At 46.3% G+C, this 72,089-nt stretch overlaps 1 protein-coding gene across 1 annotated transcript; it reads right to left on the reverse strand.

Annotated features, from left to right (window-relative positions):
- Window positions 1-17,787: 17,787 nt before the first annotated feature.
- On the reverse strand, window positions 17,788-47,335 carry LOC144144861 (uncharacterized). Its single transcript, XM_077676351.1, has 5 exons — window positions 47,198-47,335; window positions 43,069-43,128; window positions 37,943-38,025; window positions 21,014-21,070; window positions 17,788-18,077 (listed from the first exon to the last, which is right to left on the reverse strand). The coding sequence occupies exons 1-5, from the start codon at window positions 47,241-47,243 to the stop codon at window positions 17,892-17,894; spliced, it is 432 nt and encodes a 143-aa protein (XP_077532477.1). The 5' UTR covers window positions 47,244-47,335; the 3' UTR covers window positions 17,788-17,891.
- Between the last annotated feature and the right edge of the window lie 24,754 nt (window positions 47,336-72,089).

The following is a 72,089-nucleotide window of genomic DNA, read 5'->3' on the forward strand; positions in this document are numbered from 1 at the left end:
GTTGTAAAGCAATAAAGAAGTAAATAAAAGTCGCTGGTTTTGTGAGCAATAACTATGCGTTCCTGATTACTTTGTAATCCCTCGTTATAACGAACACAGCGCGACGGCGTAAATTTCGTTATAAGCGGTATTTTGATATAAGCGACGACTCGAGAAAACTAAACTCGTAGAGCTTTATTTGCGCCACAACTGCGAGGAATCAAAGCACAATGTATTCTTTGAAACACAACTTTATTCAGGTGCAAGGAAGGCAGTGAGCTTTGGCTGTTTCATGTTCTTGCTGGGCGCGAGCAACCCCTTCTCTAATGTGACCAAGCAGTGACTGGCGTCCGCACGCCTCGCAGACTGCAGAGCGAAGGAAGAGGAGAAGGCTGTGGCCGCTTTTACAGGGGGGTGGAGGCGCCAAGGAACGCTACGAGAGTTTGGCGCTAGAAAGCGCCGCAAATTCCAGAGCTGGAATCTGAGGTTGTGTTTGTTGAGCTCAAAAAACGTTTACCCGCTCATTGTGAGTACACAGCACAATCATGAAAACTGACCGGTTTTAGGGGGTCTGCATGATTACTGGGCAATTTTTTCCCGAGGTGTGCAGCCGTGAAGTTTGCAAAACGAGTTTTTGGGCACCCCGTTCTCGACGACACTTCGCGCACCGTCGCGTCCACACCATGGACCAATGCCTCGGAAGAAAATTCAATCACCCTAACACGCATATCGACCATTTGTCTTAAATCGGATGGCGCAAAACGAGTATGACGGGCTCGAGAAAATCGCCGGGGAAACACCAGCTTGTCAACTCGCCATATTCACCGCCTGACTCGCCGCTGGGTCATCACTGCTCGGCGCCGCCTCCGCTCGCCACTTCACTCTAAGCGGGTCCAGCTCTTCGTGCGCTTCGAGTAATGCGGCCTAAAATGCATGCGTTTGGGTTGGGACCAGAAGAAATTTCGAATAAAGCGATATTTCGAGTAAAGCGATTTCGTCATAATGAGGGATTACAGTATATGTGCGCGCGCTTATGTTTTGTACGCGTGGTTTTACCTCTTTCCTGTAGAATTCCTCAGAACAATCAGAGTAGTCGTCAAAGATAAAGATGTTAATTACATTCATAGAGGGCTAAGACAGCCTTAATTTACGTGGCCGGTGTAGCAGCTCACATGGTTTGTGTAGATATTTCGTCAATAAAAGCTGCCTCTTCTGTCCCGTGCTATCTCGCGTGGTGAGCATTAGGCCTTTATTTTATTTTTCTTATTTTGATTGTGTCGACGTCCCAGTAGGGTTCCCCGATTTTCACGTATCAATGCATTGATTTTGTTATGAGCGGCATTAGCCTTTTTGGCTGTCTACGAAACGAGTGTTCTGGGCATAGAATGCGTACCTTTTTGAGCTAGAATTTAAATTTATCATTAATGGGGTCTCACGTTTTCGTAAGTCTATATACGGTTATTATACCCACCTGTCTTAATACCCCACTTTCAACGGGGTAAACTTCGCTTTTGGCAAGTGAAAACAAAACATTCTCGCAAATTTTTCGCAAGCCATGAATGAAAGCTTTTCAGGACTTATGTAACCTAGTTCGTTCACGCTCTATAAAAAAAAAAAAACACTGCAAATTCTGACAGCGGTAGCAAACATAAAAAAAAAGATCCGTTCGGAAGGAAAACTCGGTAAAGCTGCTGCCATCTTTCAAAGCACTGGCTAGCGTGTGCGATTAATCCTATCGCTTAGCGCGCTATCCACGGCACTAAATTTTCCCAATGAATTCATTACAGACAGCCCTCCAAACAGTTTATTCCAAAGAGCAATCCAAGCTGGAACGGGGCTCACAGCGGGGATGTCCAGTAAAACTGGTAAAACACCGCCACGAAAGGATAGAAAGATGGGAGCAGGGTGTAGCAAGGCGGGCTTGGCCTTGAGCGCCGTTGATTGAGCGCTGGGCAGAAGAGGCGGTGGAGGCAGGCGGCGCCGTCGTGTCGCGGCGGCGGTCATGATGGCGACGATGGCGACGAGCTGCCGGGCAGCCGCCACCCTCCCCCTTCCCCCCACATTTTCCCATCCGCAAGCGGCGCCAGCCTGCCGCACAGGAGCACAGCTTGATCCTAAACTACGCCGTCACGTGTTCATTTGGAAAGTTTCCGCGAAATAAGGGGAAGGACGGGAGGGAGGATGGGATTCACTAACACCCCTAAAAAAGCTACGCTTGAGAGTACTGACACTTCGTGCACCAGGAAGCGTCTGGGGCCATTTTGTTTCTGTCTGTCGTGCTGCCACCTCTACCAACGAAACCGCTGCTGGTTGTGACGGGCAGAGTGCGACCGGGTGCTCTAGCGTCCGCGCTGTAGAGTAAAAGAGAAAGGAGAGGCGCCCAGAAACAAAATGGCTGCGCCAATGTGTAAATAATTATCACGTGGTGCCGACCGACCAATGAAAATGCTGGCGGCACACAACAATCAGAGAAAAGAGTGCCGCTACTCTAAAAGCCTTTATTTAGTAACGTTAGAATTAAACCGGCAGTCGGCACCATAGCACCGCACATTTCGCGAGTGCACTCGCCACTCACGAGTGGCGAGCGGGGCTCACTACTTGCGAGTAGTGAGTGCACTCGCACTCGTGAGTGGTGAGAGCACTCGCACTCGTGAGTGGTGAGTGGGGCTTACTGCGAGTGGAACTTGCACTCGTGAGTGGTTAGCGGGGCTCGCCGCGAGTGGCACTCGCACTCGCGAGTGGCGCTCGCCGCGAGTGGCACTCGCACTCGTGAGTGGTGAGCGGGGCTCGCCGCGAGTGGAACTCGCACTCGCGAGTGGCGAGTGGCGCTCGCCGCGAGTGGCACTCGCACTCGCGAGTGGTGAGCGGGCTCGCCGCGAGTGGAACTCGCACTCGCGAGTGGAACTCGCACTCGCGAGTGGCGAGTGGCGCTCGCCGCGAGTGGCACTCGCACTCGCGAGTGGCGAGTGGCGTTCGCCGCGAGTGGCACTCGCACTCGCTAGTGGCGAGTGGGGCTCGCCGCGAGTGGCACTCGCACTCACTCGCACTCGCACTCACCAGCCCACAATGATGGCAAGGCTCACTCACCACTCACTCATGAGTGGTGAGTGGGGGGTGTGTGAGTGCACTCGTGAGTGAGTTTGCCGACCTATGATTGCGCCGAGCTTTATAAATAACTTTGAATGTGACACGCGATTGAAGGCGTTATCGAAGTATAAAAAGATTACATCGACTTGACCTTGTTCCTCTAGGATTGTACCGAAATGGTGAACGGTCTCTAATAACTGCGTGATAGTTTCAGCCCCTGACGAAACGCGTGCTGCCGATTGTCTATATTATTTGTCTGGTCGACAAATTGGGAAATATATTTGGATATCACGTGTTCGATATTTTTATGAATGCGCAGAGTAAAGAAATGGGTCGATATGCCGTTATCATAGAGCCAGTTTCAGTTCATTTTGGTATGGGCGTAGCAGCGCACTTCCAGCCATCAGGAAGTTCACCGGAAGCAAGTGATTTAATAAATACAAGGCTTAATTATTGAACAGACCGTTCTGCGTAGCGGACAAGAAATGCATTGGGATTATCATCCCCACCCGATGAGTTTTTAATATCTAGCTTGAGTAAAAGTGAAAACACACCTTTCTCAGTAATGCAAGCGTTTTCTCTGGGTGCTAAATTCTCATAGGAAGTAAAACTTGGCGTGGTACAATCGATTGTCATAAAGACAGAACGGGCGTGTTGGTTTAAAGCTTCTGCGATTGCAGGTTTGTCACGAATACTAGCATTGTTAAACTAAAGCTTTGAAATTGACTCTTTTGGGGGGGAGAAATGGCGCCAAAACGTGTTTGGTGAAGGAAGCATAAAGTTTTGTAGTATCACTTTTTGATAAAATGCCTTGGTTTTCTTTATTTTGTCGCTAAGGAGGGTACGTAGTTCACATATTTTTGCTTGGTTAGCCGGACTTTTTATGTTGCTGTTATGTTGCCCTAATGTTGCTTATTTTATTCCTTGTGGGAACGAAGCTACGTCTGCATTCATGAACCAGGTTTTCAAATGAGCACCCCACAAGTTAACAAAGCACCTTTCCGATTAAGACTGAACGGCAAAAAACAGAAACAAACTATCAAATGCGTCCAGTATATCTACATCACTAGCACGGGAGAGCACTTGAAAAGTGGGTTTCACTGGCTCGACGTTAGGATCGGAATTCAATTGCATAGTCAAATTCACCATCTTATGGTCTGATATACCTTCAAAGACTTCAATTATCCACTTTCGCTGTTAAAATCTATTGCTTACCAGAAAAGATCTCGAATTGACTTAAGTCCCTTTTGAATGGCTGCTGGCAGTTTTGCTAATTGCTTTAGGTCAGGTAGTATAATTAGATCAACAAAAAGCTCAGCGGCAGTAGTCAGAGCTTCAGGAAAATCAATCTCCCAATTTACAGATGGTGCATTGAAATCACCAGCGAGTAGAAGGTTACATGAACGATGAGAACACAAAAATTTGTTAAGTTCGTCTACAAAAATGTAGTTCTTCGAAGGGCGGTAAAAAGCACCAACGATGAAAATTATTTCTTTAAGCATTCCTTTTGCGGTCACGCATTCATTACCTTCGACGCTTGGACATATGGATAGCTGCAGCGAATATGAATAATATTGCAATACCCCTTCCGTGGGTGCCTCCTTCGCCTCGGAAAATGTCGTACCCCTGTGTTACTTCCGCATTACTGATGTCGTGCTGGAGCCACGTGTCGGATAACATAATGATATCCGGTTTGTAGGCGACTGCAACGCTTTTTAATTCTGCTGATTTATTCACAATACTGAGCGCATTTAAAATGAGGCAGCGGAAGACTTTTTCTCCTGTTTGGAGACTAGTTCATTGTGAGCCTCTGCTGCCTAAGCTCTGCGCACTCAATGTACCGTTGGTGCTGCTACTATGGTGTTAACACGGAATCATTTGCATGGTTTCATTGTTCCAGGTACACATGTGATGAATTTTGATTTTGTAGTAAAAAATCTTCACTTTATTGCCCGCTCTCGTGGCGTCTGCTGTGCTGTGCTTTGCAAAAGGGGTTTGCATACTTGCCTAGTGCCGGCCAAAAGTCTTCGGACACTAATATTTCTAGCCCCTTTAATTTCGAGCAGTTCTTCTGCGCATTGGTCTTCTCGTGGCAGTCCATAAATTTTATTACAAGTGGTCGAGGTTTATCGTGATGCTTGCGCCCTATTCTGCGTATCCTTTCAATTGAAGACACCTTCACGCTTAGCATATTGTGATACAGGTCTTATGTCACATTTTTTGAAAGTGATTCCGGTGCTACATCGGTGGTTTTTTCAAGCCCAAATACTAGGAGGTAGCTACGCGTACTCCTGTCTTCGAAGTCTCTTAGTTTTCTTTCCAGTCTCAAGATCGCTTGCTCCAGTTTTGTTATCCTTGCGTTCAATTCATTCACTAACGCGACATATGATTACATTTCATTAGGATTAACGTCGTTTTCCACTTGAAGCAAATAGAAATTATTTGATATTGGTACGTAATTATACCATCTACCATCTTTGTTTTGGTGATGTAATTGTTTTATAGCAATCATAGTTGAGATATTTGTAACGAAGGTTTAACTCATCCTAACAGCCTTACATTTCGTACCAGGTGCTGTATACTGAAACAAAACTGGAAGCGCAATGGGGTACCCAAACAATGCAATGTTGCTGCCCCGCAATACACTTTTTGAAAGTTTCGACGATGCTTCATAGTTGTCGAAAAGCTAAGCGAGTTCTGTCGCCTCGCCTACATGTGCCGCGAACAGCTTCTTCAAATTTTCCAAGTGTTTATAAATTGGCGTATATCTTTGTTTTGCGCATCGCTTGAAGTCCGCGAGATCCCCATAAGAATGTTTCAATGTGCGGAAATTCTTTGTGGCTAATAGCTTCATGTGTCCAATGCTATACCCTTATTTATTATTCAAACCTAGAAAACGTCAGACTGGAAGCACTAATAGTTGAATTTTCTTATGCGAGTACAAAGTCTCCCCGCCCACATTTTTCGAAGGTCCGCTAGAGTGTGCGCAATGCATGTACCAATATATAAATATTTTCTGTTCCTGAAACCTGCCCTAACTAAGGTTATTATTTAAGTGGACTAACGTTCGAAACATTGGACGTAGTTTTTTTATGCACAGTGATATTTCAAAGCTCATAACTCAAAAGTTGTTACTTAGGTTTAACAAGTATGCATGCGAGTTGCCGTCCATCAATTATGTATTAAAGACTTCAAATTATTCAAACACTATTTACAATGAGTAGTTGGCCGTATGCTTCAGCCTAACCCCCAGTAGTGTTTCATATTCTGGGCCCCAGCTTCACCGGCTCCCTTTGAGTATCTTATGAGGGATAAAGTCTTGCTGTATATTTTTTCAGGTCACTTGGAAGCGGTATTTGGCTCCACCCAGTCTCACAGTCCAAGTTCTGACGGAAATCTGCAGCTACTCAGTTTTTGCCTTTGGCATGTAAAATAACTGCACCCGGTGACGTGTATTAATGAACATGGATACGCGTACACATAACCACATGCAAATTCTGCTGATAGCGGTGGAGTGCCGTGGTGTTGTATGGTATAGCATATTATAGTAATGTTGTATAGTTTAGTATGTATACAGGGTGTCCAAGCTGTCATTCACCAAGATTTAGAAAAAGACAAATGGTGTAACTCGAAAAAAAACTAGCGCTTATTGTTTGTAGTACTGTGGAGAAGTGGACAGTAATTTTTTCGTTAATAAGATTTCATTAATTAATTGCAAATAATTATCTAACTCGAGAGGTTCTGTCCTAATTACTAAAGTGTCAATGAGACACTTGTAGGTACTTACGAGGGGCATCTAACCGCGGCATTTTCAGCGACGAACTAATTGCGTACTGATGTATTCTGACTAATAATAAAAACCCGCGAAGTATGAAAAATACCACGTGACGGCATCTCCGCGTGCATCGTTAAGCAACTCCCTCAAACAGGCTTCCTCTGAGTTAACGAGAATAAAATAAACAAAAGAAAAAAAGAAATAGCCACCGAATTTGTGCCTTACCTGCACATGCGCCCCGCGAATCTTGCTGTTGCTGCTCCTTATAAGCATGCCATTATCAAGATGATGCGCTGTCTCTTCGGGTGGGTAACACGGAAAGCAGTTGCTTTCAATCAGCATATTTGGGGTCGCTGCTCTACAATGTGCGCGGAAGCGCCGTCGCGTTGTATTTTTCATATTTCGCCGAGTTTTTTATTAGTCAGAATAGATGAGTACGCCATTAGCTCGTAGCTTAAAATATCGCAGTTTGATGCCCGTCGTGAGTACCTACAAGTGCCTCATCGGCACTTCAGTTATTAGGACAGTAATTCCCGAGTGAGATAATAATTACAATTAATTAGTTAAGTCTCCTAACGAACAAATTACTGTCCGCTTTTTCACAGTATTGCAAACATTATTCACTAGGTTTTCTTCGAGTTACACCTTGCTCCTTTTTAAATGGTAGTGCATGATAGCTGGGATACCCTGTATAGTCATACACATGGGTGCACACCTTATTTCTAGACCATGTATGCATCATATTCTTTGAAAGAAGTGTTGCGAGCCCGTAACTCCCAATCGTCTTAATGGGGCCTATTGGAAGAAAGGTTGAGCTGGCAGTACACATGCGCATCGTACTTATCAGATTTAGGTTCAACTTGCAGAGGCCAGTGCTTTGTTTCGCTGTCCCAGTGATTTTGATACCGACAAGGAATACTCCTATGCTATCCACGAGAAACAGACTGTGAGAGATGCAGTTTAACTGCTCCTTTGAACTATTCATAGCCTTCGCTATCAACTTGCAAAATACCTGTTGCTTTCTGCACAATATTGAACTGGTATTGACGTCGAGACCCCCGAGACAGCTCCCTGGTAAACTAGAAACGTTTTATCATCGTCTACAGATGAACTGTACATACACAAATAGTTGTCTCTTTCGCCTTGGAGCGACGCAAAATCCGCAGTGTGTTAATTTTTATTATGTGGAAACAGTTGAACACATTTTATTAGACTGTTAAGCCTACACGGAACCGCGATCCCACTTATTTTTCAACATTGAATGTTTGGAACAGGGACCAAGAACTCTCAAGATTATTTTATGAGCATGAATCTGTACCTCGAAGCAACGCCAAGCTCAGCGGAGTCTGTTCTATTATTTCGATGAGATTGCCCTACTTGCAAAATTGTAAATTACGTGGCCCAAGCTCAGACCGAAAACCAAATTTGTGAAAGTACGTTATCGCGCCAAGTCCGCGACAGTATCTATTACTTTTTTTTACCTGCCCAGCTCTTTATTGGACCTTTTCTTACCCAATCCCCATACCTCAGAAGAAAAGCATGTAGGAAACTGTAAACGGCGGCAAACCTCTCTGCTTTTTCAATAAAGAGCCTTTTATCTCTGTCTCATACAATGTGGATTCATGCGCTAGGCAAGATTTAAATTTTATATCTCAAATGCGGGTAGTACGCTCCACCGTTCGCATGTTTGTATACAGGCACGCCCGTTAAAAATTAAGTTAGCTGCAACTCCAGTTGAGCCCAACTTATTGCCAAGCGGGTTTATTGGGGGCTGGAATAAAAGTACGAATGGCAGGTATCGTGGGAGCCTTAGGAAAACAATCGGCTCCCTGCCGAATGTGTTTTTATTGAAGTATTTCTTGAAGAGGGAGACAACTGGTGCGTACAAATACGCGGTGGGGTGGGTCCACTGAATGAAGTTACATTTCTAGCAAGGAATAGTGCTAGGCCGCATGGGCACAAGGAAGGTACCAGGACCATAAAAAGTGTTCTAGAAAGGGGGGAGGTCGTATCACTGCTTCTCGCGATACGTTGACAATGGTCCAGAAAGTTTTCTTTTGTAAGCACACAAGCGGCTGTTCATTTGCGTATGGAGTTGCACATCGCAGCCTATACGTCAGCAAGAGCCACTTGTAATTCATTGTATACGGCGGCCCCTTGCGGGGTTATGCTCACGGCTCTGGAAATCTGCATAGTACGGGATTTAGTGTAAACCTTGTAGGACAAATGGCGGCTGCATTGTAAATACAGAAAAACGTAGGCAACGTTTGGATTGCGACTATAGCATCGATGACCTCTCGTAGATACAGTTCAGCTCGCCTGCATACATTCTAGGGTAGTGCCATCTGCGCATTTCTCGATTCCAAAACTGGTTGATGATCTCAAAAAGCGTAGTAGTGCAGGCTTGTTTGTACATACTTAACATTCGAGCAGCAGCGCTTACAGGACACGACAGGATTGACAGTACAGCACCCTGTCCTGTCAAGAATGATTGCGAACATTATTAACCATTTGCACTAATCTGTATTTTATACTGTACTGTTTCAAGATCGATTTATGTCATCTCTAGATGCCACCAGTGTGAATTCTATGTATATATATATAAGACAGAAAATAAGGGTTGGCTGTCAAGAAACCCTCGGAAAGCAAAGGGGAGGTTGTGGTGGGTCATAGAAAGAGATGAAGAATTTGTTGAGTCGAAAAGAAAGTGGTGAAAAAATGCCCGCCGGGTGGGGTCCGAACCCACGACCTCCAGAATACCGGTCTGGTGCTATAACCACTACGCTACCGGCGGGGCTGTTTCCCCAGCACTTTCTCGGGTATTTCTGTTAAGGTATTTTTGTTTCCTGCACTTGGGGGTGGTAACCAGCGCCACTTTAGATGGTAACCAGCGCCACTTCAGCCCCGCTGGTAGCGTAGTGGTTATCGCACCAGACCGGTATTCTGGAGGTCGTGGGTTCGGATTCTACCCGGCGGGCATTTTTTCACCACTTTCTTTTCGACTAAAAAAAATCTTCATCTCTTTCTATGACCCACCACAACCTCCCCTTTGCTTTCCGAGGTTTTCTTGACTTCCAACCCTTATTTTCTGTCTTATGTTCACGGAGCCCCTCATTTGCCATTTTCTGATTCGCTACATGCTTAGCGAGGGCCTCTGTTCTGGAAGTCTTGGAGCCAAAGGGAGCTCAAGAGGATTCAACGCTGGTCGACCACTCTCGACATGTCGTAGACACCCGAGTCACGGCCCGGGGGTTAAAAAGAAGGTCCCCTTCACCCCGAGTAGTCCGAGTGGCGCTGGTTACCACCCCCTAGTGCAGGAAACAAAACTACCTGAACACAAATACCCGAAAAAGTGCTGGGGAAACATCCCCGCCGGTAGCGTAGTGATTATCGCACCAAACCGGTATTCTGGAGGTCGTGGGTTCGGATCCCACCCGGCGGGCATTTTTTCACCACTTTCTTTTCGACTCAAAAAATTCATCTCTTTCTATGACCCACCACAACCTCCCCTTTGCTTTCCGATGTTTTCTTGACTGCCAACCCTTGTTTTCTGTATTATATATATATATATATATATATATATATATATATATATATATATATATATATATATGTGCGTGCCTCTGAGTAAAAGTGAAAGTTCACTTTTTTGTGTCCGTCTACAACAGCGGTTGCTTGGTTGTTGTTCTGCGCCTTCCACCGCGATACAACAATGGCGACGAGGATACGCCTTTTTCGGGGGCGTAACCACTTCCGCAACCGTTCTACGCCAGCAGCGACAGTATCGGGCACGCTCCGCCGCCCCCGTTCCAGCATCAACCCGGCCGTCCTCCATTTCCCTGGAAGCAATAGCACCAAACGTCCGAGAACTTCCCACTGGCACCAGGAGCATCCGACTTCTCGCCCGCATGTCGCAAGGTCGTGCTGCTACGGGGCCTCGGCGTTGAAACGTAACGTCATATCGCCAGTGTACCACTTCCATCGAATGCTTCTCAGACCGGTGAATCAACCACTGATTCACGTACTGATGAAGCTAGAAAGACTGGCGCCACGGTTAAGCCTTCCATTTACGACGAAGCTGCCGCAATTTCGAAGCAAAATTTCACAACCTCAAATAATGTCATCGCAGAACGGCACCACTTTCGCCGGCGCTTTCAGCAACCGGAAGAGCCTGTACAGGAGCATTTCCCCGCACTACGCGCGCTCGGCGCTGCATGTTCTTTTGCTTCCCTTAAAGATTCGCTTCGTGACCAGTTCGTGGAAGGAGTTTTGTTCCAGCACCTTCCCGAACGCCTACATGTTGAAGGCTCAACCATGTCTTTCTCCCGATCCGTGGAATTGGCGTCACCAATCGAACAGGAAAGTGAGGCCCTTCGAGAATTCGCTTCCGGCACCGTGCAGCCTATATCTACTCTCGCTCAACGGTGCAAGACCGCAGTCGCAGTAAAAACTGCCGCCGTCCTGCGCGAAGCTACACGTCCCTGCCTGCACCTTGTAGCTCAACTGGCTTGTACACCGACTGCCTCCAACCAGTCTGATATGCGTGCCCATGAAATTTGTCATTTCACTGCTGTCATTGCGGTTTGCACCAGCACCATGCCTCGTCATAACGCGGCCCCACCGAAGGTCAACTTCACTATGATTACGGTATTATTGGTCACTTGAGTTCAGTATGTAACATGAAGTGACAGGGTTCTTCTGTTAATGAGCTTAGCGACCAGAAGTTTCCAGACGACGCTTTGAGCATTCTGTCGGTGACCACATACAGCCGCGTTGCAGTTCCCTTGGATTTAGCAGTTTGCCATGCGGCTTAAGCATTCCTAACGACTCAGGCTTTTCAGTGTCCATTCTGGCGGGTCATCTCTGAAAAACATGTTGTCGGATAGACGTTGCTGTCCGTGGCCCGTGTAATGCTGCTAGATTACTCTAAACAGCCTATCCCCGTGCGATGGTGCTGTTTTCGAAAGTCGTGTACAAGAAACGCGACGCATTCATTTGGTTTTACGTGGTCTCGAGAGTCATAGCGCTTCCAGGTATCGATGACATTAAGGCCCTTGATTTTCAGAGTTTGCTCGCCTCTCCGCTTCCTTGCGAATACTGCGTCAGCTACTTGTGCTACCAACGTACAAGACCCACAAAAGGATCCTTTTATCTACACGCCTTCTAGCACAGTTCCGAAATGAGTTTGCATGTCTTTTTGACTCCAGTCTCAGCCTAGCCAAGGATTTAGCGCATCGCGCCGAAGATAGGTTCTCAGTTCCGTCCATAGTAGCAAAACTTTTGCGCCTTCCCCTCTTACTCCGAGCACAGGTATCTGAAGAAGTTCGTCTGCTCAAACAGTTGGATGTGATGGAGTGCAATAATGCTTCGCAATGGGTCTCTCCAATTGTTGTTGTTCAAAAGGAGGATGGATTCATTCCTGTCTGTGTCCACTTACGGGAGCATGACAAGGCCGCTGTTGCGGACCGCTTTCCTCTTCCACACACTGAAAAACTCCTCCACGGTCTCGTCGCGTCAACTCATTTTTGAAGCTCGAATTCGCATCACCCTACCACAAGGTTTTGCTCCACCCTAAATGCCGTGATGTGGCCGCTTTTATTATTCCGGATGGCCTCTTCCGCTTCAAACGTGTCTGCTTAGGGTTAGCTTCCGCCCAGCTGCATTTCAACAATTGATATCACATATCCTTTAGGGGTGCTCTTATCTTCTGTCCTGTATCAATGACATGGTGGGCAGGGCCGGCCTGCGCATAAAGAGGCGGGCCACCTGCGCCCATAACTGCTGCACGGCTCCCGTGGCCGACGGGCAAGGGACGCGGAGAAAGGAGACGCAGACACAGTGCTGGAGTCCCAGTGCTGGAGGCCCAGCCTGGAAGACAAGTTCTTTTTCTTCTTACTCATGTTGCAGCTGCAGCATCACATCCTGAGTAGCTAAGCCGAGCCTAAATCCTACCATGGTGTGAGGAAATAACTGTCGTTCTTCCATGTGATGGTGCAGTCGACTAAGAACTACATGCTCAATTAGCTTACTAAGGCATGATGTTAGTGAAATGGGCCTGAGATTTCCAATTTTAGCTCCTTGCCCGTCTTCGGGATCAGGGTGACCCGATCCCGAAGAAGGGAGCTTACCTCTCCCACATCCTGTTCATGTAGTCGGTGAGTGCAGCTATGGATAAGTCATCGAGGTTTGCGATGACCTTATTGGTGATTTCATCGGGCCCAGGCGCAGATCATGTGTTTAGTTTGGTGATGGCCGCATATACCTCAGATCTACTTGAGGGACTGTCCAGCGCTGAATTTGGTCCCCCCGGGTGGCTCGTGGAGGTTGTTCTGAACTTTTGGGTATGTACAGAAGCTGTAGTTTTTCTAGCATTGCCTGTGAATGAGCTTTTAGGGAATGCAGCAAGGTTGGCATATTGTTGCCAGCGTAATCTTATTGTATTATAAAACCGCCCTGCGCAATTACGCAAGAGGGAGGGTTTCTACGGAAGCGGTGCATATACTACGGACCCACTCTGAGACGACAAGACAAGTCCCCCTGATTTGGTCACCAGCGCAGTCGTCCCTCCCGTGGAACGAGATGGCACACGAGGTAGCCCGAGGATTCTGCAACCTGGCTTACCTCGAGTCCAAAGAGGTACCGTCTTACACGGAGGGAACGGATATGCTCTGGACATATCAGGAAATTACACAGCACTATAGGCTGAGTCGTCTGAAACATCTGATCCCCCAGAAGAGGACAATAAGTAGCGTGGCGTAGGCTGCTGACATTCACTTTCCCCCACCCCGCCCTATGCCACCGACAGTACCCAGAAAGGTACCAGGGCACATGCAAATGCTGTGGACTGTCCGCTGCTTCACTGACCCACATGGTTTGGGCCTGCCATATCAAACCCCAGTTCGCCAACCCAGGATTTCACATCAGTAATTCAGAGCAGTGGGAGGGCGTGCTGCTCAGCTGCGTTCCCGAAGTACAAGTTGTCGTAATCCAGCTGGCGGAAGACGCAGCCAGGGGTCATGGGCTCCCGGCCGCCGTCTGACGAAGCGCCCACCCGCAACCCCCCTCTCTGGTGGTTAGGCATAGCAAAATGACAAAAACGTTGTATCTCTCTCTCTGTTCTTCCTCAGACCACCCAACAGCCTGCCGATGACGATAATGGTGATGCGAAAGCTGCTACAGATGGCTTCCCTCATAGCGAGCAGGTTGAAGTGAGCGAAGAAAATCTGCCGATGCTCCTTAACTGTGGAAGATAGCACAAATTCGTTGACTATGTAAAAGTTGAATAGAGAATAAAGAGGTAGAACTGGGTAGAACTAAGTAGAAATATGTACACATGTCCAATCAAGGAAAATGTCCAATCAAGCTCTTGAATCGTTGAGGATGTTTTATGAGTGTGTTTCATTGCTTGTTGGGAACACTGCGTATTTGTTTGATCCTTTTGCTTCTTGGAAGTTGAAACATTTAGGGTGGTCTCTTAATGTACGAGCTCTATTGTACAATGGTTTTGTTTTGCTTGGCCTAGAGACATAGAGTGATCGTTGTAACTTTTTAGTTTACAATGAGTTTTGCACTGTGCAACGGGTTTTGCTTAAAATGGTTTTTCCGTTACTTCCTACCAGAAAATGTGTGTATAAATGTATGTATGTGTGTGTATTTGTTTATATAGGGCCTATGTATACTTTTCGTGTGTGTGACCAAAGCATGGTAATTGATATGTATTCACCGCTACTATGCGGTACATATAACTTTCCCTTCTGGCCTTCTGCTTGGTCCTTGGAGGACTGCAGTATGTACTAAATAATAAAAAAAAATATATCTCCAGAGTTCATGTCCAGTAGTTGATGTGGCACCGGGACCTACAAAGTGAGTTCAGAGGACCTGCGCTGGGAGTGTGGCAGAGGGCGGGTCGTGTGACTGTGGTATCTCTTAGGTGACTTCCTGACGCTTCATTGCCACAACTTGCCAACCACAACACTGAAATGAGTAGGAGGGCGCTTGCAGATGTAGACACGCCTTGGAAAATCTGGAGGGCAAAGCGCAAACCTGTGCCAGGGATGGTGTAATGAAACCAGTGGGCATGGCGCCGAAGAAACGAGGCAGCAGCGGCGACAGATAAAAAAACGACCCAGGAAACAACTCGGAGATAGCGCATAAAAGAATGCGCTGAAGAGAGAAAGGAAAGATCGGTAGTGAAATTCCGCTCCCCGTCGGACGCCCGGCTCTAGGAGCGAAACCACTGCGGTAGTTCAGCGGACTGCCAGTGCACAAGGACAAGGCCCCTGCCAATCACCAGGTACAGCCTTCGCGAATAGGCTATCGACAAAGTCCTCCCTTTCGGAACGTCGGGCGTGGATGAAGCAACGCCGCTGTCGCCGGCTACTGCTGTTCCGTCGCAGTTTCGCTGTTTGATCTCGGTCGCCGCTGCCGTGACCCATGAAGTCCGGGCCCTTCCACCAGAACTGTGAGACTGTTGTATTTTCTGCTTCTATAATTTTGGAGTCGTATAAACCTTTTGACGCGTACCGCCTTGCTTCGTCTCATTTGGAACATATTATGACACCCTGATGGTCCAAACATCCTCCCGATAACATCACAGACGGTGCCGGATAAGAACGTGGGGTCGTTGAGAAGACAACGAGGACGTCGGACGGGGCGGAAGGCACTGTGGGCAACCACGACGTCGACGGAGCGGACGAAGTTTTAAACGTCTTGTCATCTTTCTCCTCGTCAAATATAGTGGCCTTTCTTCACGTCACTCAAGGACTAGGCTAACCCAACAGGAGCAACTATGCGCCGAAACGCCGGCGGTTGAACGCGTTCCACGACACGGTTGTCGCTGCAAAAAGCGGAGAGCTCGAGCTTTAGACTGGAATTTCGCACTTGGAGAGGACTTGTCATTTGCATCCTTCGGGGAATACGAAAGTGACGGTGGTGATGGAGTTACGGCTGAATGAGGTCCCTTTGTTGGTTTATTTGATGGGTGCATGGCTTCGCGAGGAAACACTGGTGAGAACACATCTGTTGCGGATGACGGCTCTTCCGTTTTAGGAGCATACGCGTGCCCCTGATGATGTATGAGCGAACCATCGCTGATGCAGGTTGCTGTCAAGGATAATCTCAATGAAATATCAGTCTCTTGAGTTGGATTAGTCGACTGTGTTCTGGCATGAACAGAACAGAACATATACCTTTATGTTATAAGCTTTTTGCCCATACTGCCTATACAGAGACACAGAGTGCCATAACTAGGCTACGGATACGCCACACACGTGTTCCACTCACATCTGCTACATAGAAATTGAAGACCCTTTGGTAGCAGAGTTAAAGATACCCAATTCGTAGTTCACATTCAATATGCGAGTAAGGCACTCGACACAACACGACGCAGACATGTCCCTGGACACTACAGACAACGTGATAAACTTAACTCATTGCACCCTGCAAGGGATGCTCCAATGGTTTTTATTAAGCGAGTTTTACATAGCGTGCGTTTTCAGAGCTCCAGTCATATCACCCATTTTTATCCTGGCCGGACTCACCGTCGTCTTATTCTTTAAGCCTTTTCATCTTTATTTTATTATTTATGGAGTTATGCCTGACACACATCTTATATAATTCTTTTTTTAGGTGTTCTTTTTCACTCTCGGCATTGGCTTCATTAAAAAATCACCATCATCCTTTGGAGCTGTTGGCAGTAGGTGGCCCAGCGCTATTACACACCAATATTCATCATAGTTGCCCTTCGAAACCGGGTATTCTGGTCGACACTTGTAACCCTGCTGACTATAAAAGAAAATATATTCAAATGAACACAATATTCTCTCATATAAGGCAGAACTTTTTTGCATTTCAGTGCGAAACGAAAGTCAAGAATATGAAATGTTTTTTATATTTGTCGTTTGCTGGCGTTAGCGAAGGGCCTGGAAGAGTGATCGAATGTTAAAGGTGTAAGTGCTCTGCCATTTTACCCGTTTATTAAGGCCAAACGTTTGCTTAGCCTATGCGTTTTAGTGTAAACTTTGGCGCTATAGTTCGGCCAAGACAGAATATTTTCGCCAGTCTAGGCATTGTCTAAATACTTAGCTCCCTTTCACCGCATGTGAATGTAAATTCAGACAGATCCGCAACACTGAAGCCGACGATTCATTAGGTTAAACAAGAGGTGTATGCAAATGGAAGCCACATTTAGGAAGCAGTGATAGAAAGCGCTGTAATCGTTTAGGATAAAGGCGCGAAATCAACTTGCATCCTTTGTATTTTTCTGAGTATCAGATAGCAACGTCGTGGCGCGGGAAGTGTTCCAGTTTTAGAGGTCACGCATGCCCACAAAGTCCTGCATGCGCTTTTTGGGGGCTGAGATTAAGCATTGAGGTTCATTTAGGCCACGAGGATCAATAGAATCTAATGGCTGTAGATGTATCCGTCGACGCCGATCGATTACTTTTATTTCGCCTCTTCTCTGTCCTCGTTGGCTGTGCTGTTTTGAGTAATTTATTTAAACCAACTTCTCGACTCGGCGCTCTGCGTTCTTTTGGCACTTTGAACCAATCGCGGGTGACGTGCTGTAAATGGCGCCACAATCGAGCAACTAACGAACACAACGCTGCTATGTGCAGGAGTTCTTTTTAAAATGCGGGCTGTTCATTGTGCTTCTGTTTTTACTGCGTTGTGAGGTAAAGAAAGCAGGTGTTTTATTTGCTCTTGGCTCTTATGGACGGGTAACGTAAGGAAACGATTCAGAAGGGATGAATATAACAAGATTAAAATTCGACGCTAAACGTTGTGGATCCTTTGAGCAGCGCTTTCCCTAATTTTTGAATAGACTACCTTTACAGTCAAAATTAAAGTTATGAAATTCTCACAATTTCCTGCAAAAACAGTCTTGACAAGACAAAGTTCACGAACAAGTAATCAACGCAATGTGTCATAAAGTACGAAGTATTGACTTTATTTCAGATTTTACGCGATTGTTCATTTAACATTTCAATAGAATATGAGACGAGTAATTTGCACAGGAATATACCAAGGTGCCCTTGTAGTGTTCTCAAGATTAGCAGTTTTCTGTAGCCGATGATGTTGGGGTTGTAGGTGACGGGGGAATTCCGCATGTTCTGTTGTGTTCCTCAATAACACACGTCCCGTTACAGCAGATGCCGATGTTGCAGAGAAATGGTGTTTCCAAAGGTGCTATAGTTGTAGAAGGCAGCGCAGTTATCAGGGAATAATTTAGCGGCACCTGTTAAAAAAAAGCATAATAAAAGTACAAAAAAAGCTAGGAAAAGGTTCAGGGGCACTGAATTTATGCTGAGTGAAATGCTGAAGTGACAAAGCTATCAAAACTTCCATATTGACGAGATTCAGCAACGTTCGTCGCGACAGATCTTGCAGCTTCATTGCCATATATACATACGTCATCGTGTTAGTAAATTGGAAGTTACCAGCACGGTGAGAAGACGAAAAATATATGAAAGAACAGACATGCAAAAGGGGCTGAAAATAAGTTGGTTTTCTTATAGCAAAGTTCAGAATGCAATCAGCGGTAAAAACTCCAATGTTAAAAATAGATTTCCCAGGTTGCCTTGTTGTGTGAATGCTTTTTCGCAAATAGCGCCCGCACTTTCCCGTATCTTTCTACTGAGTCAAAGACAAACAATATCGCAGGTTTTATGGAGCGTAATATTCACCATTCACAAGGTGAAACCTGAATGCATTTAACTTTAACAAAACAAATACATTGAAATGTTCTCATGCGGTATGTAACCTATCGTTTGTCATATTTGCATTTAGTTTCTTTAGAGAATGTTTGATAAACTGGGAAGAGAAGGCACTATAGTGGTAGTAGACCTTAATTTTGCAAAAGCATTCAAATAGGCACAGTGTCCATGTGTTTAGAAGTGTCATTGGAGAGTAATTGTTTGTTTTTATACTTCGTAGAGAGGAAATGTTTAAATTCAATGTACATTAGAACTATTTGCAATTTATTTTATGGGGACTGAAAAATACACATAGAGCTCAGTTCTGCACCTTCTTAGTAGTTGCCAGCTTTGCTCCTTTGCTTGGGGAATATTTTGATTTGTAAAAAAAAAAAATATGCTAATGCGACTTTCTTGGAACACTTCTGCCACAAGACAACGGCGCCGCAGCCATTTTTACGAATATTTTCCTGCGTTTTGGACACATTTCTTAATCTTATATCAAATAAAACGGATGTAATAAGAAAGTCAATTTAACGGCTATTGTTTGCACCATCGTTGTGGATTAATATGGCTGAAGAAATGTGGCGCGCCTACTTATGTGCATTAAGACTGCTGTGGCCAGGTAATGGCATAAAACAACGTCAGTTACAAAACCCCGGGCTCCTGCGTATAGGCCGGTTCGGTAATTTCACCTAGCGACCCGCTTGAGTGTGAATTTAGCTGCGCCCTATGAAAAACCGCTACGTCATTCCAATGCCATGTCAGCCTAACGAAGACGCAATGATTATTTCATCTCCGTTGACACTTCGCGCAATACGGCAAGATGCCTGTCATCCCTACGAAGCACAGGTATGTTTGATGAACCTAAGTAAACTTTTTATATAAAAATGGTAGTTTTACTTAAGGTTTTGATTCAGGCAGCCTTATTAATTTTACTTCCATATATCGCACCTTCACTTGCGGATTCAAATGCCTACCTATCATCACTGATTCAAAGCAAACATATCGCAACAGACACTGACTTCACACAACCCTCTTTTCTATTTACACGTTACGGGTACCCCACACCGGTCGTTCCTGCAAGAAGTGAGGCTGCTTAGGCTGCGGCTTGCGCTTTTCCGCGCCGAGCATACTCTGATCTTTTCGACACAGTCTCTCTCACCTTTAGCTGCAGGAATAGTCGAAAATGGCATCCTGCAACACGGATGCAACAACCTTGCTCGTAGACCTTTATCCCACCCTTTACTAAAGCTGAAGACACCGGAGCAAATGACCATTACAAAGCTGCCATTACCCACTTTATCTGCACCACCTCCTTTGCCATCAATTGCCACGTTTGGTGCTTAACTATAACTACCACACACAAAAACAACTCCTGCCAAAGCACCTCAAAATAATATGAACCCTGATTGATTCTGCTCTTCGCGCTAACCGGACAGCTAGGCCCTAGACTGAAAAGTAGCCCACCGTCAATTGCAGAACGAGTAGGAGCTAACCACATCTCACATACGCTTACCTGACCAAAACACTGCTGATCTAAACTGCCACTATCAGTTTAGCCACCGATCACGGAACAAAAGAACAAGAATTAGTGCTAATAGAAATACAAACAGGCATCGAGCGCGAACACGCCTATACCACGTTCATTCCATGCTCTACGCGCCCTTCAGACTTCGCCGCTAAGCCCTAGCCACTGTACCACACACTTCAAAGGCACGCGATCAGGGCAACGGTGAGCTGAGCATCTCTCGCCCCGTGACGCAGTTATAGCTAGTAGGAATTGTAAAGATCGCGTTTTCGTAAAATGCGGCTATCAGGTTTGAACTGAATACCCCGACCACAGACAGGCTTGTTTTAGCTCTTAATAAAGTTTTCTCTTTGTTTCTCAATCCAAGGGTGGGGGTTTTACACACAGAGGCGAAATGTGTCGCCGTAGTGTAAATGCAGCAGTCTATCACGTTTTAATTTGCCTCGAGAAAGATGTAGAAGCTTAAGTAAGCAGATGTACGAAGGGTTCACGCAAATTACAGCAAAATCACAGGAGAAAACGCGTTGTTGGGACATCAATGACCTCCAAGCACTAGTTTTCTTGTCGTAGTAATCCTGTGATAAATATTCGTATCTTTTTTTATTGGAGAGAGAAACCATATGTGTATTTTACTATCGCCTTAATTGAAAACCTCCGGTATCGCACGCAACGTTTACTTTCGCAGTCTTTTGTTTTTATTTCCGGCACTTTTTCCAGATACACGAACGCATGTGCTAGAACGTAAAATTAAGCCGCAACATGGAGTTATCTTTGTAGGTCTGTTTGCGCGATGACAATAAAGTATGAAATTAATCTTGAGGTGTGCGTCTTGCGCAGACCTCGTAAAGAAATATTTTAACGAAAAGATAGACCTCTACAGATTTCGCTGCTTTTGGCCGAAATTCTCGGGAATGGAGGTTGTTCAAATCTTGAAAAATGAGTACTTACAGCGCAAGTAAAATTGTTCCTAAATTTTCCGCAGTAATCCGAGCAATTTACAGAAACCTGTGGCGAGAAAAGTAAACATGCATGCTTAATATCCTGAAAGGGCGCGATCGTTGATTGTGAAGTTCTTGTAATTGAACTAACGTATAACAATTCCTTGCAAATAAATCAATCCACGCTGGCGATTAATAAACGTAAAAAAGTAACTTCATGTTCCCAACAGGGGCAGAACAGATTTCACCGTTGTACGCGCAGCAGCTTTTGTTGTAACTTATGAATCTGCTGTTTTGTCCAAATTTTCAAAAGGTTCAGAAGCACTCAGTATGGGGCTGCACACTTATATGAAATGAGTGTGTGTATAATTCAAGCGCATCCCTCAAGCAGTAGAGTTTTAAATACGGGCGCAAACATCGGCAGAATGCCATTAGGTTTTCTGTAACAGTAATGGTTAGTTCCACGCAGAAAGCAATCAATGGAGCATAGAAAGGTTGTCACAATTACGTAGACGGTGTATTTCTGCTGAACTCTTCTCGCACTGAAAATATGTGAAGTACATACCGCCACACTTCCCATTGTACTTTTTTTCTTAAGTACCAGTATCCATTTTTACAGTATTTTATGTGGAAGTGCAGGCACCCTCACTCAGCCATTTTTTACAGTAACACCCTTCATTGCAAAGAAACAATCTTGGTTTTGAATGGGTGGTGCCGTGAGATATAGGTCGATGGTTTAAGATACCTCCACGCAGATGTTTACCTTTCACTGTGCCTTCTTATGCCGCCCTTTTCTCCACTGCTGTCGTTGCAACTGCAGCCTTGAGGAGTTGAACGTCATGATTGGCAATAATGCAAAACGAGAACAAAGGAAAGTGAAATTGCTCCACATCGCTCAGCCCTATGTGACATAAGACAAGAAGGTCGATAAGTTCTTATGCAGCAAGGTCATAGCGTTCAGAAAGCTCCAGTTTATTCGAGCGTCATGTAACTTCCAACCGCTAGCCTGTCAGTAGGGTATGAGTTATATGGCCGTAGATTAGGTATGTACTCCTGTCAATGTGTTTCCCTGGCTCGGCTAAGTGGAGGACACCGCAATGCTTTTACATGTGCAAATCGCTTTCAAGAAGATCAACGAATGGACGCTCGAGTAAAGCAGCAATGCAAAATACCCGGAGCAAGACCCGGTGACGGTTGTTGTGGACACTGAAGTCATTTGTAAACATTGCGGAATTAATACGCAAATTGTAGTCTGGCGTCTCTAGCCATGTTTCTACAACTATCGCTGTGTTTACTCCAGTTTATACAGCAAAAATTGCAATCCGATAGTGCTGCCCCTCCTGTTCATCTTCATTGCTGATTTTAAAAGACGTTTCGTGTGAAATTCAAACAATATGGCTTGGCTTGAAAGCGCTGCTGCGCGCCTCATCGACCATCCGACAGAATGAGTCCGCCCGTGTTTAGTCGTCCGGCCGCCGGCAAGTCGTTGCAATTCAATGGTTCAGTTGAAACTTAAACACGACGCATATGTACCTGAAATATTGTGCCTTGAGTTTCTTAGTTTATAGATTGTATGAAGCTTCAAGCCCACGTGCTCTAAGCGCACATACGACGCTTCGCTGACCGGAACGCTAAAGCGGGGGAAGGGTCAGAGAAGTTAATAAGGGTACTCAAGAATTAAAATCAACTAAAACTTTTGTTTACCGCCTACAAAACAGATGCAGGAAACACTTTTTGCGCTCGGCAAACTAGCACAGCGGCCAGGAGAGAAACCATAAATATTCTATCATTTTTTGTCTGAGGAATTCGACCGCTAGAGATCAGATATTATGGTGAATTTTTGGGTACACTTACTGCATGAGTGTTAATCAAGAAATACTTATCCAACCTACTTGGAATTCCAAATGGAATAAAAATTCAAACCGACGTTAAAAAATATACCTTATATTTATATTCCTGAACGAGCTAGCTTATGCCTGGGTGCTGTGGAGCATTAGGTCCGCTGTTTTTCAGTTCGCAGGCTTCGAATCTCCAATAGGGTATTTTTTATAATTTTATTTCTTTGTTTTTAGGCATGCTTTCTATATTGGTTTCAGCATTTTTCCGCGGTAACGTTCATTGCTTCACGAATGAGCCTTTAGAAGGCATACCGACTGACACTCAGCCGGGAGCGAGCTCTCGTTGGCGCAATGCAGTCGTTAGTATCGACTGCTTGCGGGCACAGTCCGGAATCAGCCGACTCTTGGACGGGTGCCAACACGCCTCATAAAATACAGGGGTGATTCAAGGAGGCTCGAAATGGGGGGGGGGGGGGCAGGGGGGGTGCGAGAGGGGTGTGCATCGCATCTGAGCGTCTTGGGTGATGCGGAGTGCGTTCACCCACTGCGTATGCCCTGGCTAGTGGTTGTTAATATTCGAAGCCGTACTAGCAGGCTTATCTCAAGCATTTATGCCGATTACTGGGACATCGAGAATGCCCAGCCAATGATAATGTTGAATGCCAAGCATGTTGTTTCGCAGAACCGAAACTGAAAGTGCTTTGAAATCTAATCTTGGCCATCGCCCAATAAAAGTGGTACCTCGTATGGACGCCGCTGCTTTTAAATGCAGAGCATTTCAGTAACTCACGATGTCACCCGCGTTGGCGTCAGTAGTCCGCACGCTCACTGCGCATGCGCGTCGAGTCGAGGCGATAGCGAACTCTCTCGCGAGGGGCATTGGATTGGATTCGAACACACTCTCGCGAGGGGCATTGGATTGGCTTGGATTAGATTGGATTGGCTTGGCTTGGCTTGGATTGGATTGAATTTGGATTGGATTGGATTAAAGTGGATTGTGTTGGATTGTGTTGCGTCATAGCCGCGGCACGTTGCGTCATAGCCGCGGCAGACGCGCTGGGGCCGGCACATGTGCTGTACTCTCTCTTCCGCGGTTTCCTCTCCTTCTAGCGCGGCGCATATAACCAGTGTGCCGTTCTCCGGTGAAGCAACATCCGCGCTTGGCTCAAACACCTAGAGTCCACGCCGCTTTACAAGTACGCCAACGTCGTCGACTGGGACCGGCTTACGCAGTCCCCTTAACCTATATAAGCGGCGGAGCGCGCGTTCGGAATTCAGTCAAGGGCGTCCATGCTTGGCTTTCGCTTGACGTGACGCTTTGCTTGACTCGAGTAGATGCGACGAATTTACTCGAGTTCCCCCCGTGGGAAGATGCGGGCGGCTTTGTTGGTGCGCTCGCCGCAGACCGCGCATGATGTTTTCTTATTTCAGGCTTTATAATATAAAGATCGTCCTGTTGACGGGATAAACAACAAAAAAATTTGTTTATTTGATCCAGTATACGCAATGCAAGCATAAACGGAAGCTTTACAGATTTACTTCAGTGTCCTTGTAATGTGCCGGGCTTTGCAATGCTCCATTAAAGAGCGGGTAACGTTGGTACTGACAGGCGGGGATGTTCATGGGCATTGAGTCGAACCATGTGCTTCAAAGACGAATTACGGACAGCGGCACGCCAGCTTGTGGCACCAGTGCGCAACCCTTTTAAAGGAGCGCTAGAGGCTTTGATAACTGGTATGTTGGTGAGCAACAAGCATTTACAGCTAGCGGCACCTCCGGCCGGCAGCGGCGTTATAGAAATGTACACTGAATGATAGCGCCCTGTTCCTCCACTCACCCATGCTACGGTGCGGCGAGTGATTGCTCGAACGACCGAGATTGTTTTGCGGTTTTAGAGACAGGCGATATTGACACGTTTTTCTTTAAAGTGAAAACTGTCTTCGTTGTACCGACGGAGTACTGCCAAAAACTAATGAATTTCCTCATAGACCGGTTGGTTAACCTAAAAGCTTGGTTAAGATCTATGGAAAAACGGTGCGTGCGTCAAATTGGGCTTTCATTGTGTCAAAGCAGTTACTTAAAAATCGCCAAAAAGAGTGGTACTAGTTATTCCAATCCTGCATCGATCATAAAGAAAGAGTACAATAGTAAACCTTTATTTGATAAACGGATAGGCACTCATTTATATCGTTAATAGAGTTGTTTATTCATCGTGCAAGAAATCCTTGCATGGGCCTGTTCATCGTTTGAAGCTCGGGTCATTGAAAGTTTGACTATCGATTGGATGCGCTTCCAGCTAAGCTTGGAAGCACATTTGGCGAAGGTTTTGACCCACGTTTTCTCAGCTTTGATTTGAAAAAAACTTTTGTGCTTGTCACAATATTACTTAGCAAGAGATGGTAAATTTCTTTTAATTAACAAAACACCACGGCGTGGAGGCTCCCTCTACGCCAAAAACGCTGTTTTTGCAGCCGGGATGAGCTAGCCAGCACCGCAGAAAGAGCGTTGTGCACGTAACGGCTGTGTGTTAGGTACGATGTTCAGTTGTAGGCTTGTACAGTGAACAGTTATTACCTGCGCTCTAAACACGGTTCCTAATTCCGGTGTTTGTTACGATTTGGGTGAATCCAACGGAGGTTTCGGGAAAAGCTACATTGTCCGTGTAAGGCCGGGTACCATGCATCATGCAATCTTGCTGCTGCAGTTTTTGCGTTTGCAGCTCACAATTGTGAACAGAAGGCAGCGATTTTGTACCATCAGCACCGGCATTTGCGCACCGTGCTTCCACTCTCTAATGAATGAGTCGGCCACGGTATCCGGGTCGTGGCAGGCAGAGTAACGGGGAGGCACAAAACGGGCAAGGAGAGAGAATGTGGAGAAGCGAGACGGGGGCAGTATATCATCAAAAATTGGCCACGCAACCAGAACAATGCTTATGGCATCTTAAGACACAGTAAATGAAAAGAAGCCGGAACATGAGTTACATTGGGTGAATGTGCTGCTAAATCCTCCAGCAGTACACTGTTTACGCCGTGGTGCGTAGTGTACAAAATAGTATACGCCTAAACACTCGGAAAACGAATCCACGGTGTATATATGATGTAATATCTATATTTCACAGCGACCACAGCTGGAGTTAAGCAAGTAATCTTCAATACAACTCCAGCTCAAGAGTGTCATACGAGGAAATCCTCCACCTATATAAATGAACAACCGTCTCGAGAGATCTCAGCGCATACGAAAAGGCAGTTGCCATGATGGCGCTGCTTCACGTGAACGGGCAGGTTGACAGCTAGATCCGATATTGAAAACGTAGCCTGTTGCGTGGGTGTTTCGAAAAGCGAAGACGTCGCAGTTTAAAAGCCACTGAAGGAAGGAATGCACGAGGGAGATCCTTCAAGACTGTTTCGGTGCAGTGTGTGGTGCACTCGTTCGCTTCATGGTGGTGGATTGTGGCGTTGTATGTGTGTGTGTGGGGGGGGGGGGGGTGCACTAACGAAATATTTCAAGTTTCGCCAGGAAAAAAATCCCGCCATCTCCACGAAGTGAATGATGATGAGAGGGGCGAAGCTAAAATGCTTATCGGTAAAATCGTGAAACATTCTCCCACACATTATATAAAAACTCGACACGCCCAGCTTTCCACCGCTCCGTTGACAAGCCCGTCCACGACGTCGATATTTGTGGTGGTTATGTAGGGCTTGTTTGGGGTGATGAGAATCTCCATGGGTAAGTTGGCGAATTCAGTGTGTGACATTTTAGCCACCTTGGCCGTCGCTTTCTGCAGAGCGTCTTGTGTCGCGTACCCCCGGTACGTGTCTTCAGCTCGCAGTCAACGAACGACAACCTCTTCTTCCTCTCCTCCTTGTTGGGTAGCAATGAATGCGTTGAACGTTTTGACCTCTTCGCCCAATCTTTGGTTGGCCAATCTCTAGGGGGATCCTGTCACAATCATCATCATTCCGCCGTGTATGGCAATCGATGAGGCACGGGACAGGGCCCGAGCAAGAGTCTTGAGCTCACAGGCGATGAACCACAACCTTTTCTTCTTCCTCTCCTTCTGCTTGGGTAGGAACGAACGTGTTGAACGTTATGACCTCTTCGGCCAATCTTTGGTTGGCCAATCCCTATGGGGAACCTGCCACAATCATCATCAATGTGCCGTGTACAATGTGCAGTGCATGGCCGGGACAGGGCCCGAGAAAGAGGAGCTTCGCCCTATAAACAACCAGCGTAGGAGTCTTCAACGCAGAAAGTATTGCGCTGAGAATGCAACCAATTTTCCTACGGCGCAACGTAAATAATAAAACGTTAAGTACACTCAGAAGCTTAACTTACAACTTCAGTCGGGGCAGGCTCGGAGTAATAAGCTAACAGGGTGAGATTTATTAGTGAACGGTATGTGTATGTGCTTTTTAGGTGCAACCGCTCCATGCTGTGACGCAAGTGTCGTAGCGTGAAAGTTATTTTGCTTATTTGTGTCAGCGATATTATACTGAAAAAAACCTGCCTATGGTCTTTTTTTTCTTACAGCATATTTTTGGGGGGGGTGCTGCAGTTTGCTACGAATCATGGAAAAGCCAGCCAAGCAGAACCTAGTATTTAGAGCAATAGTCCCATCGTTAGCAGGATACATATTTTACATATTTTTGCAAAGAGCACATGATTGCACGACATGTATGCATGTAGTTTTGTGCATTTCAACAGCGTCGTCGTCGAGGTTTTTACACCACTTTTTCTTCAAGCGAGCTGTTTAAGTGTGATTATTATCCGTCCCGGGCGCCACTTAAAATTGGGGCAACAACTTGGGGAGGAGAAACCTCCTAGTCTATAAGCATAAATTGGAGTACCAGGAGGCAACCTGCCGACGCGCGGGTGTAGAGACTGCGCGTCACGGCGCTGATGTTCGCTTAGATATCCGTAGCGGGTGTCGCTCAAAACTTGGCGCAGCAAAATGAAGGGAAGAAAAATGCTGGGCCGTGAGGTCTGAGAGGATGCGGCGGGGAGTGAAGGAGCCGTTCAGCAAGGGTAAGGAGCGAGCGTCGCCGCGGAGATATTCGGATACGGAGGCGCGCGTAGGGTATTGGCTACTCATAATGTTTCAAGTGTGTGGCGCACCACGAAACTAATCTTCGTTGTCTAAACACCGTATAGCGCAGTAGGCAAGACACAGGACGAAGGGGACACGGACGAGCGCTAACTTACAACTGAATTTCATTAACAACACGAAAACATATAAATAGGAAAGATTAACACGTTCATGTGATCACGAAAGGTTGCGAAGCCACCTCGTCATGCAGGCATAATCAGCAGCGTCCATCCAAGAAAGCCAGCTCCTTCGAGGTCAAAGATATGGACGTCGTGCTTACGCAGTCACCAATCTTCTGCATTTCCCCTGTCCTGTGTGTCCCCTTCGTCCTGTGTCTTGCCTACTGCGCTATACGGTGTTTAGATGGAGTACCAACTAGCTCGTACCCATACGTTGTTAATCTTCGTTGGCCGGTAAGTTAGGTGACTCCACCAGGCTCAGTGGGCAACCTTGTGCTGAGACGGCAAATAAACAGCGACGATCACAGAAGCTCCGGGTCAGTCACCGTCACCACCAGAACGCTTCGGGTCATCACTCGGCTGGAGGGTACCGCCATCCTCCAACGGTCCCGAATGTGGGGTCAATCGTGACACTGGCGACGAGGGAAGCCCCCGGACCGACCGAAGCTACCGAGAGCGTGGAGACTCCGTCCCCTACTCCGCCCCCCCCCCCCCCACCCCCGCCTGCCGCCATTACCGGCATGCCGCTGTACGGGAGGATCGATCCGTTCGAGGATGAAGGGTCCACCTGGCCGGTCTACTAGGAACAAGTCGGCGTGTTTTTCCAAGGGAACGGCACACCCGAGGCAAAAGAGCTCGGCATTTTCTGGCGACGACCGGGACCCGCGTCTTCTGTCTCCTGAGCGACCTCCTCAACCCAGCGACGCGACATGACAAGTCACTCGGTGAGGTTCTCGCGACTCTACGCCGGAACTTCAGCCTGGCCCCGTCAACGTTAATGGACTACTTCCGCTTCAACAACCGGAGCCCCCGAGACGGATAGACTCTCGGGTAGTTCGTCGCAGACTTGCGAGGGTTAGCGACTGGCTGCGCTTTACGAGACCAGCTCAACTTTCTGCTCCCGGAACGTTTCGCCTGCGGCATAAGCGACCCTGCCATGCAGAAGCGACTCCTAGAGCTTGCCGACACCTCGCTGGATAACGGCGTGAAGGCGGGGATGGCGATGGATGATGCGACCAAGGATGCAGGCGAGATATCACGTGCGGCCAGGTCACCTTCGACGGCAGCAGCAGTGAGAAGATGGCGACACGGCATGGCAGGTGCAGTCGTTGCGGTGGGGAGCCCCCCTGACTCTTGCCAGTTCACGCAAGCGGAGTCCTTCGCGCGTGGGAGAACTGGGTACATTCCTCGCGCGTGCAAAGGGGGGGGGGGGGGGGTGAACGGGTGGTTAAGTTCAGTTACTCGGGGTAATATTATTTCGAGGTGGCGCGGATCAAGCACGGGTTTCCACAACTGGTCATGTTTGACAGGCGGGAGAGATTCTGCTGCAAACGCCGTGCGAGTAACGCAAGGTTTAGGGGTTTTGAAGAGAGAACACGTTTAGCAGAAAATTAACGCAGAAAACCCCAAAACCATATATAAATGAAAAAGTATTTAAGCGCGCTAAAAGCACACATGGGCCCGAACCTACAATAGGAACACATAGACACTGTAAATGATCGCTTAAAATGTTTTATTTTTCTTGGTGCATGCTTATGTGTGAAAAAGGCTCGATATTGACTCAACAAAAATTGGCATCTTTTCTAAATTCACTCCTGTAATGATCACAACAATCGAAGGAAAAACAAGAAACAATTGAGAGAACTTTCTAACAGGCGTGCAGGACAACATTAAAAAAAAAGAAAACAAGAAATATAGCAGGAAGTACATGGCCGGTTTATACGTAAATAAAATAAAAACAGCCATACACTTCAAAACGGTAAATAGACAACATTCAACAATTACTCAGAATTACTTCAAAGAGGCTTCCATTTTTTGTGGCAGCCCTAAGGCGGACACATTGGAGGGCTTGCTTTGGCAGGTGGTCGTGGACGCTCATATAAGGGGCAGTACCAGAAAGAGCGTGTGGACCATCATTACACGAGCCAATTTGTCTGAGCTCGGGACCACGTCGGCCATTGATAGGACATGCATAACCGTCATCCGCGTTCAATGCCCGCTCATTCCTGAGAAAAAAATTCGCGCAGCTTGCACTATTGTTTTAAGGCTGTAGAAACAGCAGAGCCGCATGAAGAGCTCGCTTTTTCTGGTTTTTCCAGGTTTTACTAGGTTTTCCTAGGCGTCAGTGTGATGCTCGGTTTGGATAAGAGCAGTCTCATTCCGGCTACGATCCATGCAGGCGAAAGCATCTGCGCGTTTTCTAGAACACTCCGCCTGGTTTTGCAGGCCTCATCTACTCCTTACTCAGCCTCAAGCTTGGATCGCCCTGAGTAGCCGCGATCAAAATGAATATTAAGTACGTTGACGGAACGAAGTGCCGCGAACGTAATGGCTGCGCCAGGTGTCAAGAAATCCAGCTTACCTGCGCAGCTGCTGGGTGCTTACAAGGACTGCTGAACCGTAATCTCGCCACATTATGAAGCGATCAACATGATCGAAAGCAACCACACGTCTTCTAAAAACGTTGTCTGGTTTTGCAGGTACGTGTGGGCTGCTTTTTTGGGTTACAAAAATACTTTTACCTACTGAATCACTCAAGCGTTGTTACTGCCGTCCCTGTGTGACTACATCTGATGACAAGATGGCATGCAACGTCATTTGAATTCCCATATGTGGCTCTACAAATCGTTAAACCAGGGACAAGTGAGGTGCACATAACCACACCCTTTATTACTTCAAAGTGATATTTATTGCGAAGGTAAAATCAATGCAAGCTTCATGAGTGGTTGCTGGTTGAGTTCTTTTGGTGAATCATATGTGTAGAAACTCTTTTTTTAAAAATTAGCGCAAGCTGAAACACAGTGTTAGATGCTTTCACTTGCCCTCCGTTTTTGCCGCCGCCGACAGAGGCGACGAGATTGACGGTAGAAACGGAGGAGAAGTGCGAGGCCGTGCATTTGTGTGAGCTTCCTCTTCCAACTCCTAGCGCAAACGCAAAGCGCGCACACGGCCTCTACACGTGTCGGGGGCGGATCGCGCATCGGCGCGAGTGACGCTATCACGTGGCGTTCAGCGAGAATGTAGGAGGTAACTCCAAAGATGTGCCGGCAAATGCATCGTCTGTCTCCCCCGTGTCCGCGTGAACTCATAGCTCAATCTGTAAGACAACGGGATTTCGCTCCGTTCCTGTATTCGCCCCACATATGATTCCTTGCGGGGCCAGTGGCTTCTTTCATTCATTAAGCATGCGTCAGCTTTTTTGCATTCATTCTCCTTCGTCTTTCGTTTTGCATGCAAAGCTTCTAAAATATGTTTTCTATTGTGTAAAGTAAATAGAAGAAATCATAAGATTTGTTTATGTCAATCGCACATTGTAATATTTCAAGCATTCAATAAAATGAAGACCTCTTTTCAGCCTTTTTATCGCAACATGAATTTCAGTTTGAATTCATGGCCTTATCCGAGACTTGGCTGAAAGTACAGTAGACCGTCGCTATCTCTCGGCACGATGTTATTTGTTAGTCCCAAAATCCTGCCACCAGAATTTGGGGTAGCACTTTATATCGAATCTTCGTAGCAGTACACTACATGAACTGAAAGAGTCAACAGTAATGTAGCCGGGAGTGCTTTTGCAGCCCTGGCTTCAGGAAAATTTGGGTGTGATATACAGGCCCCCGAATTCCAGTATAGAATTATTCATTCACGCTATGGAAGGCTTTGTGCACGCGAACACGCAGGGCCGGGTAAAGTAAGTGGGGATTTCAATATTGATACCCCTGGTTGGCAAAACAAGGACTACCTAATATTGCTACAGTGGTTTAATTTGAAAAATTTTAATATTCAACCCACGAGAATTACAACCACTTCTTACACGTGCAGTGATCATGTCTTATATTATAATGACAACATTTTTACTGGTGTAGATGACTTGAATATTGTTCACAATTTCCGAATATTCGCCTTACTCTGTGATACGCCTGCCGCGTGTAACAAGTCAATAATAACCAAGAAACCGCGTCCAAATTACAACAGACGTCAAACGAAATTGGGCAATTTAAATCCTTGCTTCGTACATGGCACTGACATTCACAGGGAATACGCAAATTTTATAAACTATTTACAAATGCCGTAAATGAGTGCACAACCCACGCGCATCATAAATACACTGAACGTTTATGTCCGTAGACGAATAACAGAACATTGAAAGCCAATAAGGAGCAAGATGCTTGGTATGACAGTTGGAAACGGCAAAAGCAGAATTTGTACAATTTATAGCCCTTCCGTGCACACTGAAATTGTGTCGCTGATACGTTAACAAATACAAAAAAGGAATACAGATGGTCACTTATAGAGCGCGCCCCAAAAAATACTAAGAAAATGTGGGGTATAATGAACAGAGTAATAATAAATCTTCTAAAAAACACGTTTGTCTTGGCACCGTTACTGTAGACATCGTGGATAACCTAATTGCCTTTTTACAAGTAAAGGACCCAAATTAGCTCAAAAAATCTCTGCTTCTTCCTGTTAGAAGAGTATTGCTTATAATTAAAATATATTTGCTTTCAGAGATATAACTTCTGAACTGCCAGTTACTATCGTGGCTGGAATGGCAAATGGTAAGGTAACTGGATATTACCAGATAGCTGAGAAAATGCAGAAAGGTGATATCGATGTGCTCGAACCGAGTTTGGTTAACATTTTCAACCAATCCCTGAAAGACGGCGTTGCCGAGACGCTTTACAATGTGCCACAATCTGCCCGGTATAGAAGCATGAAGATGTTAATGATCCAAGCAGTTATCGCCCAATTTCCTACTCAGTGTCATAACCACAATTTTTGAAAAACTAATTCTGTTGCAATTAGTTAAATACAAAACTAACAACGTCATTAGGAATTTTCAGCATGGTTTCAGGCGCAGCAGTTGTACCTCGACAGCGCTCATGGGAATTGTACAAGCAATATGCACATCTCTGTATTTTTGTGAAATAGCTATTACAAATTTCTCATACCTGCAGAAAGCCTTAGATACCGTAGCTTATTCAAATTTGTAACAAAAATACCAAAACTACTGTTTCGTGTACTTACGTATAAACGTTTTATGAGTAACTTTGCTAACAGACAAAAGTTTGTTTGAACAATGTTTTCTCGCAAGAGGGGAAGCTTGGGCGAGTTGGTAATACATTGCATTGGCGGGAAGCGCAAATTAACACGAGGGCAGAGTAGAGAACAACAACTTACGCAAGTCGAAATTTTATTTAGAAACTACACCACTTACATACAATAACATGGTGTTACTGAAGCACAAGGGTCATATAATAAAGCCTAAAATATAGCCTTAAAACTACACATTGTCACTAGAGCAAAGCCATTTTACGTTAGTTCGCCACGAGCCGATAGATATTGCATGTCTTTTGCTGACAGTGAAACGGACGGAACGCTGATGCAGTCCCCATGTAATCTAAGAATTTGCGCGGCTTCGATAATTTCTCGGGTAGTCTGCTCTCTGTACCGGCCTATTACCCTGCAGTCTTCAAACACCGGCCGCAGCCACACCGGAGGGAATGCGAGCCCAGGTGGCCACTAGCAGTATTAGATACGTTATTGCTGTGTTCGCGCAGCCTTTCATTAAGGCGGCGGCCTGTTTGACCCACGTAACGCTTTTTGCATGAATGGAGGGGTAGCGAATACACAACTCCTTTTCACAAGGCACAAACTTTGGTCTGTGCTGCTTATCGCGCCACTTATCCCTGTGAAGGCTCACTGTTGACTTTTCTGCAAAGTCGCGAAAGCTGTTCGGGGCCAGAAAAAACCACTGTCACTGCTGAATCCTGCGCAATATTCTTTAGTATGTGCGAGAGCCCATGCATGTACGGAATGACTGTTAACTTATCGTTCTTGATTCTTAATTCTCCTCCTTGGGATTCGACTCAACAGCTCTTTCCTAGTTTCTTGAACAGCCCCAGGGCAAATGGAGGGCAAAAGATTCATCGGGCATCGTTTTTCCTGGAGGCGTTGTGTTTGGCTTCCTAATCTCTCATGTACTGTATGGTGGGAGGATATCCGAAGGGAATTGTTGTAGCGAGCCTTTATGACAGCTCTCTTTATCAGATTGAGAGTGAGCAGAATCAAACAGTAATAGAGGCTTGCTGCTCCTCGGGTCATATATCCAACCGGTGTGGTCTGAGGAACACGAAAGCTCGATATCCAGTAACCTAAGTGGGCCTTGAATTGGCGCTTCACTTCTGACACACAGCGGCTTCATGCCTTTTGTGTTTAAAGGCATGAGTCTGCAAGGGTTTCTTCACCTGTTGAACATGTACCTGAACTCCACATACGCTTCTTGTGAAGATAAAGTGTACCGCCAGAAAACGGGCTGTGCAACGGATTATGCGTTGCGCCGAAGCTCAGTGACTTAGTTCTAGCGAAAATTGACAGAGGTTTACATAAAAAATGCAAGATGGGCATATCGCAAAAATGTTTCGATACGTGCATGACTATCTTGGGCTGCTGGAGGCAAGACAAGATGCTTTGGAAAGGGTACAACCCGATGTGTTTGACCTGTGTACATCGTGCATGACGCCACTGCGTGTCAAGTGAAGCACCAGTTCGAGGCCAACTTGAGTTCCTGGATACCAAGCTTTCGTGTTCTCCAGAGCACACCTGTCGCACGTATGAGCCGAGGGGCAGCAAGCCTTTACTACCGTTTCATTCTGCTCACTCGAAGCTGGTTAAGGGAGCTGTGATAAAGGCTTGCTACAATAATGCCCTTCGGAAATCCTGCCAGCATATAGTCCACGAGAGCTTCCGAAGCCAAATATAACGCCTCGATGAAGCGGAATGCCCAAGGCATTCCGCTTTTGTCCTCCATTTTTTTGGGGTGGTCAAGGAACTAGGAAAGTGCGGATCACCCGAACCTCTAGTAAAAAGAATCCAGAATCAAGAAAGATAAGTTAACAGTCATTCCGTACATAGATGGGCTGTTGCACAGACTAAGGAAAATTGCGCAGGCTTCAGAAGTGACAGCGTTTCCTCCTGGCCCCGCCAAGCTTTCGCGACTTTGCAGGAAAGTGAACAGTGAGCCTTCACAGGGATAAGGGGCGTGATAAGCAGCACAGGCCAAAGTTTGTGCCTTGTGAAAAGGAGTTGTGTATTCGCTACCCCTCCACCCATGCAAAAAGCGTTACGGGGGACAAACAGGCCGCCGTCTTAATGAAAGGCTGCGCGAACACAGCAACAACGTATCTAATACTGCTAGTGGCCATCAGGGCTGGCATTGCCTCCGTTGTGGCTGCAGGCCGGTGTTTGAAGAATGCAAGGTAACAGGCCCACACAGAGAGCAGGCTAACCGGGAATTTATCAAAGCCGCGCAAATTCTTAGAATAGATGACGACTGCATCAGCGTTCCGTCCGTTTTACTGTCAGCAAAAGACATGCAATATCTATCGGCTTGTGGTGAGCTGGCGTAAAATGGCTTTGTGTTTATGTGGCAATGTACAATTTTGAAGGCTATTTTTAGGCTTCATGATATGTCCCCTGTGCTTCAGTAACACCATGGTATTGTATATAAGCGGTGTCGTTTCAAAATAAAATTTGAGTTGATTTTGGCGCTTCGTCCTGTCTATGTTCTTGTTCTTTTCTCGGTTCTCGTGGTAATTCGCGCTTCCAACAATTCAATATTTTCTCTTCACATAAAACCGAAAAAACGGGACTACCCGAGACCACAGAAATCAGTGCTGGAACGAGTGCTGGTTTCCATTTAAATTATGACTTTGCGAACATCTCAGCTTTCTCTATGGCAGTATCGTATGCTGATGATACTGTAATACGTTTTTACATGAGAAACCGTCTCCGATGTTCAAACTTCTGTCAGTTAGGAATTCGAAAAAAGTATTGTTTTGTTCCAAAGCGCATAAACTGACCAGCAATGAAAAAAAAATTAATATATTTTTTCATTTAACGAAGCAAAAACTTACGCGAAGAAGCATTTAAAATCTGTATCGATAAGTTTGAATTAGAATAAGTTCATACAATTATTAAATGGGTGTTACGCTTGACTGTGATTTTAAATGGAAAACCCGCATAAATGAGGTGTGCACAAAGCTAGCTCCTCTGTGGTATGTGCTGCCACGAGCTAGAACGTACGGTAATATATCCACGTTGAAAATTATTGTGTTTGTATTTCACTGCCACTTGAAATATTTATACGAGTTTGGGCATTTAGGTTAAAACCTTAACTTAATCGGCATGTTTCAACTACAGAAAAGAGCCTTGGGTATCATGACTTTTTCCCGGTTCCCACTCGCAGCGAAAAATTGTTTCTTGACCTTGAGATCTTCTTTTGAAGGCTTGTTTTGGAAATAAAATCGCATTTACGGTGGACAAGATTTTGCTAATAGTCCAACATTTTCACTAAAATTATTTATCATTCTACCCAGCCATGCTAGGCATGCCAGCCATGTAAACTAACTTGCCGATACCTCGTAATAACTATGACGAAGGACTTATAGAAACATTTGGGGCCAAACAGTGGAACATTACACCCCTTCATATAAAAAGGGGTGAGAATTTCTTTTCTTCAATAAAAATGTTGTACTGTTCAAATCAAGGGCGAAAGAAAAAAAACAATTTACATAGCTAGATGGGAAAGTAAACACGCTCCGGTCGGTGCATCAGAATATATATTGAAGAGTTTTATGTTAATTTACTTTCAATTAATTGGTTCCCCGTCTGTCGAGCGGCCATTTCTGCCGAAACACATTGAGGTCGGTGTTGCTCTGTACACTGTTTTGTGCGGTCTCAGGTCTGTACATTTGGGTTTGTATCTATGTGCGTATATAGGCGTGGAATGGATTTCTTTGAAGAAAAGAGCGCAGTATGGTTACTTTTGTATAAAACACAAAATCGCGAGTGTAAGCTCAAATTTCTAAAAGTGTCTTTTTTGTTTTTACTAGAATTGATTGATATCGGTTTTGTGTTTCTCCACTCGCGGCTTATGAGTTTTTTTTTTCATGCATTTACACTTTGTGCGTGCGTAATTTTTGCACTTGTTTTCGCTAACTTGTTGTTTAAGTTAGTTTTCTTTGCTGTCTATTTGGGCCTCAACTATAATCGGCGCTTGGCCCAACATCTTGTTTTATATCTATAACACCCAAAATTTTCTAAAGAATATCAAATGAAAATGAAATGAAATGAAGTGTTCTGGAGCATCGAGACGACGATATTTACGCTGCCGTTCTTCCTCTGAAGTTACACATTTCCACCGACCCATGTTCGGCGGGAATGTAACCGATGTGCTCCGAGCGGATGAACGAGGCGCTGCGTGTGTAATCGCTCGTTATTTTCAAGCACAGGTGGGCGGAGAGTGGTATACGGGAAAGGGTAAGCGCCCGTGCATTCTGAAAGTGGTACAAGAAGCCGTTCACGGCATCCAAGTTCACTAGAACAGCGACTGCACCGAGCAGCGTCTGTGTTTGGGTCGCCACCGCGGAGCAGACGTTTCAGCTGGCGGGGCTTGGTTACAAATACGCAGCTGCGCGCAGTCTGCGCCGGACGGTTTTTTCTTGGAGTGCTTTCGCTAATGCCACAAAACTAAGCTTAAAATGATCTGGTCCGCTTTTAACAGGTAACTGAGGGTAATTGGCATAGTTCGCCTATTCATGTGCGGGTGCATTTCAGATTGCAGTACACCTCGTGTCAAGCCAAAAATGCCCGCGGACGGATCAATAGCGTCATCGGGGCTGCCTAGCACGCAGCGTCCAGTCATTTTGATTGGACTGTAACGCCGGTGCCGGAAGGGTCGTTGCATGAATTATTTAGAACTAGCATGCAGTAAAGAGCAGCATGGCGCATCCTTCTCTGGCAAAAAAGAAAGAATATCAATGTTCTCTGCTCACCTCTGAGCCGTTGTACCATGTTGCGAGTGGATCTGCGCACTTAGTAGCGTTACTGATGATGTCGTCCGGAATGTCGGAGTAATCTGCGTCAGTTGGAGCAGACAATGTGAATTAGTGTAGTATCATTCAGTGGCATCAAGAAAATATATTGAAGTAATTCGGCTAGAGTTAAATAGTCACCAGAAGCTGTGTTGACACTTTTTCTGAAGTTGAAATTATGGGACATTTACGAGCGGAAACTGCAGACATGGGTTTTAAGGTGTGACGTAGTGCTGGTCATTTGATGATTTTTTAACGTGCTGATATGTAGCGTACAGTAAAATATTCACTCAAGGGTGATCTTTTTTTTCCACTCCATCAGGAAAACGGTCACAAAATCCGGGGTCGAACCTGCTTCGTCTTTTTTCCGTTTGGGATGCATAAATCAGCCTTCCGTTTTCAGTGGCGGTTTGCTTTTCTGGCTCTTTTTTTGTTGCACGGTTAAACACCTAAAGATGGCTGAAATTTGGGACAGCTTTTGCTTTCAGAAGAACTGCGTTGCCATCTTTAAAAGGACCCGTACCTTGCTTCGAATGCCCTATTTAAATCAGATTTGCTTAATGGTCCTATCCGAAGAATATGGGAACAGACGCCCGCCGGTTAAAATTCAAGCAAAAAGACTTTTCTTCTTGTGCTGCATGCGGACTGCTGCTTGTTTTTAGGCAAGAATATGTAAACTGCTTGAGACCCAAAGTGAGCTTAAACAAGGACGGTTTTCGTTCTTCGCATTGATCTGACACAGCTATATCTTAGCATTTGTGTGTTGATCTAGATCAAGGATGATAAGGATGGCAGCAGCTTATCCACCCACCCTACGCAATTAAGGCGGTGAAACAACGAAGTACTACATCACTAATGAAAAACAATTATTCCGAGTTCCAAAATAACTTTGATATAGTTCTTTCTAATTCAAGTGATGCATCTCAGGGTTCCACAGGGGGTGCAGCACTAATAATGCGCCGTTTATTGGGTTTGAAGTGCTTTTTGATATATACGCTTCCCGTTTACGCAGGCAGCAATCACCTAAATAGTGGGGTCAAAACTAACGGCAAAATTACGACTCGAAAAATTGAGGGATAAAACATGCCTAGACTCGCAAGATATCTTTCGATGATTATGGACTTTTCCGCGGTACACAAAGGTAAAATCTGCATCTTGCAATATATGTTTGCAACTCTTACTAATATTCCCTAAAGATGAAAATAATGTTCCTGAAAGGTACCAAGAGATCTTGGTTTGTGTGGAAAGTGATGGTGGACGCTTGTTCTATTTGCTGTAACAAGTTGACACACACCAGGAGGAACGTGCAGCAGTTCTGGAATTTGCAGCCGTGGCTCCTAGTCGGTCTCGTTGCCTCAGCGGTACTTAATAGAGTACAAATTATAAGTACCAGGCGAAGGCAGGCAACAAAACATGCTAGGATGATTTGAGTGTTTTGACGTAGGTAGAGACATGGCCAGTACCTATATTGTGCACCGCATGGTCCTAAATCTATTCTTTGTTTTTTAAAGCTACCCACTGTATTTGAGCTGATGGCTAGAATCACACTTTCTTGATACGTGTGGTTAGCATTATTATTCCTGCAGGGACAGTGCGCGTCCGGCTTTGGTTTGTCATTCTTGCTCGCAACAACAGTACTACTAACATCAAGACGGCAACTCAGTTGGACTTCTCGAGGATTTTCCGAAGGGTATCTGGATGATGCCAAGCTCTGGCGCACTAAATGTTCTTGTGCGTTTACTAAGGATGTTTTAGTCCTTGTGCGGTCGACCTGCTTTCAAAAAGGACACCTACGTTACCTTTTTAGCGCGCATCGATGCATTTAGGGGCGATCGCCGGGTAGGGAAACGCTACTGCTTGCACAAGGTCGCTCCTAAATGTGCCTGTAATCGTGTTGTCAATGAGCATGCCACTTCAAGCGAGACATTTTCTGCTCCACATTCTGAGTTATCTTGACAAGAAGCGTTCAGACTCCGAAGACGTCATTCCTCACCTCCAAATGGTCAATGGTGTGCAACCAGGCACGTCATGCGGTTCTTACTAACACGGACAACGGGTTCGTAAGAACCGCATATCTGGAGGAGGCTGTACGCCTGTTTACATATATTAATGTACTGCTACATTGGCGAAGGCGCACAGGTTCAGAGCTTCGTGATGACGTGGAAGCGTGGTTGGCGAGCGGTCGCACGTGATTTGCCTCCATTCCGATGGGGCAGAGCCAAGAGCCAAGCTTGTTTAATGCATGGCGAATTAAAGAACACCGATGCCACAGGGAACACCGCACTGGCATGCTTACAAAATGATAGCTGGAATGGGCAGAGAAAAAATTCCCGCAAAGGACCAAGACGCGCTGGCCTCGGCGGGCGGAAAGGCAAGAATTAATGACCTCATTTTCTGATTGTGAAAAGGTGTTCGGTGTGTTGCAGACGACAGAAAAGTACAAATACAGTGAACACCCTTCATAGGGCTCGTGATGAGTACAGCAGACGCTGGTGCAAGCTCCGAAGGAAAGTGGGGGAAAGGGGGAGTAAACTTGATGGCCCCGGCTGTAGAAGCTACGTTCAAACAGGTCACAGTTTGAACCGTATCATGCATTCGCTATTACTCCCATTACTAAACAGCCACGAATTGCCGCGCTGCAGCCAGGTTCCGGCTTGTTTCAACTCGTCACTCGTGATGTGGTTGTTTCTTCCGCCGCACACATAAATTGCCCACACTGCATGAAACTTTGGCGGCGTATCACACGCGCACAGGGCAACGCCGAAGCACTTTGCCCTCAATTGTAACAGTATCGGTGTTCATATCTTACTCTAGGATTAACGCTAGCCTTCCTGCAGCGGTTCCTACGGCAGGCTTTTATTGAAAAGTCCAGCCCAAACGCTTGGGTCTGGGCGTCAGCTAGCACCCACATGTTATGATTGTGAACTCTGTTCCCGGAACAATAAATCAGTTTTCCCGCTCTTCGGTGGCCTGATCTGCCTCCGCGGTCTCCATTTATGGACGCATACGTAATACCACTGGGAGAACAAGTCCTTAAACAGGGGTATAGCCATGCCTTCGATACAAGGAACTGCCGCACTTCCAGGGAAGGTCTCACATGGATCCGGCCACCTGCGGACATATCGAGATCGCAAGAAGTCCACCCGATTGTCTCAGTTGACACTCCGTGTGGTGAATGAGAGTGAGCCTCCTAGGGCAGCTCATAACCAGATTTAGTGACAGCTCTGTTGCACTCTTGCTTGAACGGTGGGTGGAACAACCGACGATTTCAGCGCGAACAGAAGAGATTATTCCAACTATTTTATCACGAACGGTCTGCCCAAGCGCACCCCAATTTTTGAAGGCGCTCGAATCATGCAGCCAATTGAATGTGGAATAGACAAGCGCGGATGCCTACCCAGGTAGCTGTTGTGCCCCATAAAGCCTACTGTCGGTTAGGCGCTGTTACAGCAGCAAACTCCTTTCTGCGGAGCAGCCGATTGCTCACTGGAACGGGTGGGGTAGGTGCAACGTGGCGCAAGCAGGAGGGCCAGCCGCGGGCGTAATAAATGTCGCGTGCAGAGACGTTTTTAAGCGATCACTGCGAAGTTTCTTACATAGTGTTCATGGTGTCAGTGAAAGACAACAAAACGTAACCAATCTTGGTAAACCATGGTTTCGCATCAATGCTGGGCATTATTATAAAGTTAACTCCGTGCGTCGTCTGGAGATAGGTTTTATTCTTTATACGATTTTCGTGGCACCTATTTTCCGTGAAGTGCTGTGTGCTGTTTGATGTTGACGAGCAAGCTGCCTTTATAAAAAAAATATTGCATTATCTATTTTGAACGTCGTACGTTCAAGTGACGCATATGTGGTATTTACATTCGAAGAAACATTCTACGCAGAATGGGGCAGCTGTGATTGGGGTTTGCGAATCTAGACGACCAGAAACAGTCGTATGAGCCCATCCCATAAAAAGCGGGGAAGAATAATAATAAAACCTTCGGAATTTTACTTGGCACCACCATTCTGCGCAATAACATTGGATTTTCCTTGTATGAATAGTAGTGCACGAACCCAGTCACCCTGTCTTGTATGTGCGGTTTTCATCATGTACCCGGACGCCCAGTCTTACTACAATAAGCTCTTCTAGAAGTTTTGCATTGCTCAGTTGCAAAACCTATTTACAGAAACCACTAAGAGTATGACGCTGCCAGTTAGATATAATTCGCCCGGTAGTTTGAAACTGCAGAGTTTGTTTTAACGGTTCTGGCGGAAACGACACCCCTCTGGGCCATAATGAACTGTAATGATTTTACAAAGGCCTGTCCTCTCAAACAATCGAAAATACTGTGCAGTCGCTGTGACCAACTAAACATTCGGAAAGGTTAACTACTTTGTGATCAGTACAAGCAAGGCGACCAACCAACGAGAAATTTTGTGCTTATCATCAGCAAGGTGCTGTTTGAAGTTCGGCTTCGCCTATTCTCTAACTGCAATGAGCTTCGTTGGACACTTTCGACGAACGGGAAGTATTGTGTGGCTGTGCCTCAATCGTTAATCTTACTACTCGGACTCGGAATTAAATAAAACTAGTATAAATCTGGGGGATTACTACAGCGTAAAAATTGTAATGTAATGTACTGAATACACTTTCCCTGTTTGGCCATGATGTGAGCAATGACGACATTTTCCAGGTCAGCGTTCTGTAAAAATTAGGTCTCAATGCCGCAGGAAGTACTCCTTATTTATTTATCTTTGACAGTTCTTTATGATATAAATCCGTTACCAGTGTTGCGTGGATATACGTAATCGAGGTTCTCAAATATAGAGGAGAAATTAATTTTAGTGACGTCTGATAAGGTTCATAATTTATTTAGTGTAAGCAGAAAAAGCACCAGGATTATCTTGACTCAGAAGCCAAACCATTCACGTAGTACATAAGCTTTTAGACATCTACAAGAGGTCGTTTTGATAACTAATTTTAAAATGTAAAACTGCCGGGACGCAATAATACATAAAAATGACGCTTAATGGTGAAACCCTTAATCAACCATTCGTGGGAACGCACAAAAAAAGAGTTAATATTGACTCTGAATACTTACTTTCAAATTCTTTCCATAAGTCGTCATTTGGATTGATTGTATACGTGATACCTGAAAAAGCTGTAAAATATTTGCAAATATACATCCTGTGCGAGTTGGGGTGTATTCGATTGGCAAGTCGCTTGAAAATAGAGAATACAACGAACAAGTAATCTGTAGCAAGACGTTACTGACAACTGAGTGAAGACAAAAAACAGCGCAAAGAAACTGAATGGAAGACAATTAACAGAAAAACACGTACGCTGCATTACAACTGAATAAAATTTTATTGCGTGCAGCAATATACAAAAATCCAGAAAGAAATGCTATCTCCTTGGGCAACAAGTCGACTGACGGTTTGCTGTCGCATAGGCGCGCTCGCTCGTGCATCAAAAAAGCTTCAAAGACCTCGCGTGTTCTCGGGTCACCATAGCGCTTAAGGACGTTACATTGCTCAAACAAGGACACACATGAGCTCTCGTTCTCGCATGAAGCAACATGTGTGGCAAGGTCACTACAGGTACTGGATTTGATGGCATTAGCGTTCTCGCGAAAGCGATCATTCACACAACGTCCGGTTTGTCCTATATACGAGCCACCACAGGGCAGGGGGACCTCGTACACTGGGGGATCTCGGTCACGCACTCAATAAATGCGTTGTGTGTCCTTTGTTGCAAACGTTGCGCCTTGGTTTCTCCGAGTTCACCACCTTGCAAAGGACGCCCAACTTCTTGGGAGCAGAAAACACAACTCGCACCCCTGAACGTCCCACAACCCTTTTTAGTTTGTGCGAGATGCCGTGAACGTGTGGGATGACGGTCGTGGTCCTGTATTCTTTCGGCGTCTTGCGACGCGTTCCTACCCGCTCTTCCGTCAGCAACTGGTTGGTCAGGCTGCGAATGAGGTCCTCGGGGTATTCAGACGTTTGTAGGCGCTTTACCTTGACCCGGAACATCGCCTCTAATTGGTGATGGCATCATCTGACTAGGGCGTTCTTCAAAACGGCACGGCTGTGGTCACTCCACGTTTCACGAGCTTGGGGGGGAGGGGGATGAGGAGAGTGCAGTAGTGCCTTCTGTGGTCTCGGCACGTGTCACCAACACACATGTTCTTCGCTGATCCACAGCCTCAGATCGAGGAACCTCAGCTGCCCATAAACTGGCAGCTCCCTGTCGAGGACGAATTCGCGAAGTACAGAGGCGAAGGCTGCGAACAAATTTTGCAACTTGGTAACGCCGTCATTGCTCTCCCGGTAGATCACGGAGACGTCGTCCACATAGCGGAAGGTCCTCAACATAGGGCCGTGCTCCAACGCTTCCTTCACACGTCGGTTGAGGCTGGCCAACAGTAGATCGTTAACCTTTGGACCAAGGCCGAAGGCAATGCACACTCCCTGCTTCTGGATAAAGCATTACCATTGAAGTCGACAAAGGTCGATCAGAGGTAGAATGCCAGTAAATTCATGAAACCGCCAGACTAACGCCGCAGGCATTCTGGAAACTAATGGATCCATACATGCCAATGCCTTCACTGATCTCCTCACAAGGGAAGGGTGCGGAAGAGAGTAATAAAGATCCTTGATGTCGCTTGAGAAGGCATTGACGCCTCCAGGGCCCTTTGCGTCAAGAAAGTCAGACACATCTTGTGATCTCCGCACGACGAACGGGTCGTCAACCTTCAGCAATGAAAGCGACCTTTGCAGAAACTGTCCAGTGGCATGCTTCCAAGTGCTGCGTTCAGAGACAATCGCTCGAAAAAGGCTTCCCCCTTTCTGCGTCGTGACAGAAAAAATATTTTCAGACTAACCTCAGGGATTTTTTTCCCGAGCTCTGAAGCTTCATAAGCGCGAGCTCCAAGCACAACCTTAGGGCTTCTCTCTTCACTTCCTGAGGCTTCAAATCTTGTGCGGCCTTGAAGTTATTCAGGAAGGCCTCCCTCGCCTTGTCACGGTACAGGGCGGATGGCACCACATGAAACCCACCTTCCTTATCTGAACAAAGTACCTTTAAGTCAGCGTCCTTCAGAACGGAAACTACTCAATTGGTTCGGACGAAGGCAGAGTGTTTGGGTTTGGCTGGGAGCACATCAACACCCTCACTCACGCAACAAGTAAAATCCTCCTCTTTTACCCTTGAAGTGGAGCTCCTCAGGGGAGAAAACATTTCCACTTTCTCTAGTTCAGGGTGAGGTCGAAACTCGGGTCCGAGGCGAAGAGTGCTCTCAACTTTCGAAGGAAAGATTCTGCCGTCCCTCGCATGGACCGCTTGGCCGGTGCACGGCGACCTAGCCTTCTTCGCAAGAAACGCCACCATTTTCCGCCACATGAACTTGAACAAATTGTGTGCGTTTGATATACCTGGGAGGCGGACACCTTGCGGTGAGGTACAGAGGATCAAACAGAAAAAGAAGCGCGTGGCATGTGCCGGGCGTGAGACGCCCGGGCGGGAAGGGTGTGAGAAGGGCTCTGAGAATGGAAGCGCGGCCAGAAAGTGAAATGTCACTGCAAAAAGGAGGTACGCCGATGGCACACATCCAATACAAACCGCGAAGATACGTGGATATGTGAAGATAACGACGGGAGAGAATGGGTGGCACCAGGCGATGGCGAACGAGCTTCGGAGTGTGCTTTGCAGGGGTTGGCAACGTCGTTACGGGCGCGGCGGGAAATTTAAACAAAATGTACAATAGCAGACCGCGAGAAGGCCCAAGTAATGTTTAATCTTCACAATATTAGAATGTTGGAAGCATCCCGCTCAATATTTGTAGCAACGTGTGTACAAACAACTGAAACGTGAGCCTTTCTTTAAAAAAAAAGACTGACGCGTGGCGAGCCCTGAAAAATAACCGTACCGTGCTCCCCGAGTGCCCGGGCACCGGGCATGTTGACATCGGTAACTCTTCTTCTCGGCTGTACCATCATTCTGGATCCGTGTTTATTTCCTCATGCTTGAAATCGCGCTCACCGGTTTGGGAACTTTTGAGGCAGGAACAAGTTTTTAAGTGTGCTGAAATGTTTTCGGGGCGTCTGTTATAGACACGCATCTGCAACGTTGTAGTCGCGAAATACTTCACTTCAGTCCTGCTGCTTGATTATATTTAACTGCCATGGCTACGCGTTTCCAAATATATATGTCAAGGTTGAACTTGGTACAATTTGGTACGACTTGGTACGCCTGTCCTATCTTAAAAACGTTATAGGGTATTCTATTCTGTTAGAGTGGATGACCTGCGAAGCTTTCTATCACACGACATGAGATGACACAGAATTTTATTGAAATGTACAGGGAAATTTATTTCTCTTGGGCGGTGACGGCTGCGATTCCTTGAGAGACGCGTACGGTTTCAGCCGTTTATTGCTGAGCATTCCCGATAAAGTTAACTTTGTTATAAGCCGTCTTTGCATACGCACGGCTTGATTGCAGCGAACACTAGCTGATGTCCGTCCAACGCAAGAACTACTTCATCAAATAAGGTAAAGTAACATCAATAAGCTCGAAGCGTTCAGAGACTTTGACGCACCAGAGCCGAAGACACGAGCTCCTTCTTGAGGAAAACAAGCATCCTGGTGTTTAGCATGCGTTTCCGGGCACAGTTGAAGTCATCGGCCGTATTAAACATAAGCGGACACACACACGGACGTGCATTGTCCAGCATTTCGCGCCTAACCACGCCTCACGTTTTTAAAACACGTGGAGCCTTGCGGGTTTTCTCCTTTCAGCGGGGCACTGTACACACGTGGACACATAATGTTCGGCGGGGTAGCCATACTTATTTCGGATGTAAAAACAACTAGTGCCGTACGGACTAACCTAACGACTCATTTCTTCAGTCACTGCATTTTGTACCGGGCCTACCGAGAATACGCACCGCGTTTAATACAACGCTGTGGTCAAGCGAGCGCCCTGATTTCACGCTTATTTCCCGGTTCATCATTGGGAGCAGTGCTGAGCCCATCGCTCACTTCCGCTTTGCATTCAATGCATAACCTGAAATAACTGTACACCCCAAAGGATAATTTGGGTAAATTTCTGGGCTAAATTTCTCACGTTCGCAGCTGCTGTATGAGAAAATCTCGTGGTTCATACCAAAACCCGTAGGCCAGTGGGGCTTTATCACCTCACCCTACATACAGAATGGAATATCCACTCACCATACCCAAAGTAGGCGCCCAGAAAAATAGGTACAATCTTTAACATTTCCAAAAGACGACGAGGTCGACGAGTGAGGTAAACAAACGTAAAAGCTATATTTATATCCAGCGGGAATTGATATTTTCATAGCAGCTTGTGTGGAACGACGTCAGCGATGTGTCTCCGCGAAATGCTGGTGGGCATAATAATTTCCTATGAAAAGGAAAACAAAAATGGGTATACCACGTGTGCCATTTTGAGACAGAGAAAAACATATAAAATAACGGGCTCACACCAATTATTTTGACGTCACGATACCCAAACACACACTTGCAGCTTTGAACTACTCGCGAATTTAGGGACATCCAAAATGTCGTCCTTCACGCCAAAGACTTGGCATTCGGACTATACGTGTAGAATTAAAAGCGCGAAATTGATATTTATTCGCCTTTACCAGAGGCGATGCGACGAAGGAAGCTTTTTTTTTCACTTTCGTCAAATGTAATCTAGTTCGCAGAAAAGCGTAATAATTCTCATTCTCAAATTTTCTGCTTGAAAGTAGAAAAGCCTTGGCGTTGTTATTAAAAATGTCGCGATTGTTCCCGTTACTTTTACTTACTACATTGCGTAGTATAAGGGCATTAAAACGAAAAATAAACGCTGCTCCCATTCAGTACGTGCTTCCTCAAGATATCGACTACTTTATAAGCCTTATTAAGAATTTTGATTGGTTTCAAACAAGAATCGCGTTTAGCGCCGTCGTATGGCCGGCCTCTCTTTGTTCTACAACATTTTGCACACTCCCTTGCATCTCCCAAATTATATCATTACTGCAACATCCATATCTCACCACACGAGTCATTCGCTTCAAGTGCCTCGGCCACATTCGCAGACCACTACTTTTTCTGCCTCGTTTTTTCCTCGCCCAGCACCATATTAAAAAGGCCTTCCCAGCAAAATCGCAACGATTACCTGCCCATCATCCTTCACAGAAACCACCAATAAGTATTTTCTTTGTTATATTATTAGCTCCTACCTTTTTACTTTTCTTACCCATCCTTTGTGTAATACCACCTAGGTGGTCTTTAAAGAAATAAAATAAAATGAGCTGAAATGGAAATGGCTGAAAACTCCTGAAGCGTTTCCCGCTTGTTTTTCCCGTCCCGGAAGATTGAAATGTAAAAAGCCTTTAAAGGTCAGAAATTACGAAGAATACTACGTGTGACGTATGCGTAAAAAGTCCGGCTTGCGGTTTAATTACCCTATTCAGACAAATGTACCCAATGTGCCCCTCTTGAGGTTTTTACAGAAAGACGGAACAAACATTTCTCACTGTCCTTAAATAAATGGGAATTGTAGACGCCTACAACGAGCCAGGAAATGCTTGTAGGTGTCAAGCGCTTAACGAGGCAAATAAATGAGGCTCCTGGAAATCTCCAGGATGCACGGAAAATGAATTATAACAACAACTACATGCAAGGCAAAACAACACTGCAAATTGCAACAAGAGTGCCAATCACAAGAAGAAACTGTACACTCGCGATGAACGCCGCACCACAGATAGTATTTACACAAGAGTTTCGTTGCCGATATGGTCTCTTGGCAACAACACAAATCACCCCGATCACGCTTGCCGCGTCTCCGCATGGGTCGGTATACCACAGAATAAAAATGCCAGGAGTTCTTCTGCGCCATTGCAGCCCGATTCTCGGCCGTTGCATAAGCACCTTTCAATAATGGCAGTGACATTGTGTGGTGATGCTCTAATTGCCCGTGAAAACTCCGCAGCACCACTAGAGAATGAAACCACGTTTTCGAAAGAAAGTGGCACGACACATGAAATGCTTCTGCTAGAGCGCAGTTACGTGGAAACACGGGTATCGACACAGGCTTTTGTGTACCTTGCCCGCCACAAATTTTGCGCTTCTATCATCTCAGGTAAGTGCCGTGTAACACTTCGCATTTCACGGCGCTTACGGCACGGCACGTATAACACGGCACCAGGGAGTAATGTGAAGATGCCAATGACTATACCTACGTGGATGGCGCATTACCAATTACAGATGGCAACGCTGAAAGACGTTTTTTTTAACTGAGAACAATCTGTCAAAATATTTTCCACCACTTGGCAGCGCAGAAAGAAATACATCACAACATACATGGCGGCATATTTATTTTCTTGATATAAACAGACAGTTCTTTACAATTGAAAATTCAAGAAACACGGCTACAATTTACTCATACAAAAAACAGATTTATTTTAGAGAGAAAGGAGAAGTGAGATTGTTTACATTTGAAGCCCGTCCTTAGAGCAAAGTATAGGAAGAGAAAATAAACCGAGTAATAAGTGTGCGTTTTGAAGTTTCTCCGAGAGTTTGCCTACTAGTGACGTTGACATGTCCTTATGAGGGAAGTTATCTCCTAGGATGCCAATAAACATTGTCTTTTACGGTAGACTGAGTAATGATTTAGACGTGTCCAAAAAAATGAAAAATCACTATCGTTGATTCCAACAACAAAAAAATAAATTTTATCACTATTTACAAGTCACGAACCAGCACATCTAGTGAATACCGATGGCTTGTTAATCAAGGTGCTTCTGACAACAACGATTTATTCATTCACAACTTTGTATACATAAATTTTTTGTCTTCGAAATGGTGTTTTTCACGAGGAAAGTGAAATTGCTAGCGTTGTTCTACGTAAAGGTGGCTGTAGTTGTGAATGTTCGATATGAATAGTTTCTGTGTAATGTAAAATTGCTAGAAAAAACATATTCTCTCGCGAAAAATTGCGTAATTATAAGCAATAACTTCCTTCTGACTGGAAAATCAGGCAATACATTTTTGAATGAATTTTGGTGAACTGAACGTGATTATAATCAATGAACCTCAAAACAACGTTTTTAAAGTATTGTTGCTTTTACAAAGAGTCGACATAATCAATCATCAGGGGTTGCTTCTTGAACCTATTGACAATCATTAGAGCAATGTGCCTATATTATTTAAGAGGCGGGTATGTCTCTTTAATCATTGTCAGATGCGTCGTCAATCATATCTGAATTCAAGGAAGTATAATGGGTCGTCGGTATCTCCACCATATATCAGCGATATCTTTGTAGTTGTTGTCCGGTGCATAGTCTAACATACACTGACGAAATCATCGTGCTTTTGACACGAGCACCGTATCTGAATTTGCGATATACGACGACCAATATTGGTAATAGGTTCGTCACGGGGGATATATTAACATTTGGTAGGTTAACAATAACAAAACAAAGCAAAGATGACGTAGTTTTGACGGAGAGCAAATTGACTTGATTTTTTAGAGTTTAACGCGCCGACGCAATGCAGGCGATGAGGCGCGCCGTAGTGGAGGGCTCCGGATTAATTTTGACCACCTGGGGATCTTTAACGTGCGCCGAAATATCGTACACAGGGGCGTTTTTGCTTTTCGCCTCCATCAGAGAAGCGACCGCCGCTGCAGGGAATCGTACCCGCGACCTCGTGCTCAGCAGCGCAACGGAGAGCAAATAGTTGTAGTAGTAATAGTGGTTGCAGCAGCAGTAGTTGTTATTTTTGTTGAAGGAAGCACTAGTAGTAGAAGCAGAAGTTGTAAATGTAAGATAAGATAGAATTCGCGTCGATTAGAACCGCTTGCAATTCCTACTCTGCGCGAGAAGATAGAGCAAAGTTCAATGTGGAAGTACTGATGTTCTTCTCGGAACTAAAGCATTCACATCGTGCCATGTATAAAATGTCTGTAAATAAATTTCTAGCAGCAAAACTTTTGCGTACAAATTTAGAGCATGAGTGCAAAAATGAACGGGATAAACTCAAGGGACTTGGCAACACTAGCATATAATTATAGAAAGCAATAACTAAGAACTGCCCAAAGCAGATAACCTGCCTGTTATTCATTTTGGAATCACCCAAAGAACGACCCTATACCAAATAATTCCAAACATTTTGTTGGGCAAACAGCGACATTACGTACAAGGCGAACACCAAGCCGTACGTTGCTTAACGTTGTATGCTTTCACAGTGTCTGCATAAGTAAAGCTGACGCACTTGCTAATATCGATGAAAGGTTTTAAGTACTTTAGCTCGTGTTTCATAAAACAGCCAAGAATATAAACCGGGTGGGGTCACAGTGTTGGCTTTTCTACAACAATGCTGTGTACGGCTACGCTCCGATGATTTAATTATCCCTGCCTAGGACAAAAGAGGCTCCGCGTTGAAGTACACTTTTGCGCGAATGTTTTTTATATGTCAGTCTGAGGAAAACATCTAAACCTTAAAACTAGTTACACGCCTGTGAGACCTGCTGAAACAACGGAGCTGACTTCGGCCCGCGCGTTGGACGCCGCCCGCAGATGCGGTGGTCACTCACAATGCCACTGGCAGAGGTATGTACAGTCATGAACAAATCAACCGCGAACAAAAAATGTCAACCGGACATAGGAAATTCAAAACTACTGTTCGCGGAGGCCAAATATGGGCGCCGTTGATATGTTTGGAAATCCACGTTACTCAAATTTGGTACTGTAACTAAGCCGCATGCCTGTTTGTTCTGACACTTTGGGAAACAGCGTCAGAAATTCGGACAGAGAGAGTGCCAACTCTCTCTCGACCAGAGAGAGAGCTTTAGTCCTGTTTCATCTGAATGGAAAGAAATCGCGATATTTGTGTGGGCTGATTCATAATTTCGTGTTGGCAATTCGTTAGTCGATGACTGTACAGACCGCAACACGCTTCTCAATATCAGTCGAGCGGCATGCCGCATCCTGCTCTGACGACGCCTATAGGTAATACCCACGTGATACCGGGAGCGACATTGCTTGCATCTGCGCTTGCGCTTAACTTTGATATTATCAGCTTGTATTTGTCAGCGTTTTTGTGCCTCCGCTGTTGCAGAGCATGCGTGGACCAGAGAGAGAGAGAGAGAGAGAGAGAGAAGTACGTTATTAACGAAGACCTCTAAGCGAGGGAGGTGGCCGGCAGCCGCAGCTGTGCGGCGACCATCGTAGCCCGGGCTATGATGATCTTCTGTCACTCCTGGTCAGAGCAGCTCTGTGATGCCTCCCAGAGCTCCGAGGAATTGATTTGAGGGAGGGAATCATATGGACAGGCCCACATGTGATGTTGCACCGTAGCCTTGTCTCCGCATAGTGGGCAAAAGGGAGAGGGATAAACTGAGGGGTGCATGTGATAGAGGAGGGCCTTATTGGGAAGGAATTCGGTCTGTGCGAGCCTCCATAGTCGTTATTCCTTGTACGTCAGTGAGGGGTGGGCCGGTGGGTATTTGAGGCGAGAGAGGCGGTAATGACTAGTTATTTAGTTGTAGCTGAATAGGCTATCTCCGGCTGATCTGGCTCCGTGAGAGGCTATGGAGGTTGCGCACGCCCGGGAGGTGAGTGCTCGGGCTTTCGTGTGTGCCACCTCCTTACCCCGAAGCCAAGTGTGTGCAGGAGTCCAAATCAGCTCAACTTGGGTAATAGGTGGGTTTTGGAGGAGAAGGTTTAGGGCCTGCGGTAAGATGGTACCCGCAGCATAATTTTTAATGGCCGTTTTCGAATCAGAAAATATGATTGAGGGTGGTGGCCGACTTGCAAGGGCTACTGCGATGGCCGCCTCTTCCACCGTGATCGGTTCTGCCGTGCGGATCGTGAGAGACGTGAGTAGCTGATTGTTTGGGGCGTCGATGACTGCTACAGTGAATGCATTGCGGTACCGATATTCAGCTGCATTGACATACACTGTGTCTGGGCGTATCGGGTACTTTTCAGCATGCTTTTTGGTCCTGTTCATCCTGCGCCCTGGTGTGCATCAGGGTGCATATTTCCAGGGAGGGGGCGGATTCTGATGTCAGCGTGAATTGCCAGTGGGATAGAATATTTGGAAGCTGTGATGATGGGCGCTTTGAGGTCGCCCCTCAGGCTCCGGCACAGCGGTCATTGCTGGGTGTGCGCTGCTGCCGCGTCATCGTTAGTCTACAGCGTCGTTGTTCGGAAAAGAGCTCTGCCGGGTCACCGTTCCTTCAAGGTGTTACGTGCTGCGCGTTGCCCGTTGCAGGTGTTGCGGGCTGTGAGTTTATGCATCAGTGTTCGTACTTGGTGTACGGCGGCGACAGTTGTATTTCCTGGAGCGGCCTTCCTCGTTCAAGTGGGCATGCTTGGAAGTCAATAGAGTTTTAGCTGACCGTTTCTGACGGTCCGCTCCGCTCCGATAGCAGGCGGGAGCGCCATTGCGCACGCATGGCACGCAGAGGCGCTAGCGGCGATACCGGAGCGGGGCCCCGCTGTGCTAACCGGGGCCTCTTAGCGGACTGTCGCGACCGCTTACGTTACCGTGCGTAATATCAGCATGGCTGCCCCGCGATGTGAGCGCGCTCCCGCGAACTGCGTTTCTTTAGTTGAAACGCGAGCGACGAAATCGTGAAAGCTCTTCCGAATAGGCAAATGTGCCACACTCCTCAACAAGTTTTAGTAAAAACGTCGACCGAAGCGCGGGGCTGCTTCTATGCAGCGCCGAGAAAGACAGCCTTGTCTTGGATGTTCCAAAGTTCATCGGCTTCTTTAAAATAATTTAGAACCATTATGTAAGCGACTACATCGTTTTATAAAGGTGGGCACTAAACACGGCACTTTACATTACTTGAGCGACCAAATTCCAATTCGTATCTTTACTTTGCGATGACGTTTTGGTTTGCCCACGCTCAGCGAACGACCAGTGACGCGAATCATTCCGCGTCGAGGGAGATACCATTATCTCTTAGCTAAAAGCAGTTCTGCCGCTGACGCTCCGGTTGTGCTTAGCGGGCCGGCGGGAGCATAGCGGAGCGTCAAAAACGGTCAGCTAAAACTCTCTAAAGACCGCAATGAACGGAGAATGAGCGGATGATTGTGCGTGGCAATGTTGTGTAATTTCTCGCATGCAGGGAAATCGCTGCGGCTGCACAAAATTCTTACCATGATGTACTGGCAGCCAATAGACGTATAAAAACGGCCACGTATCTGCCCCTTTGGTGCAAATGTCAACGAAAAACTACGGTCGACTGGCGACCCTGTTATGTAAACGCCTCCCTTTTCTTTCCCGCTCATTTCTCATGCTGCTCTCTTCTCGTTCCGTTCCTCCCAAGTAAACACGCTGGGGATGTGCTCACGTCGATGTAACCTTAACACGTTTTATTACTCCAGGTCGGGGGCATCGATGCCAGCGCTGCCGTGTGGCGGAGACACGCGCGATTCGATGCACCCTACCACAATTTTTATAGAGCCACGTGGCGCTGCTCCACGTGCTTTCCAAGCGGAATGAGCAACCTATCTAGTGGAACCGTTTGTTACTCTTGCCGTTTGATTGCTTAGAATTTCGCAAGAAGCTGGAGTGGCACGGGTAACACCATGTGGCTATTTTCTGCAGTTGATTTAGGGTTTCGCAAAAACCAAGCATCCATGAATTGTTTACTAAAGTAACTCTGCAAATATGACTTATGTATTCATTTTCGGCCTCAAATGTGCGGGATGTATTTTTCTTGTTCTGCAATGTTGACAAGTATGAATATTAGCACCGGACTCTGAAGTTAAGATTTGTCTGGGCGTACATAAGACTATTGCGCCGATTCAGTTTCACTTTTGCCGGGTGGCTAAATCGAGTCACAGACGACAGACACACGTACATACAGTCCCAAATATCTGCGTTTAAGTAGCCCCAGAAAGACTATCATCTTTAAAAAAACCAAGGGATGCCTAGCAGGGATACAGGCCGTTAGAGCTACACAAAGCATGATTGACCATGATGGGATGACACTGCTGAATGAGAAGTAGGAAACGAATAAAAGTAATATGAGTGAATTGACAGAAATAAAACTGAAATGACAGTTTAGAAATTTCCATAAACAAAGTGGATGACTGAAAGAAATGCGTTAGCTTAGAGCGAATAAAAAAAACCAAGCGAATTAGGAAAGTATGGAAAGCACATTAAAAGGTATAGTTTGAGCTGTTAGGAATAAAAGTAAGTAAGAGTACATAAACAATTGTATTAGGCTAGATAAATGGATTGTCTTGAACCAAACTGAATTCAGATTAACCGAATTAGGATCAGAAAGCAAAGCAAATAGAGACGAATGCAAATCAAGCGAGATCAGAGGCAAACAATTTGAATCAAGGTGAACGAAATGATGTCACTGAATGGAATAACATATCTCAACGTGGATCAAATGAATGAACAGGAACCAAAAGTGAGAAAGGATGAATACAAGTGAATCCATTGGACAGACAAGACCAAATACGAAGACGCACCCTGAATTACGAACACAGTAAACTAAACATCTGGACCGAGTGTACTGGGTTACACCGAATGAAATTAAAAGGAGGCGAATTTAATCAAAAACAATTCTGGGGTAATTAAAAAGGAAGACACAGCAAATTAAGAGAAGTGAGTGTGAATTCGGATGAAAAAAGGTAACTTTCCACGAAATGAGAATTCGAATTAGGATAAAAATAAACACAGGGCAAAATAAAATTAGACCAAAGTTACGTACTACACTAGGCAAAAATTATAATCAATGCGAATTAAGAGGAAATACTGCAATTTCCATTCACTAAAAGTGAATTTAGGCAGGTTGCACAATAGGTTGGGATATCTCAAGGCCAATTAGGATGAATCAATTTGAATCAACAGGAACCAAAAGTGAGTTAAGATGTATCCACGGAATTTAGGACGGAAGATCAGAGCCGATGATGGAGCAGAGAACGCGCACTAAACTGGCGCGGAGGCGGTGGCGTCATCTGTCAGCCCAGCTGGGTATCATTGCCTGGCGTTACCTGCGGCACGAGCACAGATGGTGTGTTAGAAGGCCGTCTAGAGAGTCGCCGAATTTCTGGACCCAGCGGGTTAGCTTTGCCTGGCATACCTTGGCACACAAGCCGGGATCCCGCAATGAACGGCCGGCGAAGCGATAACGCCATCTGTAGGGACCACCGCTCACCTTTGCCCGGTGTGACGAGGATAAACTGAAATCACGAGCCCTAAACAGCTCGACTGTTCAAAGCGTACATACTTCGCCCACTATTTTGCTTGATATTGCCGCCACTATCATCAACAGCAAGTCAGGGAAGAAATGCCGCGACTATCACTATCAGCGAAGTAGAAAAGAAGACGAGAACGCTCGGGAAAACGCTTGTCCTCACGGGCTCTGGGCTGCAGCTTTGAGTTTAGACGCATTAAATCTTCCTTATAGCCTTGATCGCTAGAAGTACCGAGTGTCATTCGTGACATTTGTGGTGGAGGTGCGGGGTACACCCCCTTAATGCTGAGTACCCCCTCAAGGCCCCGTAAGCCAAGCCCGATACTGAGTCCGGGCCGGCGAGCCTTCCTCGAAGAGCCCGGTGTCCGCACAAGTCGACGTCTCCAAGGCCAAGCACCGGAATACGGGCAGTTGACGGCGAATCCCAAAAGGACACAGGTGACACGTGCAGTTAGCATGACGTCGCAGTCGCAGCAGACTGACGCGTTCGGGCCTCCGATTATGTTCTGGCCGATCGCGCCCCGTAATCCTGCCCCGTTCTATGGCGAAGACTTCGAGGACGTAGAAGACTGGATTGAGCAGTACGAGCCTGTAGCTCGCCACAATGGTTGGACGGAAGACCAGTGCCGCAAGAGCGTCTACTTTTCTTTGGAGAAGACTGCTCGCATCTGGTTCAATAACCACGAGGCGGGCCTGAAGTCATGGGAGTCCTTCAAGGAGGGCCTTCGGCGAGCCTTCCCTAACCGCTTTCGACGTCAGATGGCCGAGGAACGTTTAAGAACCCGGGCCCAAGGGCCTACCGAAAGCGTGACGAGCTTCGTGGAAGACGTTCTGCAATTGAGCACACGGGCGGATCCGCTGGCCACTGAGGAAACCAAGGTGCGGGCACTTATGAGAGGCGTGAGGAGCGACATTTTTGGAGGGCTCGTTCGCCATCCACCGACAACTGTCGATGAGATTGTGACGGAAGCCACCAACATTGAACAGGTGCTAGCGGCGAGGAGTAACCATTACCACAGGTTAGTGGCTTCCCCCACAATTGCTGCTTGCACTACTACTTCTCGCCTCGACCTGAACACCAATAATGATAGTTGTCTCCGCGAGATCATCCGCGGCGTGCTCCAAGAGGAGCTACAAAAGCTGTTCCCAACGCGCGAGCGGCCTGCTTCAGTATCGGTTGCGGAGGCTGTCAGAGAAGAAGTGCGGCGGACCTTTGCACCCATAATTCCGGTCGACGTTGTCCCCCAACGTCCCTCTGTGACGTACGTCGCGCCGGCTTCCCAGCCGCCCTCGTCAGTCGCCGCTCCTTACTCAAACCTGGTACCACAGCGGGTGGCCGGTGAGTCGTCGAATATTCCCCCGCCGGGACCACAGCAGCTCCGCCCGCGAAAAACGGATGTCTGGAGAACACGGGACAACCGACCACTCTGCTTCCACTGTGGGGAGCCAGACCACACCTTTCGCCGCTGCCCCTACCGTGAGCTTGGACTTCCAGGGTTCCGTCCAAGCGATCCGTGCCCACGTTACGGTCAGAAACCCCGCGAAATCGAAGAATACCTTCGGCGCTCAACGCCGCCGTTATCAGCCGTTCCTCGTGGACCCCGTTCGCCGTCGCCCCGTCGCCCACCTTCGCCTCTCCGCTCGTCTCGCCGCGAAAGCCTTTCGCCCGTGCCTTGCCGGGAAAACTAAGTACGGCAACGCCTGGAGGTGGTGTTGCCGACGACGAAAGCCATCAAGAACCTCCGCAAACGCCGCGAAGCTCCCACTCCGACTCCCGCAACCCTTTCATCCGTACTGCTGCGCCATTGAACAACCTGTCGATCACTATAGACGGCTACGACGCGACGGCGCTCATTGACACTGGTGCTGATTACTCCGTTCTTAGCGGTAGGCTTTCCCGTCACCTACGTAAAGTGATGACAGCGTGGGATGGACCGGATATACGTACCGCCGGAGGACACCTGGTGACGCCTGCTGGACTGTGCACTGCCCGCGTCGAGATCCACGGAGAGCCATGCCCTGTGAAGTTTGTCGTTCTGGAGAAATGCTCCCGAGACATCATTCTAGGTATAAACTTCCTCTAAGAGTATGGTGGCTTCCGTAGCATCGAGTCGATGCCCTCTCAGAAGGGGGGGAGTAATGCCGCCACTATCATCAACAGCAAGTCAGGGAAGAAATGCCGCGACTATCACCATCAGCGAAGTAGAAAAGAAGACGAGAACGCTCGGGAAAACGCTTGTCCTCACGGGCTCTGGGCTGCAGCTTTGAGTTTAGACGCATTAAATCTTCCTTATAGCCTTGATCGCTAGAAGTACCGAGTGTCATTCGTGACAATATGATCAGTGAGTTCACCGTAGAACATTGAATAATTCCGCCATTTTGTAAAAACCACTGCTCGTACAGGTGGCGCATGGTTACTAGAAACAGCTCCGTCCGCCAATACGTGTATCCGTGCTTTCGCTTTTGATTGATTGATTGATTGATTGATTGATTGATTGATTGATTGATTGATTGATTGATTGATTGACTGACCGACTGACTGATTGATTGATTGATTGATTGATTGATTGATTGATTGATTGATTGATTGATTGATTGATTGATTGATTGATTGATTGATTGATTGATTGATTGATTGATTGATTGATTGATTGATTGTAGGGTTTATTGCGCCGACGCTGCACAGGCAATCAGGAATGCCGCAGTGGAGGGCTGTGGAATAATTTTGGCACTATGGGGATCTTTACGCGCACCGAAATCTCGAACAAACAGAAATTTTTGCGTTTAGCCTTCATTAAGAAAGCGGACGTCGCGGATGAGAATCTGATCCACGCCTTTGTTTTCTGCAGCACCACGTCATAGGCTTCGGGTTTTTTTAAACCAAACCCATCCATCCGTTCGTCCATGCGTATGTTTGAGCGGGCCTTGCACTAAAGTTGCGAATAGAACATGTGCAGTAGAATAAGGTCGAGATAGGGCGTTTCATCTAAATTGTAACGTGTGGGGGAAGGAAGCGAGGCGTTGCGGAGAAAGCGTACATTTTATGTCCCAAGGTGGGGAAGAATTGGCCAGTGCAGTACGGCGTTGGAGAATATTGTTATACCATTGTTCCTTCCCATTTTGGTAGGGATTAACTCTGGTTGCGCGTCGCTAAAAGGCACATACCATCTAAATACAAAGAATATTGTGACAAACCATCTTCAACTGTGACAAAATGTTACTTGCAAGTAACCAAAACTGTGTTCCAGAAGTGCAGTCATGAGAGCCAAAATACTTGCTCCGGGCAGCCTATAAAAGTGTCATGAGTTAAAAACGAATTAAAACCCTCTGACACGCAGCTTTTAGGTTCCTCCGCATAATTACTCAGAATCCCTTGGGCGCAGTGATTGTTTCCGTCGCCGTTTTTACTATTTTTCGAGTGTAGGAAGCCTTGAGAGCCTAAGGAACGTTTGTCATAGATTCAGTGTTTTCGCCACAGATGTTCCTCAATCAAAGTGCACTCAATGCTATGCAAGTGCAGACCTGCGACTGAGGGTAGAAATTGTGGCGGTACGTTGAGAGCCGTGTCGAAGTACATCTCGTATACTCACAGAACCGCGGCTTGAAAGTTCAGCAGCATATAGGAACAGCTATTGCGGTTACAATGTGAGAGCAGGTTGAAACATTTTACTGGCGGCAGAAGAAATAAAATCTCAGCGTTTCACCCTTTTGCTTGCGCTTTGTTTTATTGTGTACTGTGAAAATAAAAAGATAACTTGCACAGAAAAAATGCAGAGGATGTTCACCGCGCTCCCATTTTCAATATTTGCGGAATGCCTATTATATGCTTTCATGACGGCTAGAACGCGTCTAAAAAGGTCGCCTCAGAGAATGCATTCTAGCGTTACAGAGGACGTGGATTTTACAGGTTAGCCCACATGATGCATTATTGACATTCGGCGGTGTTCTATAAAGATTATGTAAGAACATCATCATCACCACTGGAGCGCCCATTTATAATGACCCTCTGCATTCCGGCATCATCGTTATTAGCCAAGCGTGCTTTGGAAGAAGCCGTGGTAGGCGCACCTAATAAATCCGCCTGCTGCTGCGGAAACGCATCTGTTGCCGTATTTTATGCAGAAATGCATTAGAGTAGGGGGTTGTCCTGCGTCCCTTGGCCGGCGTGCGCAGCGCGTCTGATGATGATTGTGGCATGATGCCCCTAGGGATTGGCCAACCAAACAATCCATCATGAGATAGCTTCGCGTTCAAACACCATCGTCATCTTCCTGTAGGGGAACCGCTGAAGAAGAAGAAGGAGAAGAAGACAAAGCTGCGAAGAGGAGGGCTGCGTGAGTTTTGGCTACCGTTATCCTCCTCGGCCGGCGCATCTTCCCGATCTGAACCCGGTCGAAGAGCGGCGCAGCGCGTCTGATGATGATTGTGGCATGATGCCCCTAGGGATTGGCCAACCAAACAATCCATCACGAGATAGCTTCGCGTTCAACCACCATCGTCATCTTCCCGTAGGGGAACCGCTGAAGGAGAAGAAGGAGAAGAAGACAAAGCTGCGAAGAGAAGGGCTGCGTGAGTTTTGGCTACCGTTATCCTCCTCGGCCGGCGCATCTTCCCGATCTGAACCCGGTCGAAGAGCGGCTCATCGCACCTCGACTCCCCTTCATGAGCATCAGGCGGCTGACTCGAGGCAACGGGCTGTTTGGAATCAAGGGACAGGCGGTGAACGTTCCCATCGACGTATCGAAGGTTGTGCGGTGCCTTCCTCGCATGGTACCTTAGGACGTTGCGTTCGACGTTCGCATTTCTGCATCCTCACAATCCCCCTCGGGGAGGTGCGGGGGAATTTTTTTTCCTCCCCCTGGTATGCAATCTAGAACTGTTGACCTCCGGACGTGAGGAGATTACCACAGCACGTCACAGAGCAGGAAATGGAGCCATTCATTTGCCCTTGGCTACAATGTTTGCCGCTCCTGATGAACCCCCCTTGCCGCCATAGTAGGATAAAAATTTCACCACCGGGTTCGTCCAGGTTGAGAGCTGCTTTGAGCTCGCCAACTTTACCTGGCAGTAGGTGGTGTAACGCCGCGTCATCGCATCTCTTCCCGGTAGTGTCGTGGATGATGTCGTGTATGCTGTAGCTGATTTCAGCGTCTTCCGGTCATACAAAAGCTGGAAGTGCACCACCGCACACAAGTACACATTTTGACTGGAAAAGGAGAATTCTCAATTTGTAGTAATGCGTTGACGAGAAGAGCACGTACAGGCATTCGAACGGGTCGATGCTTGCTAAGCGAGCAACTGGAACCCTGCAATTAGGTGTGGGGCAAGCGTAACACCGTTTCGATGGGTGTCGGCAGGGAGGTGCAAAAGGGGCACTTGAACTCCCCGCCCTCCCCCCCCCCCCCCCCACCCTGAAGCAGCATTTGCTTCCCTTCCTCCATCCATCGCCCTCTTCCTCCACCAGACTGTTCGACTTGTGGATGCGTATTTATCCGCTTAGATTGGCCATAAGTGACTTTCTCGTTTATTCTTTGCGATAGAAACATCAAACGAAAAAAATTCGCTGCAATTAACGCTGGGAAAGTGGTTAGAAAGCAAAGCTGTAAACGACACCCAAAACTCCACGCCACTTGAATTCACACACGTGGCTGTTCAAAGAGCGAAACCAGAAAATCTACTAGCCGTTAACTTGGATTCGCGGGCTTGTGTCCCGAACTCCGCAGCGTCGGTCACGACCGGGCTAGAGTGGCGGATGCCGCGTCTGTAGACCGTATATTCGTCGTAAGAAAGAAAACGAATAGGAGCGCCTTGCGAAGGCTCGGAAAGCGGAACCTAGCCATCCTGACGCGGGAGGTCGACGCTAAAGCACCGCGCGACGCAAACGCAGAGAGCGAAGCAATTCTGCTTATGAGTTCATTGATTCCTATTTATACCGATTTAAACTAGTTTAGTAAAGTTGAGAATTGTGAGAAAGCCGAGGAAACTTTTATGATTGCTATTTATCAGAACCAGTTGGTCTTTTTGTATTTTAATACCTGTTAAAACAACCGAAGTGGTATTCACTGATTTAGAAATAGCGGCCAGATGTCTGTGTTCTATACGTTTTGTTTTCCCGCCTTGAAAACGAATCCTTAACGCATATCTGCCATACCACTTAATTCAGTCGGGTCCCGTTTCTTCAGAAGGTACTGTCGAATAAATGAATGAAGCCCTGCGAAGGTAGCGCGCAATGGAGGCGAAGCTCCGCAAAAATTGCCTCCATCTCCCCGCGAGGGAACCCTGGTGTGATGCGGCGCATCTGGGGTTTCAATTGGCGTTTCCATTGCGTTGAAGGAGAGGAGACTGCGGAGGAGAGTCGCGCATGTGCGCACTTGCGCACTGGAGCAGCTGTTAACGCAGCATTAACGCAGCGAAGCGCGCGTCAACCAAGCGCGCCAGCTGTCGTTATGCTAATGCGCCTGTGGGAGAGGTGAACGGAGGAGGGCTGTGGACACGAACGCTGCCGCCACCGCTTACGACGCAGGAGGGACATGCCTCAGAGCAAGAGAAGCGCCGCATCTAAAAAGGCCTAAAACAACTATTGCTAAACCACACGACTGAATGGGTCCCTCCGACGTGCCCGCCGGGGTGCGCAGGCTCCGGTGCGCGGGGAATGTTGTGTAATAGCGCTCATTCGCCGCGCCATCTAGACTCTGCTCTGTGAGTGAAGCACATTAAGGGCCCGTCGGAAAGAGCTAAGTCGGCGCTCCTCTTTGTCATACTGCGTGGGGAAGGTCTATTAAGAAAGGAGGGAAGAGAAAAGTACCGGAGGTTTTTTTGAACAGAACGGGGAGTTCAACCTCATAGGATCCAGTCCATGAAAAGTGAGGGGGGTGTCAAACGGTAGGAAGATGGAGAAGGAAAAGGAGAGAGGGAGGACAGTGGGGGATAGTCGTAGTCGCCTCCAAAAAGCGCCCTCCTACCAGCCGTGTTGTGAGCTTTTTGTGGTGCACACCACGGCGAAACCGTTGGCTCGTGGAGGTAGAAAGCGTTCGTTTAAAGAGGGGTGGGGTGTTTCTGTTGATGTTTCTTCAGCGAGCCCGATACCACCAACAAAGATGTAATCCAGCCACCACAGGTAGCCTTTGGAATAAAAACTCTGCCCCTGGCGTTTTCTTGAAAAAAAAAACAAAGGTTTTCCTACGCGTGAGCAATTTGCTAATGGCAGGTGCAGAGCTACGCGAGGTTCCTATCAAATGCGCTCGAAAGGCTGGCGTGTGTGCGTTTTTCTATGTAAAACAGCCGCTGTTTGGAGCCAGATTGCACATTTACTTTTTGAGCAAAGTAGTAATTGCTAATGCTGGAAGGTCACAGCTGCAAGGAAAGATGATGGATCCGATGAATGTGATAATCTGCAGCCTCCCACTGTGTGTAACACAGAAGGTCAGACGGATCATCAGTATCAACAACACAAGTGCCGGGTGCTCATACGAAATCGCTCCTTTTGCAATTCGGGAAAGGTTTCTCTGCATATATCTTTGCAAGTATGTTTGCTTACTGCTACGTTCTTATACCCTTGTGGTGTAGGCTAGCCTGTCACGTATCTCCGTAAGTGTAGTGGTGAGTTAGGCAAGGCGCCCCAAGTCATACTTTTGTGCTCCGTTCAAAAAGGTTAATAATTTATGCTCCCAACGTTTTTTCTCCGTGCTTTTCGGCCGCAGCGACAGGTAAAATTGACTGCCTTGAAATCGTGAGCACCGGCGTTTCGGCGGCATTTTTACGTAAACGGTGCACTTCTCACCTTCTCGCCTAAAGTGTGCCCACAATTTATACTTCCAAGTCGAAACAGAACGATGAAGGAAAAGTCCTTCGCTAAGAAAACGGTGCGCCTCGCGGCCTCCGTGCGCAGGAGTGAGCTCGCGTATGTGACCATCGCGGAGATCGTTTTAGGCAAGGACGGTGCCCCTGCAAAGCTAAAATAAACATCAGCTTCTTTAAAATAAAAGTGACTGGTTTTTCTATTGCGACCTGTTTGATGGAGATGAGACAACTTTCCCATGTGGTCGACAATGCCGAATCAGAAGACATTTTTACTACAACCGCCCCACCTGGGCAACCTCCTCAATTAGTGGACCAAATTAGCCATCAAATCACTCCTGGCAGGTTTGCTTTATCCCGCCCAGTAATCTGGCTCTAGCCTTTCTCCTGGAAAACATTAAGGTACACCCAAATTTTAGGACGGAAAACTAATGGAAGACGCAAGGTTCATTATCGATTTCGTTTTGTTTTGCCCAGTTGTTTAAAGGGACATTGCAGGCAAAATACCAGCGTTTTATTCGAAAAAGTTGGTGTTTTACCACCGTTCTGCTCGGGAAAAAATGATGATTTCTTCAATGAGAAATTAATCAATTTCAGTTAAAATTTTCATCATCCCGCCAAATAGCCAAATACAGTGTTTAGTAATTTCCTCGATGACGTTACCAGGACAAGTATTCAAGCGAGCGTTATGGCGCTGTTTGCTCTGCAGCGGACTGGGGATCAACTTACACGTATACTCCCCGCGTATACTCCCCGTAAACAGCGTATACTCCCCGCGACGCAGTGTTGTCACTCGCGAGTGGGATCGTTCTATTGATTAACAGAGTTATGGCAGAGCGGATAACCGGTTCCACACTCTTAATCTGGTTCCACGTAAGATCCACTTAGTAACTGGAACTTTTTTGCAAAAAAAGTTCCAGTTATATATTTGGAACCGTGTTCACATACCCTGAAAAATAATTGGAACAGTGCACCACATATGTTTGCAACTAAATTATGTGGATCGGTGTTCCAAATAAAAGTATGCGGATCACTTCCAAATAAAAAGGTAGTTTAAGTTACTGGAACAGTGATCCATGTAAAACGGTTATAGAATTTATTAGGTGCGCCGTTCCAGGTACCTTCAGACCAGCTGTTTATATAAAACAGTGTTTCTATAGATATTGGGAAGCTGTCTTTGGGGCTCCACTTTTCCAATATTTCTGCTTTCCTGTCGGTATACACCGAGGTCATAATCTAGGCTGTCGGATGCATTGGTATCAGCAGGAAACCGCAAGCACCATTTTAACACAGCCTTGATATATGACCCGCAGTGATACCAACAATTGGAAAGCAGAAACCACCGCAGCAGTGTGGTCCCTGACAGTTGCCAACAGTTGCCTATCGGAGCACAGTTCTGTATAAAAGTTGGTCTGAGGCACCTAGAGCGGCACACAGTCTTTGGCTTCACCCGCAGAATCCTGTGCTGGGTTTTAGCTGCACGTAAAAGAAACAATATACTCGCAATAAAATATGCACGAAACCAACTATTATGACTCATACACTGCTTTTCAATATACTATAAAACTTTATTTGGTGTTAGTTGCATACATTTCAGATATGAATAGCTGTCTATTTTAAATTGCACAGAAAATGACCAACGTACACGGAATAAATGCCATAACGATTGCAGTAGGCTGCAAGTGGCATTTTCACATATTCACCTTTACTCAAAAACATGGTTAATAAAGACGGTGTTAGGGGCAACTGCTTCACAAATAAATAGACGTGCGCGTCTACCGCGGCACTGACACAGACAATATACAACAGTGAGCATCAAATATGCTGTCTTATCAGATAAACCGAGGTAATTCAAAGGCGGAATTACCCATTTCGTTTGCCATACTATGTTTACGCATAACTGTTTGGGAAAATGCAGTTTGCTATGAAATTGTAGGGAAATGCCTAAGAACAATCCACACACGGTTGTAGTATCACAAACCTAGAACAGTGCAGTGCAAGAGTTTAGGAAAAGATAGCTTGAGCCAAGTTTAAAGATAAAAGGTTTTGATACGAGAGGTCACATGCCACAATTAAAACATGATTATTAAAGATAGTAGTTTCCTGACACCAGACGTAAGTGTAACATCAAGCTATTTGTATACAAAATACTTTATGAGCATCCCGAAAAGGCCTTTGACTTAAGGCACGTTACTTGCCCAAGCAATTTGTTCTGGTTTAAAATATTTCATCCCAAGAAATCTCACAAAAGCCAACGTGAATCTTATATACTTTTTCAAACCAGGTAGCAGGAAGCATGTTACACATATTGAAATTTAATAAGCAGACTAATTATATACGTCATCAATTCAAGCGTGAACAGGTCAGACATCCTTAAGAAGCAAACAAGCCAGCGTTGGATCATACAGGTGACCAGTTTTACAAAGCAGACTTGAAAGCATTTTTTTCCAGCCTCAACATTTTACCTTAAGTAAAATTCACAGTTGCGTGCTATAAAAACCCTCCCGTCTTGCTGTCAGTGTAATTGTGACCAAAGCCGTGCTTAGCTCACCTAGGTGGGTTATGCAAGCGCAAGTAGCCGAAGCCCAGTTTACCAAGAGAAGGACATGTGTTGCCGAACGTCCGTTACTGCAAGAACTCGCTGCCGTCACTTATTAAGATCTGGAAGCCACCGTCAAATCAAACGTGGGGTGTGTATTCCCGCCTATAAAGCTCCACGCTCTCGTATCTTTGCATCCTTCTCCTGGCGCTTACTTCGCTGAAGTTCCCGTTCTTGACTCGCATCCGCGTGCAGCTTTGCGCGTTCAAACTCACGTATCCGCTTTTGCTCACTGGCACGTGAGAGCAAACGTGTGCAGGGCGGTCGGAAGCAGCTTGCAGTTTTCTCCACTGGGGGCGCGTAGACAACACATATTGGGCACAGATGGACCAGCATCATAGCTGTCTTCACGCTGCGGCTGCACTCACCCCCTTCCCATCTTCCTCCTGTGTCGCTCCTGAACGCCGCAGTAGCGTGAAGCAGGGACGAGGTACGACGCTGGCGGATGTGCGGAGTTACCTATCTCACTTCAAGGTCAAACACTCTTGCAGCGCGACACTCGCTGGACTAGGTCAATATTGCTTTCGACATAAAAAGCCGGCGTCCGGCATCGGCGTTTCTGAGAGAAAGAGAGTTTCCTTCGGGACCCATTCCACAGCTCGACTTTAAACTCTGCTGTATCAAGAGGTGGTAGTCCTATCATGTATACCGCCATGGAGCGGAGGGTAAAAGAAGCCTCAAAGAAGGAAGGAAGGAAGGAAGGAAGGAAGGAAGGAAAAGACAGTACATGTAAGGCACGGAGGTTAACCAGGGTAGTGATCGGCCGGCTCCCTACGCACGGGAAGGGGGAAAGGACGGATTTAAAACAACCAAGAGTATTTGTAAGACCATGAATAGAGCTTGAGGAATAAAAAAAGAAAAATCAATACAAGTACAAGACCAACATCATGGGCGATAATAAAGCCCAAAATACAATGCGTAAACTAACAAAACGGCGAATAAAAGATGGTACACGGTGTCCCTACAATCGCTCAAACAACAACGTGTACCTTAAAAAAGCGAAGTAATCATTTTGCGGCCTTTCGGGATGGTCATGGCTGATGCCTGTGACATAAAATATTTTGGCGCAATTATTGGCTTCCGGTGCTTCCGGAGTACGCTTGACAGGAAGGGCCTCTTCGTTGCAAACTGGGCTCAGTTAGACAAGAGGTGTTCTATTGTTTCGTCCGTGTAAGGCTGTAAAGGTGGCTCGTACAGCTTTTGAGTCGTCATCTAAGTTGCATTTCCTTGAATTAACAGGAAGCACCTTCAAAACGTCGCCCAATTCACGGCATCGGCACTGTAGGGAAGGACGTTAGAACTGTGAACCGTCAGGAACTGTGATAGTTGGGACATCCGGGGCGGTATTTAAGCTCAACGCGGGCCGCAGTTTCACTGTTTTGCGGCGCCTTTACAGATTCCTGTGCAATGAATACCAGAAAACTGTCCCTGGCTGGCGGCGTCAGGTGTAGCGGAGAGAATTAGGGACCCTAGCTGAACGCCTTCATCCTGTGTAAACCTACGCGAAACCGACCCGTGCTGAAACTTGCAGGGTTATGCCACCACAATTGTCCCTAGTAAAGTTTTCCTTGCATTGCTGAAAATTTATACGGGCCTCCACATTCCTTCCAGTGCTGGTCTCCTATGCCAAACTTGGCGACCTTCACGAAATGTGTACACTTTAAACAGTGAAGACTGGTTTCCGGTGTAATGGTGTTTTGCTAGCCTTATGAAGCCGAGGTTGACCATAGTCGGATCATCCGTGTTTGGCGCGAATGACAGCGCCACTGCATCAGATGGAGTGGTTTTTCTGTTCTCCGCCAAAAGCACCACACGCCGCATAAGCCCTCGTATGTGCATTACACATTGAGGCCAAAGGTAGACTAGAAGGTCTTGCTCCATTTACCTTTTTGGGAACCCCTTTATGATGCAGGTGTTCTGTGAGGAGGAATTTGGTAGGTGGGCGCACACAGCGATTCCTACAACCCGTCGCACCTCAGCATAGTATTCACTACCTTCTCCGTGGCAACTTAAGTACGAAGGCTGCCTGAGCAGTGAAGCACATGTGAAGTGTGTCCTTGCAAGCAGAGATTCAAAGTCAGAGAAGAGGGTTGTGGGGTTCGCCTTCCTGAGGTGTTGGTAAATTTTAGCCAGGCATACAACCACAGGCATGCCATGTTACGCTTTCTACGGGGACTCACCAAATTGATATGTTCTACATCCGAGTCACTCATCTGAGCGACGACGTTTGTTTCTACCACGATCGTGGCATCGTCTTCAAGCGAAGAAGTGGCATAACCAATGTTCTTTTCATCGGCTGGTGCGGTAGCACGTACGGTGAATCTTCTGGAGATTCAGCTAAGCACTTTTCAGCAGGAGGAGGGAGGCGCATGGCGTGATCTTAGGTGGAAGCATCACTGCGCCTGCAGTGCCTTTCGATGCGGCTGAAACCATCTTTTCGGAGAAGTGTGCATTTTCTTTCTTTTCATAGACACTACATTGCGTTGAACGTAGGTTGGATCCCGATTCCTTCTGTCCTAAAACTGCTGCTAAAAGCCTTCTCTGCTTTGAATGGAAGCCCCTGAAGAAGCAGCGCAGGAAAAGTCTTCATATCTGTGTACAAGCTTTATCAAAGCGCCGCTGCAAAAGTGTATCCATTAAACAGTGAACTCTAACATCACTCTGACATTGCGTGCGAGATAACAGAGCGTCTATATGTTGCGAAGAAAGGTATGCAAAGTGAGAATGAATGTAATAATAGTTAGAGGTTATTTGTGGACACTTTCAGAGGGGATTTTGGCCAACTGCAACACTAATAACATCATTGACAAGGCTGTTTATAGAACATTTTTAGAGCGTTCAATAAAACGCACTGCGCTCTTCTGTATAGTTTGCGTGTGCCAGAAAATAAAAGTCGACATCGGCAGAAAAACTGGCAATCTCGAATCCAGCCAGAATTAGAAAATGTCTGCCAACGCTAAGTCTGTGTTCTAGTCGTTTTCGGCGGATAACAGTTTGAATTTACGGCAAACTTGTAGGAGCCTCTGTTTCCTCTTATATTCCGCGCCGACAACAAGGTTCAGGCAAAATGTTGAACGCCACAGAGCAAGTGTATTGTGTTTTGTTCCTGAAGTTCTCCTAGTGTAACGGTTTGGCAAGTGTTTCGTGCGTCTCAAAAGGCTTCTGGAGCGACATTTGTTGCCGCTGCCATTATGTGTCAGCCCCGAGGACACACCGGGCGCTAGTTATGCGTGGACGGGTGCCGGATGACGTGGGAAGTGGACTCCTTATGGATAGATACATATAACCGCAAGAACAAGGGGTGGACCACAGAAGGCATTGCAGTGGGCCACAGAATAGGCTTCGTGGAAGTATCGACAAAGTTCCAATACGTAGGGAATGGCAGCGTGACCGCTATCACAGGATTGAAGTTATATCAAACGGATCTTCATATTTTGTAAACATTTTGCGGATAGCAAAGATGATGGCCAGAAGCCTTGCTCGACAGCTGAAAGGGCCTGTAGACATTCTTTTCGGTGCGAAGATTTATTATAGTTCATATGGATGTTAACAAGCATTTTCGTGTTATATTTATATATTTCAGCACCCTCCTTGTCACTAGAGAGCGTTGATGTGAGGACTAAAATTTTATATTTAACTATGATATGGTATGGCCTGTATCAGCAAAAAAAAAAACTGCAGTCAAGCATCCGAAAAATGTCATGAGATGTCTGTTGACATAAGCTTTCAGAAAAAAATTGCTGGACTCAAACAACTTTAAAGCATGGCTTGCAAGATTCTTAGAAGTGTTATACGATGCGCAATGATAATTAAGATATTATTATCTGAGGATAATATTTGTAGTTTACGAAAACAAAACTGATCAGCTGGAGTGGAGTTGACCTTCAAGCGTTGAATTATTGCATAACCTGAGCAGTCCACCTAGCAAATATGTTTTTGTCGTGACAGGTCTACAACATTTCTGTGCTTTACTACACAGGGCTGCCTGAGACTAGCTAAAATAACATAAAGTTGCACTAGTCCTACTTGTAGCCGGGCCGAAAACCTGAAAAAAAAATGACGGACAATCCATTTCTCGCTGTGAGATGTGCTAAGAAGCTTCAGCAGAGGTATATTCATAAAAAGCCAAACACATAAGCACACACACTGCCGTCATTACTGTGGAGAGGCTTTGTTACACACGTACGTACGCGCATGTGTCCGACCTTTTCACATATTACTAGATAAAATTATTACCATCGTTAAATACCAAAACTCCGCACAGGAGTGCCTAGAAAGAGAAAGGATTAATAAAAGGGCAGAAACAAACATCACTGTAGAAAATCGTCAGCAGAACTTGCGTCTTTTCCTTCCACCTCTTACCATGACTGATGGCGCTGATGATTTGTATATGTTAATTCATATGTACCTTCAACCCTCGGAGCAAAAATATATTGTTGCTCCGGGCTTCAACCTAAGATACGCGCATGTTTTCATTTTACGAAAGAGGTATGGAACGTCAAAATCATTATATAGAGCTGCGAATATCGGTGCGCGACGTTAAGGCTCTGAGCCTAAGGTTGTGCTTAAGACAAGGTCGGTGCATACGCGGATTTTTCTTTCCAAGGAGAGGAGTATTCATAAACAAAGTTCTTGCTGTCGCCTAATTTTCACTGCTGCAATTATTATGCCAAAAGCACTCATTTCACGGGGTCCTCATTAGATGTCTCTAACACACGTGTTAACGTCACAACCCATTCACCAGAACTAGTGTCATTAAATAGGCTTTCACAGTACCGCCACTGTGGCAGAAATGTGAGCACAGGTGGCCATTTTGGTGTTTATCAGTGCTGCCAGATAGGCGTTTGCACGGCCTCACACCTAAATTGTACCGGCTCGTTTGTATACAACACTGCGTAGACGCCGCAAAACGTCAACATCGGACGCAATTCGACAGATGGGACGATGCAAAGCGCGGTACCTTTGGTTCGCGTTCGGAACGTCGTTAGTCGCACGCAGCTGGAGAGCAGGGTGTAGGATCTAAGACTACGATAGTTGGCCTATAGAATGCATAAAAACATTTGCAAATAAGGAAGATTCGGGAAAGAAAACAAAATATTCGTGCGCCCGTATGTTGTTGCGGTGTAAACAAATGTCACGTGATGCGAACTTACAACGATTAAGGCGGCTGCACGGAACAAGAGTTTCAAGAGTGCCCGTACTCTTGAAACCTTATCTAGTGACTCCAACCACTCCCACGTTTAATCAGATAGAGCCTTAGAGCCGTAGTGGCGTTGGGGAAACGTTCGGGTCAGGCATTCTCGAGGTCGTGTGTTCTATTTGCTTTTAAAGCAATTAAGTTACGTGGATTTGAGTGGGGGACATTCACTCAATTAGGATTCAGCTTGAAAATATATTTGAACTGTTCTTGAAGTTCTTCCTAAGGTCAGTCAATTTGAAGTCAATTTGAACGACATTTCTGGGTTGTTTGAGCATTGTTAACAAAACAA

This window comes from Haemaphysalis longicornis, unplaced genomic scaffold (assembly GCF_048455015.1).
Source record: "Haemaphysalis longicornis isolate Haplotype H1 unplaced genomic scaffold, Haemaphysalis longicornis Haplotype H1 scaffold_7, whole genome shotgun sequence".
Classification (NCBI taxonomy): domain Eukaryota; kingdom Metazoa; phylum Arthropoda; class Arachnida; order Ixodida; family Ixodidae; genus Haemaphysalis; species Haemaphysalis longicornis.

What these genes read in the sequence shown, in the direction of transcription:
- LOC144144861 (XM_077676351.1), bottom strand. Translation starts at nt 47,243, where the DNA reads ATGTTAAAGATTGTACCTATTTTTCTGGGCGCCTACTTTGGGTATG. An exon ending in GGGCGCCTACTTTGGGTATG is followed by an intron (nt 43,129 to 47,197) that starts GTGAGTGGATAT and finishes AATATTTTACAG; the next exon opens with CTTTTTCAGGTATCACGTAT. An exon ending in CATGGTACAACGGCTCAGAG is followed by an intron (nt 21,071 to 37,942) that starts GTGAGCAGAGAA and finishes TTCTCGCCACAG; the next exon opens with GTTTCTGTAAATTGCTCGGA.